The sequence below is a fragment of the Eublepharis macularius genome, chromosome 6, assembly GCF_028583425.1.
Source record: "Eublepharis macularius isolate TG4126 chromosome 6, MPM_Emac_v1.0, whole genome shotgun sequence".
In the NCBI taxonomy this organism is placed as follows: domain Eukaryota; kingdom Metazoa; phylum Chordata; class Lepidosauria; order Squamata; family Eublepharidae; genus Eublepharis; species Eublepharis macularius.
Window position 1 is genome coordinate 74,261,898 of NC_072795.1, and position 72,089 is coordinate 74,333,986.

General features: G+C 40.9%; 1 protein-coding gene across 1 annotated transcript; it reads left to right on the top strand.

Moving 5' to 3' along the window:
• The first annotated feature begins 2,972 nt into the window (after positions 1 to 2,972).
• SMC3 (structural maintenance of chromosomes 3) lies at positions 2,973 to 42,151 on the top strand. Its single transcript, XM_054982696.1, has 29 exons — positions 2,973 to 3,048; positions 8,123 to 8,198; positions 9,440 to 9,478; positions 13,675 to 13,742; positions 14,082 to 14,153; positions 14,268 to 14,347; positions 15,321 to 15,399; positions 15,962 to 16,079; positions 16,854 to 17,029; positions 17,164 to 17,244; positions 18,957 to 19,121; positions 19,657 to 19,778; positions 20,008 to 20,221; positions 21,454 to 21,557; positions 22,158 to 22,257; positions 23,571 to 23,731; positions 23,997 to 24,138; positions 24,512 to 24,662; positions 25,895 to 26,047; positions 27,846 to 27,997; positions 28,392 to 28,550; positions 30,737 to 30,844; positions 35,133 to 35,241; positions 35,954 to 36,201; positions 36,284 to 36,496; positions 37,092 to 37,283; positions 37,399 to 37,576; positions 40,502 to 40,608; positions 41,696 to 42,151. The coding sequence occupies exons 1-29, from the start codon at positions 3,034 to 3,036 to the stop codon at positions 41,765 to 41,767; spliced, it is 3,654 nt and encodes a 1,217-aa protein (XP_054838671.1). The 5' UTR covers positions 2,973 to 3,033; the 3' UTR covers positions 41,768 to 42,151.
• The last annotated feature ends 29,938 nt before the right edge of the window (positions 42,152 to 72,089 follow it).

Here is a 72,089-nt window from a genome sequence, read left to right on the forward strand (position 1 = left end):
TCCTTCGGCAAGGGCCGCTTCTCTCCAGCCACTCTATTGTTGTTACGCACTTCCTGTCTCCCGTCTTCCCACAGCAGGTCTCGCGATGGTGTCTTTTTCCCACAGCTCCAAAACCACAGGTATTCAAAACAATAGTCCGATTTTTATAATAACTTCTTTAAACTTAGTCTCTTTTAAAATACAACTCCTGCCGAGTCTTCACCTCCTTTTCACTAGTCTGTTGCAGTTTAAAAATCTACTTTCTTTCCTCTCTGTTTTTGTCAATCTGTCCCGTTTCAAGAGATAGCGATCTTTACCTTCCCTTCACCTTTCTCGGGTTGTAATCGCTGTTTCGATCTTAAATTCTCCTCTCAGCTTCCTTCCCCGATCGAAGCTTGGGTATGTAGGTCTTATGCCAGCCGAATTGGCCCCGAAACTGCCGCAGAGATTATAGCCGACCCGTCGCAAGGTGGGACCTCAAGGATCGGGGGGGAGACTCGTTGAGTAGAGCCCCCCCTCGTCCGAGATCTAGCTCACCCTAGGGTCTTGAGCGTTCTTTGCCTGCTCCCCGCCTGAGAGCAGTCGGCCGCGGGCTATTTTCACCCCTCCGGCCGGTTAAAACGGCAGTCCGGTCAGCTCCGCAAATGGAGCTGCGTTAGACCTCCATGAATCCCAAACCGGAAGTCTCCCCAAGCGCTATAAAGATTTAATAGTCTACCATGGGGGGGGGGAACAGTCACGTTCGTTCCAGCTACCTCTGTGTTACATACCCCACTTAAAAATAATCTCTGATAGATGCCCCCCTCCTCTTTATAGGTAATACTAGATTTTAAAAATTACGTATACAGCAACAAGACGAAACGAGGGCAGAAACTAGAGTTAATTCGTCCCTATTTGCCTTCCCTACAAAAAGACCAACGAACGCGCAAAGCCACAAAGTAGCTTGGCACCACAATATGCTAACATATTCATGGCGGACTTGGAACAACGCTTCCTCAGCTCCCATCCACTAGAACCACTACTATACTTAAGATTCCTGGATGACATCTTCATCATTTGGACCCATGGGAAGGAAGCTCTTGAGAGATTTCATCAAGACTTCAATAACTTTCACCCTACTATCAACCTAAGCCTGGACCACTCTACACAACAGGTACACTTCCTGGACACCACTGTACAACTACATAATGGACGAATAAATACCACTTTATACCGGAAACCAACAGACCGATACTCATATCTACATGCCTCCAGCTACCACCCTAAACATACCACTCGGTCTATTGTCTACAGCCAAGCCTTACGTTACAACCGTATCTGCTCCAATGCTCTCGACCGAGACTCACACTTAAGAGATTTACAACAAGCATTTTTGGGACTACAGTACCCACCAAATGAAGTGAAGAAACAAATCAACAGGGCCAGACTAGTACCCAGAAACAGCCTACTCCAGGACAAACCTAAAGGAACTAACAACAGAACACCACTGGTTGTCACCTATAGCTCCCAGCTCAAACCCATCCAACGTATCATCAGTGAGCTACAACCCATCCTGGAAAATGATACCTCTCTCTCAGAAGCCCTGGGTGGAAGACCTTTCCTTGCCTACAGACAGCCCCCCAACCTTAAACGACTTCTCACTCACAACCATGAATCAGCCAGCAGAGTCACCAGCACAGGTACCAGGCCCTGCAACAGACCCAGATGCCAGCTCTGCCCCTATATCTACCCAGGGAATACAATTACAGGACCCAATGGCATCAACTACACTGTCTCTGGCTCTTACAGCTGCTCATCCTCCAATCTGATATATGCCCTCATGTGCCAACAATGTCCTTCTGCTCTGTACATTGGACAAACCAGCCAACCTCTACGCAAAAGAATAAATGGACACAAATCTGACATTAGAAATGGAAACGTCCAGAAACCAGTGGGAGAACACTTCAACCTACCAGGACATTCCATCAAAGACTTAAAGGTCACTGTAGTTCAACAGAAACCTTTCAAAAACAAAATCCAACGGGAGGCTGCTGAACTGGAATTCATATGCAAATTTGACTCTGTCAAGCTGGGACTGAATAGGGACTATGAATGGTTATCACATTACCACAGGTAACAGATTTCCTTTACAGAGGTGGGGTCTGGGGGAGCTCAGTGGTACCTGGCGTGGGCTTTCGGGAACCACAGATCTCTTTGTCAGATGCATCTGGCAGGGAGAGCTGTGGTTATCGAAGGCCCATACTGCATTGGAATTGGATGGTCTAGCTGTTTGGCTTCTACAAACTAACAGGGCAAACTCCTTTGAAGCCAACTGATACACACACCAAAAGGAGATGTTTACATATACTAGCAAAGGAATGTTTTGATTGCTCCCTCCCCCTCCCCCCCTAATTGCCTCTTCCCTCTGCTCTTCTGTGTTTGTCCAGTCTCTGTATCAGGCATCTGACGAAGAGAACTTGATTCTCGAAAGCTTATGCTAAAATAAAATTGGTTAGTCTTAAAGGTGCTACTGGACTCTTTTTGATTTTGCTACCACAGACTAACACGGCTAACTTCTCTGCAAAGTAGGTGTAGTTATCTGTACAACAGGCTCCTCCCTCACCTTCAAGGAATGACGAGCGCCCTCTGTGGGCTTTTCTGCAGCGAATCTCCCAGCAGTTCTGCACGCTACATTGACAGCGGGGAAGAGTTTGCTGCTCTTTGCCCCCTCCCATTGGCTGCACTTGCGTTTGGCGCCCATCCCGGCTCAAGTCGGGCGGTACCAACTTCCTACACGGCGGACAAGAAATGTGTGCTGCCGCCCGCTCTTCCACGAATCTTGAATGTTGGCAGAAAAAATTCACCCGGAGTGATATTTTTAGGAGGTGGTAGGGAGGACCAGCGCTACAATCGCTTGTTTTTTTTTTCTTTTCTGCCTCCCCTCTATTCGACTGTCAAGTGGTACATTCCACGACGAATGAGTGAGGGACGCTTTGCCGCCATTTTGTGTGTGAATGTGAGTGGGGCGGGCGCTGCGCGGTGAAGAGGGAGGCTGTCGCCCGTTACTCTGCCAATATGTATATCAAGCAGGTAAATACGGCTGGCCTGCACGTCTTCTGTTATTAATTGTTCAAGGAATGGGGGGGGGGGCGTTCACGAACGGAAAGGGCTGGTCGTGGGGCGGGGGGAGCCTCGCGTTAGGCTTCGCTTGTTCAGGCCAGTCTCTGCCAGAATTTGGGGCGGGCTCCAGGGGTATCGCGGACTTTTGCTTTTGGGACGTATTCTCCCAAAGAGAAAGTTGGGGGGACTCCAGAGATTTGAGGGTGGGTAGTTGTGGGCGTCCAAGCGCTGCGTTGCATCAGCAGACGGAATCCTGCCCTTTCTTATGGTCTCCCCCTGGTATAGTGGTACGGATGAAAATAATCCTCAGCTGTATGTTGACAGGAGTTGGTGATCAGCCTTTGTACTAAAATGAATAATTAAATAAGTAACTGCTGGACGTTTGGGTCATACCTGGAATTATCGTTGAAAAGTATTGGTGGTGACGTCGAGCGCTTGCCGGTGTGAATTTTGCTCTTTCAGACGCAGATTCTCTCAGAGATGGAGACAATCTGTATCTGTGTTGTGCCTGGCCAGAGTGCAGGTTGGCATTTATGATTGAGCCCTAGTACATAAACAAAAATTCCCTGCACATAGAAAGCTAGGATGACAGGGAAGAGTCTTCTCCCTAACATTCTAGTTTTTATTATGAGTAGAAATGTGTTTTATGGCAGACCACTCCTTCATGTGAACATTATCCTTTAATCAAGTGATTTAGCTCAGACATTGGGCTTTCTACCTCAACAGCTGTCTGTGAGAACTACTCAATGTCACTTAATTGATAACTTCTTTGTTATTTTCTCAAAAACAACTTCTAGCATTCATAAGTCATGTTGCTGGTTTTATGGGGTTGGATCCAGACTAAGTTTTCCATCACTAGAATGGAATCCTCCTGCCTTCTTCCTCTCATTGCATCCCAGTGATCCCCACAAACTGCTGCTCCTGTGGGATTAGGTATCCTGAGGAACAGTACAAGAGCAGCCTATAGCAGTAAAAAGCAACCAGAGGAAATTGCCAAATTAGCTTGGATCTATCCCATAGTTTTATGGTGTCATTTTTATTTGTGAGCTGTCTTGAGCAGGTTTTTGGAGAGGCGGCATATAAATTTGCTTCATGATTTTATTGTTGTAATTGCTAATTTGCAGTCCCATCCTATATTGAGTTACTCCAGGCTAAGCCAATTGAAATCAAATTTCCTACTTTTCTTGTGTGTTGAAGCTATCTGGGGGGGTGAACTTTTGTATTATTAATATATTTTATTTAAAACATTTGCATGCCGCCTTTCCACCCAGTTACGGCCCTCAAGACAGTGAACAATTAAAAAGACATTGAACGTCAACTTTAAAAACAGTCCAAATTTATAAAACCAGCAATTAAGAAAAATCAGAAGGCGTGTATGTAAGACAAAAGAGAAAGATCTTCTTCACCTGCTGGCGGAAGGAGGGTTAGTGGAATCTCCATGTGTTGGGGGCACCTGAAGAAAGGCCCCCTTTACCACTCTTAGCTAAATTGTGAGCATAACAAGGTGCGGAATATTTTAGATAAAACTCATTTGTGTTGAAGGATGATATTCCTCATTCTGTTTTATTCTGCAACTGTAATGTATAATGTCACTGTTGCTCCTCACTGGAAAATCCTTAGTTGTCCCATAAGTAGTTTTTGCTTTCATGAAAGATTTATGCTGTGTCTGACATGTTTTATAGGCTGCAGCCTAGAAATCTCCTATCCCTGTTTGTTCTCTAGCCCTAGTGTGTCCTATTCACACTTTGTGAAGGCAGTAAGCAGAATACTCATGTGGTAAACTTTTCTTTGCTATTCTTTAAGTAAATAACGGGATTGAGTGGTCAGATAGCAGCACTTCCAACAGCCTGTTTGACCACATGCACCTGGAATTTATGGCATATTCATAGTCTGAAAATTAAAACAAAAACTTTATTGTTTGGTCACCTGAAGATGATTCTTTCTTGTGACAGATGATCATACAAGTGACTAAACAATGCTTTCTTAGAGACCTTTTAAAAACTGAAAGTTTTTACATAAAGGCTGGGGAATGTGCACAGTTGCTGGGTTTTGTGCACATTGTCCATTCAGTTCCAGTGGACACCAGCATATATAAGACCTTTGACCACTTTTGTAACTTAATATGCATATATTTGATCAGACATGTCCTTACCTGCTGTAATATTTCTGTTCCATCCAGTGCTTGTCTGAACTCTGTGTGCTATATGCTACATTTACATAGAAGCCAATAATAATATTTGATTTATATTCCGCCCTTCAGGACAACTTAATGCCCACTCAGAGCAGTTTACAAAGTATGCTATTATTATCCCCACAACAAACACCCTGTGAGGTGGGTGGGGCTGAGAGAGCTCCAGAAAGTCGTGACTAGCCCAAAGTCACCCAGCTGGCTTCAAGTGGAGGAGTGGGGAATCAAACCCGGCTCTTCAGATTGTCCCACACTCTTAACAACTTCACCAAACTGGCCTAGTTGTGTACAACCAGTATTTATGACCCAAACCATGTATGCCTGGTTTTGTATGGCTTAGGCCTACATATGTTGGACTTCTGTGTATATAGGCACCTGTGTAAATTTGACACCCTGTAGGTGGATGACAAGTGGAGTGAGCCAACCCAAGTTCTCCACATATTCAAATGAACGTCTGCAAAGGGCTAGCAAAGTGATAATCTGTATCTTGGGAGGCCATGTAGCTCTTCAGAGGACCATTCCCCAATGTAGTACCCACCCCATGTTCCAGGAAATTGGACCAGGATGTTACCTGGTACGGCTAGTGGTTGTCATATGGTCTGCAACTTGATACAGCTATCTCCAGAGGGATTGAAAGCTACAAGCTTTACTGAGCTGCTGGCCTCATGCCAAGAAGGGAAGTAAAGGGTCAGTCTTCTCCAACAGTCTCTTATTATAGTTATATATTTAAGACTAATATTTGTATTATTGTATGTGCGTATTTGGTGGGATGGTACACAGGATGTACAGTAGCCAAGTGGCTTTTCATGAGCCATGGAGTAACTACTGCTGGGCTATCATTAATTTAGAATGTTATTCTTCCTTAATTCCTCAACAGTTTCCTACTGGAGAATAGGTTGAAAGAAAAACATACTGTAGTGTGTGACACAGATACATGCATGGATCTATGTTGCTTGCGGAGCCTAAGACATCCATTTAGCTGCAGCAGAACAAGCTTTATACTGTTGCTAAAAAGAATCCTTGTAAATCCGTCGGACAAAAAGTTCTGATTTTCAGAATTTATTGCAGTATATAATTGGAAGGAAGGATTTAGTTCAATTTTGTACCCAAATAAATGATGTATAAGGAATATGAAAACAAAACAGTAAATGCTAAAATCATTTTTTTCATATGGGAGAGGGGTTAATAGCAGAGGGGGAAGAGGTGTCACTCTAGCCATCAATTCTAACCCTATTTGAATTCATATCCTGCGCACTAACTTGTATACAGCATTAAAGGGTGCCTTGAGTACCATGGTAGAAGAAAGACAAGCTATGTATGTAATAAATGAAATAGTCCTGTTAGTTCCTTATGACCATGGAGCCCCTTGAAAAATTTTCTTCAGTCAACAGGCACTTAGGAACACTGTAGGGAGCAATGTGGGGATCTTCAGTGGGAGAGGAGAATTGTTAGAAATCAGTGCTCTCTTTTCCACAAACAGTAAAGCCATCATGTCAGAAGAACTGTGTAACTAGATATATGCTAGTATTCTCTTGTAATAATTAAGGCAGAGTTTCACTGAAAGCTCTTTTTGATAAATAGCAAAGAGTGTTGTAAAATTATTTTTAAATTGTTATTTTTTTCCAGCAACCTATGTTAAACCACTTGAACTGTTAGCTAATTTTCCTGATAAATACAAGCGTGGTACATTATCTATAATTTTACATGCCTGTCAGTGATAAACTTCTTACTGGCTGGACTTGCAGGTTAAAACTTCCAGGTGGGTTATGAAATCCATTTTTAAAATTACCACAGCTGTAGAATTGTCTACATTATACCATATTTTTTATTTATTTATTTCAAATTTCTATTCCACCCTCCCCGTGAGCGGGCTCAGGGTGGATAACAACATATTAAAATACAATAAAAATTCATCTACCTTAAAACATTAAAACAGCGTATGCACTCTTTATATAGTTCTTAGAGGCATTGTTTCATCTTAACATGCTATACCAGCAACATTTCACTTATTTTAGAATTCTGCTAAATTGAATATGCTTTGACCTAAATATATAAAAAGCTGTATTAAGATTTTACAGCTGAGGAGCAAGAAAATGACATCATAGAGTTGGAAGGGGCCATACAGACCATCTAGTCCAACCCCCTGCCCAGTGCAGGATCAGCCTAAAGCATCTTTGACAAGTATTCATCCAGCCTCGTCTTGAAAACTACCAGTGAAGGGGAGCTCACCACCTCCCTAGGCAGCTGATTCCACTTTTGAACTACTCTGACCGTGAAAAAGTTTTTCCTAATATCCAGCCGGTACCTTTGTGCATGTAGTCTTAGCCCATTGCTTCGCGTCCTACCCTCTGCTGCCAACTGGAACAGCTCTTTGCCCTCCTCCAAATGACAGCCTTTCAAATATTTAAAGAGAGCAATCATGTCCCCCCTCAACTTCCTCTTCTCCAAACTAAACATTCCCAAGGCCCTCAGCCTTTCCTCGTAGGGCTCAGTCTCCAGACCCCTGATCATTCTTGTCGCTCTCCTCTGCACCCTCTCGATTTTGTCCACATCCTTTTTGAAGTGAGGCCTCTAGAACTGCACACAAGAGTGATGTAAAGAGTAAGATTTGAGTAGCACTATCAGGTTCAAATTTCTCCTCAGCTGTGAATCTGTTTTACTGATTTGCTGAGAGATACAGAATTGCTCAGGCTTCCTTTGTAAACATGTAATGTGAATAACCACATATTTCACATTTAAAAATATAATAATGAATCTCTGCCTTTAAAAAAAATCCATTCTGATGTATTGTAGTTTCAAAATCTGCAAATGATAAAAATGAATTTACATGTTTGTTTTTTAAAAAACTTATCACAGGTGATCATCCAGGGGTTTCGAAGCTACCGAGATCAGACTATAGTAGATCCCTTCAGTTCAAAACATAATGTCATTGGTAAGGTTTTTTAGTATAATTGCTGTAATGATATGTATCAGTAAGTAAGAACCTCCTTAGAGACATCTGTTCATGGATTTTTGGACCATTTTAATAACAAAAATTGATAGCCTTTGAGTATTTGTGGTTTCCCTTAAGGCTGTACAATGTTTTAAGGGAGGTAAAAGCATTTCACACCATAACCCAGTGGGAGGTAAAATGTCTCTTACCCTTTCATTGGTCTGCTAGTCATAGCTCAGAACCATACTGATCAGATCAGAACTTGTACCTGCAGTATGAAACATTACATAATTCTGGATTGCTCATTTAATTATATCCTGGGATCCTGTATATTATAGAACCAGAGTATAATAGAGCGCGTAACTGATCTGTACCAGGAAGACTAATGTTTAAATACTGGCTTGCTTGTGGAGATCATTATGTCTGGTCCCAAATGAATGGTTGTGGAAGCAACATGGGACACTGTCTTGATCACCTTTGAAGAAGATGGGGGGAAATCTAACAGAATATTTCTCAAATCTGAGAAGTTTCATTCCATGAACTCCTGAATGAGCAGTTCTCTTGTGTGAAACTGGAGAAGGGGACGGGTCCTCAATGTCTTTCCAGTTGTATGCTCTTTGTTTCACTCACAGATTGCTCTAGCTGTAACTTCAGTGGGAGTTAGAACTAGGTTACAGATTTCCATGTGATATATTCTATGCCCACAGATGGTGAAGCTTCCTATGCAGCGTCTACAATAAGAAACCCCATCCTTTCCATTTAATCATAGGTTTATGCTGATGTGAGACCTTTTAAAGGTCTTTCCCAAAAGTGCTACCTGAGAGCCTTTAATTGGAGATGCCAGGGATTAAACCTGGGGCCATCTGAGTGTTCTCTGCTACAGAGCCACAGCTCTTCCCGATATGGATTGTTCTGCTTCTAGATCTGAGGGATTAACACGCACTCCCGAGATGAGGGATTGCTTTAGAAATACATAAGTTTGTATAGGAGATAAAATTGTTGGTCTGTGAGAATTGGAGAATATCATCAACCTACAGATAGGCTTATTAAAAATTGTGTACTTTGCATAAACTGATAGAATGTTAAATATAGTCATGATGTTTAATGCTACATTGCTGTTTCACTTTTTAAATGTCTGTCTCTGTATTTTACAAATAATTCCGCTTTCCACCCCCACCCACCCCTCACTGGTCTGTGGAAATGTGTTTTGACATGTCTGTTAACTCCGTTTTTATTTTTAGTGGGTAGAAATGGTTCTGGGAAAAGCAACTTTTTCTATGGTAAGTTCAAGCATACAAGTAATAGTCAAATACAATATTTTACTGTTTGAAATCTTTGTTCATGCTATTGATTCAAGTTTACATTAGGTTAGTTCTAATTTACTTCAGGAAACACCCAAATAAAGAATCATTTTAAATAACCGAAGTATTTTGTGACAGTTTATGCCATAATAAATTGGTCTTCAAGCTTATGGCATGAAATGTTGCATTTAGTTAGCAGAGAGATTTGGTCAGTCTGGATGGTCTATATGCAAGATAATAAATGGATACAAATCAGGCATTAAAATCAGTAGGAGAACCCTTCATTCTTCAAGAACATTTAATAACAGTATTAAAGGGTGCAGTATTTCAGCTGAAAAGTTTCTAAGGCAGACTTCAGTTAGAAGGTATTAAGTTGGAATTCATAAGCAAATTGGATACTCTGAAATTTGAAGTGAATAGGTTGATTAGGACATGACAAAAAGGTACATGTATATAATTCAAATTCATCCTGTTTTTGCCTATTCATGAGCAGCAGTGTATGGTTCCTGCTCATTCTCATTTGCATATTTTTTTCTTTTCATTGTTGTACAATGATAATCATTGTCCTAAGAAAATGGACCTTTTGGCCTCTATTTGTACTTGCTCCCTTCCCCCCTTTAATCTTTAAGGTGCCACAAGATTATTTCTGTTTTGGTTCTACCTGAGTAACAGTGGAATCCTGTGTACTGTTCTATTCTTAAGCTAGAATGTAGTTTTTTAAATTAGGGGTGTGCTAAGGAAAAAAAATGGTAAATTCAGTTCGGTAATAGTGAACTGGGATTAAATTCAGTATTCTCTGAATACTGAATTCATTCTCTAGTTCGGTTTGGTATTACAGAGCAAATTTGGTAAAATTCAGCCATTGTTCCTTATGGGAAACTCTTTTTTTTTTTTTAGTGGTATGGAGGGGTCATTTTTTGACTGAATTTCACCAAATTTGCAGAGGACCTACTCCTTACTGTCAACTAATGACACCCTCCCCCCCCCCCATGTTTCATAAAGATTGGACCCCGGGGGACCATTTTATGCCCCCCCCCAAGTAGGTGTTCCCAGCCACCTCCTATCTCCATTATTCTCTATGGGGAAAACTATTAGGGCTATCCAGGCCGCTGGGGGTGGCATTTTGCAAGCAAAATCCACCAACTTTGCAGGGGACCTACTCCTGACTGTCCTCTAAAGACCCCCCAAGTTTCAGGGATATTGGACCCCAGGTCCAATTCTGTGGGGCCCTAAACAAGGTGCCCTCAGCCACTCCATTTGTTCCTATTGTGGGGAAAAACTCCAAACTAACTCCCACTGCAGAATCACATGGGCCAAGGCTCCCACAGCCAGAGGCACACTCCCAAATACAAGCTCCAGACCAAACAGTCCTACAGAACCATACTAATGCCCTCCCCAAATCCCAACACCCCCTGAGCAGTCTGACCATACACTCTCCATTGTTCCCAATGACGAGAACTTTTAAAGGTTCTTTCCCAGGGGCACACACGCACAGGGCAAGGATGCCATAGCCAAGGCACGCTTCCAAATGCAAGCTCTTCCCTGGGGAAGCCCAACAGAACCAAACTGACACCCACCCACCCCACACCCCCTGAGCAGGCTTAGCAGCCACTCTCCATTGTTCCCCTCTAATCTTATCCCTTGCCTTTCCTCAGAGCCCTCTTTGGTCTCTTGTCACTCATTTTTCTTTCCCCTGTAACGTACACTAACTAAAAACTAACCTTATTAAACAGTTACATTTCCAACCCACCCAAAGCATCAGCCAAAAATGAGAGTTTCTTTTAAAACCAACCTGCCTACTCTGGAAGCTTGTTTTGAGGGTCTAAACCTGGAGAGGGACACACAAATGTGGCTGGCCTGGCTGTAAGGGAACCAGAGGTTGGCAGGGAAAGTCTAGTTAAATGTCAGTAATGGGCAGCCTATTTATCTATAGAATTTGAGTAGAATGCAAACACACCTGAACTCTTCTTAATTCATACACGAGCCTATGGGGGGAACTCTGGTGATCCCTAAAAGCAAATTACATTTTGTTTTACAAGACTTACAACTAGTCTATCTTAAAACACTCTTTTTAAAATTCACACAGCCCTCACTAAATATCCGAAGTACACACAAACACTACTAGGTAAAAGTAAGCCATGCAGCACCCCTACGATCACCCACTCCCAGAAGAAGAACAACAAACCAGCAAATACACCAAGCCAAACCTCTGTGCCAACAGAGAACAGAAACACCAACCACAATTCGATAAAGAAAGAGCAGCACCTTCAATGGGAAAACAGCCCCCCCCCAAAGAATGAACAAATATGTACAGCAACAAAGCACCCAAAACAGAGGAAAACACAGCCCCCTCCCCCCCAAGAACAAATGAATCAAAAAGCAGGAAGGAACTATAAAACGGCAAACAAAGCACCCCAACAAAACAATAAAATGGGGGGGGACCCCAGGAAAAACAGCAAAATGAACACTATTATAAGCCAAACCAAAGCACTCCCCCACAAAAGCCAAACTAAAATGCATCCTCCCGCACACAGCAAAAAAATTTCCAGCTTTTAAAATGCAAACTAGAAAAAATATCCCCCCCCCCCACATCCCTCCTAGACACCAGGCCATCCCCATCTCCAAGGGCAGAAAAAAACCAGTAAGTCTATGACTCAAACCAAGCAGCAGCAGAAGTCCTCCAGGTGCAGCAGCAGGAATCCAATCACTGGGTAGTAGGATCCAGTTGTAGTCCACATGCAGAGAGAGGGTTCACAATCAACAGCAGGCAGGGTCGTAGATCTCTCCAGGCAGCCAGAGCACACAAAATGGAGGCTGCTCTGAGGCAAGCCAGCTTTAACTCCTTGAAGGGCAGTTTTAAAAAGCCACTCTCGTTCTAGAGAAACCCATTGGCCAAAAAAGGAAAGCTCCTGCAAGGATTGGCCAGTTCCACTCATTCCTGTCTCCTTTCCTCTTTCTCCCTCCTTTCTGCTTTACTCCCCCCTCCCTTCTGGTAAAAATAGGCAGGAACCAGTTTCTTTGCAGCCCAGCAAAGGAACAGCCCAGCCACTATTACTAAAATTTACCAAATTAACCCTAATTAATTTGTAGAGTTCAGGGATATTCCCTTTTGAGTTTGGTAATACTGAATTTTACCGGATCAGGTAAAATTTGGTATTTTCAAAGGAATACTGAATCTGAATTGCTCATCCCTATTTTAAAGTATGGGGTTTCATGGTCTCCTTTTTTGTTTATGTTGTTTTGTTTCAGTAGAGTAAAGAACATGTACTGTTTAGCTATTGTATGTTCTTCCCAAACTAAAATGTCAAATTAATAGCATATATTTTGCATATGTCAAATTAATAGCATATATCAGCGATGGCAAACCTATGTCACGCGTGCCACAGCTGGCACGCAGAGCCCTCTCTGTGGGCACGTGAGCCAAGTTGCTGATCGCTAGGTCCAGGGCTCATTTGGAGGGGGAACGCCTGGAATGGCGTTCCAGTAGCTCTGAGCAGAGATCACATGGGTTTTGGCCCTGCCCACGTGATTCCTTTTCCTCAAGGCTGCCTCCCTGCTGCCCGTCTCTTTAGCAGCAGGAAGCGGAGGCAGCAGCTGGGCTGCTGGGGCTGGCTTTCTAAAGAAGAGAAAGCTGCTTAGATTTAACTTGCTTTACTTTCAGTCGTGGCTCATGAGTGAGTGAGCGAGTGTGTGTGTGTGTGTGAGAGAGAGAGAGAGAGAGAGAGAGAGAGAGAGAGAGAGAGATGTTAGTTTGGACAACTGTATGAGTTGTCCTCAGTATTCAGTATTCAGGTTTAATTGCAGTGTTGGCATTTTGAAATAAATAAGTTGGTTTTGTGTTGCAGTTTGGGCACTCGGGCTCAAAAAGGTTCGCCATCACTGGCATATATCAATAATTTAGCATTTTCATACTTTTCCTGAGATTGAAATTTACCCCTTTTTCAGTTTGATGGTTCATGATTTGTGTGTTTCTGCAGTTGCTTGCCTAACTATTTTAACAGAAAGCTAAAATAACTTCAGATGTCATAAAGAAATCCTTGCTGTAACATTTACCAAAATTCCACAACTCTAGTGATAGGCTGGATGGTAGTATTTTCAGATTTATGTTTTTAAAGTTTATCACTGAATTCAGTCCAGTAGTTTAATAGACAAATGTTATGCTTTTTGTATTACAGCAATTCAGTTTGTTCTCAGTGATGAATTCAGTCACCTTCGTCCTGAGCAGAGGCTTGCTTTGTTACATGTAAGTGAAAATAATAGACATGCTGTGGTTATACACTGTTATTTAGGGGCATTTATTGAAACTGCATAGTAATCATTGCACTCTTGGGTAAATGCTTTCTTTATGATATATTATTTCATAGTAGACTCTTTTAATTTCTTTTTCAAAGATAAGCTTTTCTTATGTAGCAGGAAGAAATAGAAGGCTTGGGTGTAGCAGTATACTACATACTACAACTAAGACATAAAGCCTTTGAATCTGATAAAATAGTTTACCAGAGCATGGGAACGGCATTATAAGCCAGAATAAATTGGTTCTAACTTCATAAAGTTGTAAATGATTTGGTCTTTTTTTTTAAAGGAAGGTACGGGTCCTCGTGTTATTTCTGCTTTTGTGGAAATTATCTTTGACAATTCAGACAACAGGTTACCAGTAAGTTCAATATATTAACTTTTTATTGATATATCTTTTTTTGCTCGCTTACTTAAGAATCAAATTTTGTAAATAGTTCAGAATGTTAACTCTGTGTCATTTTGTTGCCTTAAGATTGATAAGGAAGAGGTATCACTTCGCAGAGTCATTGGAGCTAAAAAGGACCAGTATTTCCTAGACAAGAAAATGGTTACGTAGGTGCAATTTCTTCTTTAATTCCATTCTGATTTGACTGTATACCATAACACATTTTTGAGGCATACTAGCAATAATTGAGGATGGATTCCACAACTTCTTGATGAAATTCAGAAAAAACTTGGTATTCAGTTTTTACATAAAACAGTATCTAATATTTTTCCAGTCCTCGTGTTTGAAAACATTACTGTTGCATATTTAAAAGGCACATATACCAATTACTTTGTGTTTTTATTCTCTGTGATTTGCAGTCCAGTTCTTAGAAAATGTGAACTGAATGGTACCACGGTTGGGGTCATTGTAGGTGTCTAGAAGTTGCAGCTCATAAGAAAAGACTATCAATTTTCATAGCCTGTCTGTAGCAGTTGCTTGAAAATGATTCTGAAGCGTAGACTTCAGATAAATATTCATGTTAAAGAAATGACATGCTTGAGTGTCTGCTGAAACAAATGCTGAAAAAAAGAATTTCATTCCTCTGTGACAATCACATTCAGGGGTAACCGATTGATTGATAGGGAGACTTGGGACATCGGATACCATGCACTCAGAGATCTAGATAGATCTATCTATCTATTTATTTTGTATTTGAATGGCAGTCCAGACCAGGCCACAATGCCCTGAATTGTTGACATGCTTATTGACAGCAGATGTATTAGCCATAGCAAAGGTCTGCATGACCGGACACATTCTGTTTTTGCTATATTGATACACAAAATTTGGAAAGAAATGGCTACTGGATAGAGGTATCCCAGCAGCAAATACTCTGGTGGTATAGGCCACATTCTTTAGTAATGTAAAAAGATAACCATTCAATAAGACTCAAAATCTTCTAAGTTCACGAAAGATGACATCTTCACATCTAGATTGACATGGAAGCAGATCATTTGTTTTTTTAAAAAAAACATTTTTGAATTATTCCATTTATTTTTAATTAACACAATTAGAGTTTACTCTTTGAAATTTTACTTCCAGAAAAAATGACGTGATGAACCTTCTTGAAAGTGCTGGATTTTCCCGCAGCAATCCCTACTATATTGTTAAGCAAGGAAAGGTATGATTAAATTAATAATATTGCAGCAAGTGTTTTTCATTTCTATTGTAGATCATTTTGATCATCATATTTGCTTAGTTCCAGGTATAAACGTCTAAAATAAATACATATAAAAGCTACTATGGATTTTGATGAATAAGTAAGTTGGCATTATCCTACCATCCATGTGTGGATGTATGTCGTTTTCCCACATTCCTCTCCATTGTGGCAGCTTTTCTGATTTGTGGACATGATTATTCCTGGGGTTGCAGGATCAGTGCGAAGAAACATCTGTGAGGATTGATGGGCTAAAATAATAATAACAATAACAACAATTGCGCTTATATACCGCTCTTCTAGACAGATTAGTGCCTCACCCAGAGCAGTGAACAAGTTAGTGTTGTTATTATCCCCACAATACAGCTGGGGAGCTGGGGCAGAGAGGAGTGGCTTACCCAAGGCCACCTGCTGAGCTCATGATAGTAAGTAGAGTGCTGATTCGCAGCCTAACCACTGTTCTACAGCAGAAGGTTAAAAAAGATAAAAAGAATACCCCTAAATATTCTTTTCTCAATATTTTTAGATCAATCAAATGGCCACAGCTCCGGACTCTCAGAGATTAAAACTCTTAAGGGAGGTTGCTGGCACTAGAGTATATGATGAACGTAAAGAAGAGAGTATCTCCTTAATGAAAGAAACAGGTAAAATGCTCTTTTTTAGTATATATTTAATATTCATTTATGTCACTGTATTGTCATACCTTCCAAATATTTCTGACTTGTATATTTTCTTAATTTGCATTTTAATAATAGATGTAAACCAACAAGCTAGTATTTTGACAACGTGTGGAAGCTATTACTTTTCAGTAGGAGTCTGGTATGTGTGCATTAGTTAAACTGTATATGTCAGGCTACACACACACACACACACACACACACAGAGAGAGAGAGAGAGAGAGAGAGGTGTATCAATCCTTGGTTAATCAGCTACGCAGGATATACTAAGTCCCAATCTATCACAATCTTGTCAGATCTCAAAAGCTCTTAAGTAGCATCGGTCTTGGTTAATAGTTGGATAGGAGACCACCAAGGAAGTCTAGGATTGTGAGGCAGACAATGACAAACGAATTCTGGTCTCTTGCTTTGAAAACTCTGTGGAGTCAGCTGCAGCTGGATGGCACTTTATGCACACAATAGCTCTGAACAATACTAATCTTCTGGATTTTTATTTATATTTAAAATAGAAGAGAGAGTTGATCTTAAGATTTAGTTTAATTAAGCCACATGGAAGTTTAAATCTGATTTTTTTTAACAATAAGTTTTGAGAACACATACTGTAATGTATACTAATGTCTCCTAATATAAGGACGCTTAAAAACATTTCTGACTGTGGTAAAGGGGTTTAATTATGATTATCTTCGTCTTGCATGCACTCATGATTATTCAACTTTTTTAAAAAAACCTAATTTTCAAAAGAGGGGAAAAGAGAGAAAATCAATGAGCTGTTGAAGTATATTGAAGAACGTTTACATACTCTGGAAGAGGAAAAAGAAGAACTAGCTCAGTATCAAAAGTGGGATAAAATGAGGAGAGCGCTGGAATACACCATTTATAATCAGGAATTGAATGAAACCCGGGCTAAACTTGATGAGGCAAGTCATTTTGTAAATTACTTTTCCTATGTATAATTTCTTTTACTATCCACTTTTGAGCAGCGTACATAACTTTATGACATTTTTTCATTGTAGATATTATCAGAGTTGCTGATTAAATTTCTTCTTTTCAGCTTTCTGCTAAACGAGAAACAAGTGGAGAAAAATCAAGGCAGTTAAGAGATGCTCAACAGGATGCTCGTGATAAAATGGAAGTAAGATCCAGAAGAATTTGATCATAAGAACAAACGTTTTCATTGCACTTTAGCCTCTCTCCGTAGATGCATACGACAAAAGGTTGTCATGATTTAGTAGTTCAAGGCAGTAGATGGAATATGCACAACACAAATTAGGGTTACTGGTCTCCATCCATGTAGTGCAATATAAACAGCAGTGAGATGAGATTTGTTTCCAGGTGTATGTCACCTGTATGTCACTCCGTAGCTGGATCAGAAGGATAGGAATGTCTATGATATAAATTACAAACCAGGGCCAGAAAATAAATCTAAATCTGTGGTTTTGAAGCATATTTGCAGATTACTGGCCCAGACTGATTTGGTATTGTGTATGAACTAATAAATAAATAGTATATAATTACTCTCCAGAAAATTTCATAAATGTGTTCTTTTAACTTAAATCATATACCTTCTTTCTACTTTTGCTCCTCAGTATCTGTTGCATAGGCAGTTCTTTGCTGTGAAGTGAATTCCACTTAAGCTATACACTTTTTGGTTCCATGGAAGTCATTGGTCTTAGTTAAGGAGAAGTGCCTAGTCTCAGAGAAATGCGTCCTCCACAATAGATCAAGAGGAGCACAAGCAGAAGGTATAGGTTTCAAGACTTAGTGTTCACTTCCAGAGCAACTTCAGGTGCTGTCATTTATGAATCAATATGTCTAATTCTCAACCTAGCCAAATCTGAGGATACCTAAATCCGAAGATTGGAGCCATGGATAGATAAGATAGATCTTTCTACAAACCTAAGAAGTGCCCCAGGTTTGCAGAAAAATCTGAAATAAAAACAGTACATTGGGTTAACAAACACTCCAAATAAGAAACTGATGCACTCACTGGCCATTTGCTAAGCAACCACAAGGCAGAGGGATGGGAGGGTCTTTTCTAATGCTCTTTTGGCCTTTGAGGGAGGACATTGGGATAGTTATGCATTCTCAACCTAATTTGCCTCATTTACGCCTGAAGTAAAGGGAGGTGCAGCCCAGCTGAGTCCCATATGAGTTGAGGGAGGCAGTGGCCAGTTCAGCCTATGCAAAGCGAAGGAGGAGACAGTGCCTGGCTTGATTGGGCTTGGTGCAAAGCAGCATCCTACGCATGGAAGTACTGGGCTAAGCATGAGGTGATGCCCAGCCAATGGGTTAGACAGATTGCCTCTTTTTCTCTCCCTTCCTCCTTTGGAAAGGCAGAGCCAGGATGGGCTGGGGGAGGGAAATAATGTTGGGAAAGTGACACTGGGGAAAACAAGGTGTCACTTGCAAGTTCTGCACTATAGAACTGGGTCTGGTCCAGCAACCAATACCATACAACTGGTCCATAGTTTTTCCAGATATACTGTAGGTTGTCAGTAGTAGAGAAGAAGGGAGAGCTGAAGATGAGTGGTAAGGAAAAGGCTATGGGGGTTTCCAAGGAAGGGAGAGAGGAAACAGTGAAGGGGGATTAGATCCCCCCACCTGGAGTCCTTGTGGTTTCTTGCTTGCCTAATTTTAATTACTTAAGTATCTTGACGTTTCTACAATAGTATTTTCTGTAGCTGATCTGTTATTCTTTAATCTTTCAAATTTCAGCTCGTTTTATGTTACTGTGCTTTTTCTGTTGTTTTTTACCTATTTTGTTAGATAACCAAAATAGATGTTTTGATTTTGAAATTACATAACAGAGATCTCTCCGGTCTTGTGTTAATGTTTGTTTGGTAGGAAATTGAGCGCCAAGTTCGAGAACTAAAAACCAAGATTTCAGCTATGAAGGAAGAGAAGGAGCAGCTCAGTGCTGAAAGGCAGGAGCAAATTAAACAGAGGACCAAATTAGAACTTAAGGCAAAAGATTTGCAAGATGAACTGGCTGGCAATAGTGAACAACGGGTAAGGGATCAATGTCTTGGTCTTTTTAATGAAAAGAATCTTGGTTTGGTTTTTTTTTCTTTATTGTGTCCTTTCAAATTGTTAAAACTTCAGTGCAGATTGTTGCTCTGTTTTATTAAATGCACTCATAAAATCCAGTGAAAGTAATACTCTTTGTTACCTGTTTGCATTTCCATGGTGAAAAATCTAGTCTCGTGTGCCAATTGTATTTGGTATACTGAAGGAATTTAAAGAATGTGTCATGCAGATCTCAAAGTGAAATTAACCCCATTCCAAGACTTCATGTTCTCTTAATGATGTCCCTACTTGATCACACTCCCAACAGAAGAGTGGAACCAGAAATTACTATGTTTCAAGTTTTTGGTTCACAGTCACAGAGTAACTCTTGCTTTGAAGTTAGCCAAATTTTTAATAGCCAGAGCTGTTTCTGAGCAACCATTTTTAGTACTTCTATGAATATTAATTTTTTGACAAAAAGCTCTTGCTTGTAAATCACTTGTTTTAAGGTTCAGATTAATGTACCCTTTGTTTTCAGAAAAGACTGTTGAAAGAGAGGCAGAAACTTCTTGAGAAAATTGAAGAAAAACAGAAGGAATTAGCTGAAACAGAGCCCAAATTCAATAGTGTCAAAGAAAAAGAAGAACGAGGCATCGCCAGGTTTGTGTGATGGTTAGCGGCACTAATATGCCGTATCAATGAGTAACATTGTATGTATAGTGCAAAATGACTGTGCATATCCAAGCTCTGTCTTGAAGAGACTGGGAGGATTTGTCACAGGAGAGAGCAGTGTTATGAGTTACAGTGATCAGTTAACACTGAACATTTTTATTAAGGATATACTGATTATGTTTATTCATTGTAAAATTATGTTTTTCTCTTCAAACAGACTGGCACAAGCTACTCAGGAAAGAACAGATCTTTATGCAAAGCAAGGTCGAGGAAGTCAGTTTACCTCTAAAGAAGAGAGAGATAAATGGATTAAAAAAGAACTGAAGTCCCTAGATCAAGCAATAAATGACAAGAAGCGGCAAATAGCTGCTATACATAAAGATTTAGAAGATACAGAGGCTAACAAAGAGAAGAATCTGGAGCAATATAGTGTAAGGAATCAAAATTGTAGCTACAGAAATTTTTGAATGCAGGCTCAGTTACATGTACTTAATTCAGATTGTTGCAGTTAGGAGCTGCATTTTTTTTTTTTACATAGGGAATAGCTGTATGCATGACATTTGCCAGCCTCCAAGTCAGGCCTGGAGATCTGGAATTGCAACTCATCTTCAGGCAATTGAGATCAGTTTCCCCAAAGGAAATGGCAGTTTCAAAGGGTGACATTTCACCCCTGCTGAACTCCCTAGACTCCACTGCCAAATCTTAAGAAATTTCCCTACCCTGAGTTGGCAACCATACTGTTAGCTTGAAAATCCTACATCATTGTTTATATGTGGTTTGGTTAAGAGACCTGTGGGTGGTGTTGCAGTATAAGGACCTGCAGGTCCAGTCCTTTAATGAATTAGTTTTCTGACTGTTTTTACTGGAGGTAGATTGTCTTGTTAATCAAAATTGTAACACCTTTGAAACTTTAGATAGATTTTCTGTTTAAGCAATAGAAGATTAAAGTTGCATCAGCCTACCCTGGTTCCCTTGGTACGCTCATTTTGCTTCTAGGTGCTCTTATGTATCACATTTAACCATGGCCCCTGGTTTGACAGATCAGTATTGTGTGAATTGGCAGGATAATAATAATAACAACATTTGATTTATATACCGTCCTTCAGGACAACTTAATGCCCACTCAGAGCGGTTTACAAAGTATGTCATTATTATCCCCACAACAGCAAACACCCTGTGAGGTGGGTGGGGCTGAGAGAGCTCCAGAGAACTGTGACTAGCCCAAGGTCACCCTCCTGGCTTCAAGCAGAGGAGTGGGGAATCAAACCCAGCTCTCCAGATTAGAGTCCCGTGCTCTTAACCACTACACCAAACTGGCTTTCAGTTTGAGCAAGGTGGAAGGGTGCAGTATAATGTGATCCAAATTCCCCCCCCCAAAACGGGTATATGACTTACTTTGACATTTTTCTTTTATAATTTATGTGTCAGATACAGTTCTTTTGTATCCTGTCTTCATATGTTTCTGCTAATTCTTTGTATTCCTGTGAAAGCCGTATCTGTATTGGCTATGTGGTTGTTCTTTCTTTGTGCTAATCTAAAAGTCTCAAATACTTTAAAACCAGTCTGCTTTTTAGCACTTTAATGATATTGAAGATAATAAAGCATTCAACTCAATCAGAGCTATGAGATGAATAGTTTTAAAAACCTTTTTAATGTGCTTTAGAAATTGGATCAGGACCTTAATGAAGTGAAAGCTCGTGTTGAAGAATTGGACAGAAAATATTATGAAGTAAAGAATAAAAAAGATGAACTACAGAGTGAGAGAAAGTTAGTAATTTATTGTGTCTTTACCTCTCTTGTATCAGTTCTTTTGAAGAATGTGCAAGCTTAGCATAACTTCTAAAATGTATGTAAATATTTTTCATATTTTTAAATGTTTTACAAAGATATCATATTAGTCTCAAAATTATTAATTACTCAAGAAATATATAAAACAGTTTCACTGTTGAAGACTGTTATAATTATACTGTGCAGATAATTTAAGAAAATCCTGAATTTTTTTCTATGAGCAACAGGGTAATAATGTTTGAACTGAATTTAGACAATGCCTGTTAATAAAAGGGACTGATATTTGAAAAGAAGATGGTGTCTTAAACATAGACACTGCAATTTACTCCTTTAGGTCTGGAGATTATCTGTCTCCCTAAAAAAAAAAAACCTGCTTACTTTAGCTTGAATTACAGTCTGTAGAAAAGTTGACAAGTGCTAACAATGCTTGGAATGTGGTTTAGATTTGTTTAGAGATTTCAAAAACCAGTGCAAGCATTCCGAGCTGGCAGTTTAAATATAGAGATTATGAACTATGTCTTTTATGTGGAGTTTAATAGGTGTCTTTAATAACATGAAGGCCAACTGTTAATTTTTCAGTTACTTATGGAGAGAAGAAAATGCAGAACAGCAAGCTCTTGCTGCAAAACGAGAAGACTTGGAAAAGAAACAGCAGCTGCTCAGAGCAGCAACAGGAAAGGTGAGGAGTCATAATTGTGTTAGAGGCAGTTGTTATGTTAATATTGCAGATGCTGTAGTTCTGCTGAAGCTTCTTAAAATCTATGTTGTTTGACAAGGATCTTTTTGGAAATTAAAGGAGCTTGTTCAAGCTGAGAGTGTAAGCATTTAGTACCTGAAGATAGAGATTCTGTTGACAGTATTGTAATTTGTGATTTAGAAGATTCAAATCAAGCTAGGCTACTTTTTCTGTTTGGTTCTTCTGCTGCTAGGCGTATGCTTTAGAGCAAGCAGCCAACAATGTTTAGGCTAAAACAACCTAATTCTAGGGTTGGTATCCCATCAACTGTCCATTATTTGGCTGCAGTCAGTTATTATATGAAATCAAGAATGCCATTGTGTAAATGAAAGCAATATTTGTTTTAATTGTACCTCCATGGTAATCCTTGACTTCTAGGATAAAAGCCAAATTATCACATTTATAGAAACCCCACCAAATTTTGTTAATACATGACTAATTCATTATGACATTTTAAAGTTGTTTTGAATTACTGAAATTAGTTTTTCTTGTGATAAGCATAAGTATCAAACCTGTTGATGATAAACATGTCTTTTTTGTTGCTTTAAATAAAGTTAATGTTTTAGAAATACTTGAATACTATTTGATAACTGAGCAGATCTTTTTATAACTGGTCAAATGCTCTACCCAATTCAAGTACATTAGTTAATTTGTCTGCTGCTGCTGTATGCTTCATAATGTCTTTTAGACAGCACAATTAGAGATGCCTGTTAGCTCATATCCTGTTTGCCAGTCATGAATAGGCAGCTGATTTTTTTATTGATTTAACTATTCGTCATCCCATTTGTTGTTCAGCAGATGGTTTTACTGTGTTTCTTCCTAACCATGCAATACAGCGCAAATGGATTTTCACATATGTGTGTTCTCACACAATCAATTGAGTTCTGGTATTCCCCCCCCCCCCCATCCATGCTGCTTAAGTATTCTGCTCATCAAGTAGTTGTGACATATCTGTCATAAATTGTATAAATTAGTCTTGAATACTGAAGGACAGTATTTGTCTAAGTAGACCATAGCAAAGCTAATAGCTGCTAGTTTGAACTGAGAATCCTTGCCCATGAACAGTTCTGCAACAACCTGAGCTGTCTGCTCACATTTTATCAACACCTTTAAACACGTTAAGTTCAACTGTCAAGACACATTTGTGGTGAAATAATACAGTAAAGATACTCCTGATTAGTTTAAATTTGCAGACGTGGTTAGAGCTATTTTCCATGTCCTCCATTATCTTCATTTATTTTACTTTGTAACAACAGGCTATTCTAAATGGAATTGACAGCATAAACAAAGTATTGGAGCATTTTCGCCGCAAAGGCATTAACCAGCATGTTCTAAATGGCTATCATGGAATAGTGATGAATAACTTTGAGTGTGAGCCTGCTTTTTACACTTGCGTTGAAGTTACTGCAGGAAACAGGTATATTTGAATGTTTCTTCTCGTATAGATGTTTGAAGTTGAAATAAAAGCAGTCTGAGAACATTCTGTTGAGAAATTATTCCATTAAACTAGACTGTGAATTAATGAAAGTATTTAATACTATTATAAAATTGGGGTCCTAAGCTTATTGTCAAAGATATGAATATTTTATTGATTGCATTTTTTATCTTGGTAGCTTTTGATGGGTGAGAGGTCAGTATTTTTTACATCAGTGCTTTGACTTCTCTCTCTTACTTTATGTTAGGTTATTTTATCATATTGTAGATTCTGATGAAGTTAGCACGAAGATCTTAATGGAGTTCAATAAAATGAATCTACCCGGAGAAGTAACTTTTCTGCCACTGAACAAACTGGATGTTAGAGATACTGCATACCCTGAAACCAACGTGAGCCTGTTTGTTTTAAAATTAATACTTTCAGCATTGCATTAGCCACAAATAAAAGGGCTGAGAGGGCTTCATGAAACCTGCAGGCTATGGGTTAAATCCTACAGTCTGCTGGAACCAGTGGAGTGAAAATATAGTATATGACCTTCACATGGTTCTGTATATCATCATTTTGTAGCCATATTATTTTCATTTCTTCAGTGGAATCCTAATGTGAACGTCTTGCATTCAAGACCAATAATTTTTATGTTTTAATTCATTATACAATAGATTATTACATTTTTTCTTCCCATTTGTGTTCTGTACTTTACATTCTGTACCTGAGGGTAACTGCAATATTGCTTAAGTGTGTTGATCCTGATTTTGCTTTCAGGATGCTATTCCTATGATCAGTAAACTAAGATACAATCCAAGATTTGATAAAGCCTTCAAACATGTTTTTGGAAAGACTCTCATTTGTCGCAGTATGGAAGTGTCTACGCAGCTGGCCAGAGCTTTTACTATGGATTGTATTACTTTGGAAGGTATGTTTTGGGAACAACTTTATAGTTGCTTTTCTTCTCCACACTCTGTGAATCCTGTATAGCAATTTCTTGTAAATTATACGAACTTGAAAACTATCTCTACAAATTCATTCTTCAAGAGATGGCTGTTTAAGTTTAACTCTCAACATACAAACCCTATATATAGGTCAGCTTTTTTATGGAGGCCTATAATGTCAGCAAAAAGCATGAATGCCAAGTTCCATTAATGAATGCCAAGTTCCATTCAGGAGAAATCTAGGTGAAATTTGGGGAATATCATCCTTTCCTTGGAGAAATACTGCTGGGTCTCCCCTACATTTTAGAGCTACATGCAAGAAGGTTGTTCGGAGTGTAACGTACATCTTAGTTCTTGCATTTCAGCCATAGCTTTTCTTTTTATTTACCAACTATAGTACTAACTTTATTGAAATGGGCACTACATAATTAACCGTGCAATCTTAGGAAGTCATACCCTTTTAAGCCCATTGCAATCAATTGGATTAAAAGCATTTTGCTCTGTTTAGGACTGCATTGCAAATTTTTTACATGTTCTGGATGATAGTGTGCCCACATTAGTATAGATGTCCACCTGTATAGGATAAATCCAGACAAGTTATTCTGTAAGATATATAGTATATGGTAGGGATTCTTTGGGTGGGGGGTGGGCCATACAGTCCTTATCCGACCTAAATTATACTTGAATTTCAGTACTGAAGAACAAGTACTGAAATGGAAGGCAAATTAGACATTGATATATAGGATCTGGTACTCAGATTAAGAGAAAGTTAGGAAGTATATATGGGGAAAGTATTTTTAATGTAGAAGATTTATTGATCTGCTGTTGTGACAGGTAGTCAGTACCTCATCTGTAATCCAGTGTGCTTTGATAAGCTGATAATGTTCTATGCCTGCGCTGTATCTACATTTGTTCAGTCTATGTATTATAAATGCTAGCCATGTAATTACTTGGATGTTTAGAAAAGATTAGTCCTAGTGCTGGAAACCTACTGTTCTTGAGGGATTAATAGTTTTAAAAGGCAAAACATTTACATAGGGGATTTGTATATTAATGGCACACCATTAGACTCATGATTCTGTATAGAAGCTGTCTCTGTAATCTTGTACTTAACTGCTATGCTAATAATGGTGAATTACTCTTGAGGTACACATTGTGTGGGTATGTAGCAGTTAGCTAGCATTTATTCTTAACAAAAAATAATTTTTGTTCTTAGGTGATCAAGTCAGCCACCGTGGGGCTTTGACTGGGGGTTATTATGATACAAGGAAGTCTCGACTTGAACTCCAGAAAGATGTTAGAAAGGCAGAAGAAGAATTAGGAGAACTTGAAGCAAAACTCAATGAGAACTTGCGTAGGAACATTGAAAATATCCTTCATATATGTGGAATATCTACTTCTGTGAAAGGTCTTGTGTGTAAAAGTAGACATAAAATTGAAGTATGACTAAAGTATGAAAGCTGTTGGTGGTTTTGTATGTGTGCCCACTTCTGTTTGTTAGTTACTGACACTTTTAGGAAAATCACAAGAAATAATTACCATTAAGACAAAAAAGTTCAGGTAGGTGCTTAACAGAATGTATCAAAATCTGCTACTACGTGGAAAGAAAGAACTAGAAATATCTGCTGAGAGCTGTGTGTTTGGAGGCTGAAACTAATATTTAGGCAGTTCAGAAGTTGAATAGGGCAACCAGCTGGAAAGATAAACTAGCGGATTATGCTATGATGGCCAAACTAACAAATTATAGTAATAAAAGACCCAAATCAGAATTTCAGGAAAGAAGAGGGAAAGCATATAATAATAATTAAGATAACCTGTGGAAGAAGTTTAGAAGAATATAGCAGAAGATGTATAACAATGTAAATGCAGCATTAATGAGACTTTAATTAATTAAAAATTTTATTTGGAAGATTTGAAGTATTGAAATTTGAAAGTATAGATTTATGAAATAATATTTCTTTTTTAATTTTTCTTGTTTTTAGTTGTATATCTTTTTTTCTTTTTGCTGTTTATATTTTTTGTAATTTGCAATATATGCCTTTTTGTTACATTTTATATCATTTAATAATAACAATTCTACCAGGGAAAAAATGGAATAGGGGACTGTTGTTGAGCTTGTGTTTTCATTTAGAGTGGATGGCAGAATTCTGTACATTTTCTGTAAAGAGGAAGATGCTGGGGTGTATAAACTTCCATGAATACGTTCAGTGTTTTTATAACCTGGGGCAGGGCCAATCTGATTGATCCTCTCTCTGTGTTAGAGCATTGAGTAATGATATCTTGAGACCTTGATCCATTTGAGCAAGTCCTGGTTTTTATCTTCTCCACTGCACATGTGGTTGTATGCAGCACAAGTGGTTGTTGAGATAAATAAGAAAATTCTGTGCACTTCTCATATTCCCATCCAGCCACCTCTTTCTTTCCAGTACAAATGATGTATGCTCTAGAGTACAAATAATTTGTCATCAGCTGAAAGGAAGGATTTGATATGCAGGCCTCCCATTTTCCTTAACAGTTATGTTTGTTGGGAAAGAGGTGAAAATAGAAATCTTCTGCACATTAGGATTCTACTGCAAATGGATTAAATCTAAAACTTGTTACTTTTTTCAGAATAGTATTAACTGCTGCAGAAACAGTATTTGTTTAATTTGTTTTTAGGAATCATTGGATTTTACCTCTTAACTTGTGTTCCATTTAATAATTTTCTGATGCTAAATAGTGATCCGAATTTAACCATATCGGTTGCTAAATTTCTGTCTAGCATATTTTCCATTAGAAATTAATTTATTCTATTAGTCGCTACTCATTTAATCAAAGGAGAGGAAATATTTGTTTATTAATATTTCTATCACTGGAAAGAAACATTTTAAATGACATAACACTGCCCATATTTATTATTTATTTATTATTTAAATTGGTTCAATTTATGTAGCATTAATATTATTGAGAGGTATCTAATGCAGCAGTTACTGGATGGGTTTTAAAAGCACAATTTAATTCAATTTATTTTACAATTACTTATAACTAATTATGGCATGGAATACTTAGTTTTTGCATTGAAACAGGAATGTATTAAAAGCTTCTTATTAATATATAAAACGTGAAATATATTAATGTTACATAATGATAAATTTTTAAAAGAAGGATTTTTCCTTAGCACATTGAATGGATTAATAATGAAATTGATCAGCTCATGAATCAAATGCAGCAGATTGAAACTCAGCAAAGAAAATTCAAAGCTTCTAGGGACAGCATCTTGTCAGAGATGAAAATGCTGAAAGAGAAGAGACAGCAGTCAGAGAAAACATTTATGCCCAAGGTATGGGATTTCTGAGAACATTACAGAATTTATTAGGTAACTGATTTAGTTACATCCGTTATAGTATTCAGGGTATTTAGCACAGTGTAGAATCTGAGTTACAGAATTCTGTGCTACTGGTTAGGGTAACTGCTAGTGGTCTAGCTGTTGTCAGAAAAAGCAGTGGATAGGAATGCATGAGGCTATTGTCTGTTTAAACAACTTCAGTATTCTCAAGGGTCCCCAAACTTACAGTCTTAGGTTCTTAAGTCATGTATAGTTGAGATGGATTGTTGTTTATTGCTTTTTCTAGCATGTGGTGCTGCCACTTTTACTGATGGAGATGAACAGGAGGTGTAACACTTATCCATTTTCTGTAAAGGGGTGCTCACATTGAACATAATTTTATTTTTAGCAACGTAGTTTACAGAGTTTGGAAGCAAGCTTACATGCTATGGAATCAACGCGAGAATCATTAAAAGCAGAACTCGGAACAGACCTGTTGTCTCAACTCAGTTTAGAGGACCAGAAACGAGTAGATGCACTTAATGATGAGATACGACAGCTACAGCAAGTAAGAAAAATAAAATTAAAAGTATAGTATTCAGTACCATTTTAAGGATTAAACATGGTAGTTCTAAACTATCTTAGGTTGTTGATTATTGATCTCTTTGTATGTCTCCTGTTATAATGTAAAACAAGAATTAAAATTAATTCTAAATGATTTAGTTACTTTTCCATTTCAAAGGAAACAATAGACCTTTTACAGTATAGATTCCGTAATACATATCAGTGGTGTGGATGTGTGTGTTATGTGTAGGGATGTATGCTTAGGGTTTCCAATTCAGAAATATTCGGGATTCCCGAATCAGCTCCAGCATTGCTGAGCCTATTCAGGAATCCTGAAGCAAAGCTTTCCAAAGTGATTTGTATCACTTCTTAAAGCTTTGGGCAAAGCGGCAGCAGCTACAGCACTTTTCTAGCTGTTTGCATTTGCTACCCTGCCGCTTTTTTCAAACTTCCAGCCCCGCCACTTTTTTCACCCAGTTGGGGAGGGGGAGCAGGGAACCCATCAGGTGAAAAAGTGGTGGGGCAGAAGTTTAAAGTAACTTTTCATGCCGTTTTCAAGTACTGTACTTCTTGGGACCCAAAGCAGCTCCTCACCATTTTTCCCTCATAGCAAACCTTGTGAGGTAGGTTAGGCTGAGCGTTTGTGAATGGACCAAAGTCACCCAGCCCAACACGGCTTGCCACATCGAGATTCAGGTTTTTCTTAATTGTTTTCCCGCTTTGGGTAAACCCGAAGCAGGAAACCTGAATCTTTTTCAGCTGTACACCCCTAGTTATGTGCCATCAAGTCACATAATAACCTCCAAAATGTCTTAATATTAACAGTCTTCCTCCTATCTTACAAACTGGATGCCATTGCTTCCTTTATAGAGCCAGTGTTGTGCTAAAGTGACAGACTAGAATCTGAGTGATTCAGGTTCGATTCCCTGCTCTGCCAAGGAAGCTCACTGGGTGACTTTGGTCCATTCACAAACTCTCAGCCTAACCTACCTCACAAGGTTTGCTATGAGGGAAAAATGGTGAGGAGCTGCTTTGGGTCCCAAGAAGTACAGTACAAATAAATAAAAATTTAGACTAGCCATCTCATTTTGGGTCTTCGTTTTTTCCTACTCCCTTCCACTTTTCCTAGCATTGTCTTCCAGTGAGTCTTGTCTTCTCATGATGTGACTAAAGTACGATAGCCTTAGTCTTGTCATTTTAGCTTCTAGGGAGGATTCAGGCTTGATTTGATCTAGTACCCACTTATTTGTCTTGTTTGACTGTCCATGATATCTGTAAAACTCTCCTCCAGCACCACATTTCAAATGAACTGGCTTTCTTCCTGTCAACTTTCTTAACTGTTTATCTTGATCTTAGTCCCCAGCAACATATCCTTATTGTTAAGGATCTTTTCCAGTACCTTCATGGCTGCCCTTCCATCTCTCAATCTCCTTCTGATTTTTTGGTTGCAGACTCCCATTTGGTTGATGATTGAGCCAAAAAATAGAAAATCTCGAGCAGTTTCAGTTTCTTTATTGTCAGCCTTAAATTTCATAATTCCTTGGTAGTCAATACTTTTGTTGTCTTGATGTTCAGCTATGCATTGGCACTTTCTCATTTAAGCTTCATCTGTAGTCATTTCAAGTGTTCACTACACTACAAATTGTTAATGTTCCTTCTACCTTCTACCAATTTTCATTCTTCTTTCTTCTAAATCTAATCCAGTTTTCCTTATGACATGTTCGACACATAGGTTGAACAGACAGGGAGATAATATGCGTCCTTGTCTGACGTCTTTGCCAATTGGAAGCCATTTTGTTTCCCCTTATTCTGTTCTAACAGTAGCCTCTTGTCCAGAGAATATGTTGTGTACTAACACAATCTGATGTTGTGGCACATCTGTTTCTTTTAGCACCATCTGTAGCTTTTCATGATAGGTGTGGATAGGACAGATCAACAATATTATTTTCTCCTCAGTAGTCATGTTTAAAATACTGTTGAGTTCAACAACTTGTTTTCAAGACCTTTATTTCAAGTTGAATTTGGATCCTGTTAATTCCAAGGAAACAAACTTTTAAAATCTTGGTATACATTTTTCATAACGATAATAAGACAGGCCCTGCCATGTTCTGATTCTTTTAAGTTTGAAATACGTAGCTCACCAGATTTTTTAAAAATGAATTTTTAGTACAATTTGCTTTCCCTCCCTAGGAAAACAGACAGCTTTTGAATGAAAGGATCAAACTTGAAGGCATCATCACACGAGTTGAAACATATCTCAATGAGAATCTTAGGAAGCGTTTAGACCAAGTGGAACAAGTAAGACTTTTTTAACCTCTGCAGTAATAAACAACTTTTGCACATGGATCCTGAAGTTGTATTGCATATCCAAGATGGAGTTTATATGTTAGCCTGTGTGATGCAGTTTTATTTCACTTTTCATCCAAAAATAGACTTCCTGAGTAGCTCACAAAAATCAGACCACAAACAAGAATTTAAGTATTCGGCAGGAGGGTATTATTGGTTGAGTTATATTCAAGCATTGTGGAGGGGTGCCAAGTTACGTTCTTGTTAACAGCAGTTGGAAGCTGGAAATTGAAGTGGTGTCAGCTGGACCTGGACCCAGGTACAATGGAAAAAGGTGCCTAGCTGATTTCTTTCTTTCCTCTGCTGATCCTGTTGTTATCCAAATTGCTATGCACATGGAGGCCCAGTAACAAGCAGAGGCGCTCCCTTGCTGGCCCAGAACAAACATGTGTACAGTGGAGTTTTTAAAACAATATTTTGGGATCTTTAACATGTGTATACCAAGGACTAGGTACAACTCAGAACTCAGAATAACTAGGGGTTATAAGCGTGTTTAAAATGAAAACGGTTTTTATTAAGATGACATAAGCCAAATTAAACAACTGTTACAAGAAATGAGATTGCAAAGCAAAAACCAAAAAACCTTTCCCTAACAGCTGCCTGTCTATAAGAGAAAATAAAAGGCAGGGGGGAGCATATGACCTGTCCTTCAGAGGATGGAAATCCTGTAGAGTCCTGATGTGAAGAGCAGAAGAGTGGATATAGAGACAGAAACCAGCTTGTCTCTCCAAGGAACCTGTTCCACACGGGCAGTAGCTGGAGAAAATGCTGCCAAGTATTGGGGATTTGTGGACTATACTTATAGTACAGATTTTTTTTTCTTCAGTCTTTCTTTTCAGTATAATATATTTTTATTTTGAAAAACAATAATAGTAATAGATCCAAAAAGAAAAAAGGGATATAACATAGTTGTATAGATTGGAGATAGTTACATATAACAGAATATATAAAACACAAAGTATTTCTCCCCATCCTCCCCTTCATTAAATTTTAAGACACTTTCTGTTAAATACAATACTTATTTATATTAAGATACATTTATATTCAGCCTTTTAAATTACAAATTTAATAACTAATCTATGTTACTGATAATTGTTCATAGTAGAGATGGGCACAAACCGGAAAAAAAACTAACAATGCAGTTCGTGGTTTGTTGCATTTCACGAACCGCAAACTTCCTTGAACCTGCCCCGGTTGGTTTGTTTGGTTCATGAAAACGTCACATTCAGGTCAGCAAATAATCACTTACGGGTCAGCAGAAGGTCTGCAGGAAGTTTATCCCCTGTTGCCTAGGAAACTGATTGATCAGCACCAGGCTTTCTGCAGTGATGAACCCAAAAAATGAACCAAACGAACCGGCCTAAAGTTTGTGGCAGTTTGTCAGAAATGGGCTCTAATGCAGTCAAATACCTAGAGTAAGTGTTAAGGTGTTTATAGTTTCATTATGCCGGATCCTCAACAGTAAGTGGAAGTATAATTTGAATTGCTGTGGTTTATCTGCTTGGAATCGAGGAAGGGGTGTGAAAGAAAAATAGTTCATATATTTTACTTTATTTTGTAGGTATTGCAGTGTATTGTTATTTTTATTCAATGTATTTTACAGGCTATATAGTCTTAGATATATATAATAGCTTTCTGTATAAGGTTCTATGCGCTATCAATTGTTCTTTTCTATTTCTGAAATAAATCAATTTTAAAAAAAGAGAGAAAGAAATGGGCTCTGATGAACCGCCAGTTCACAAACTACAAACTGGCCGAGTTCGTCACAAACTTTGGTTCGTATTTCGGTTTGTGCCCATCTCTAGTTCATAGTTATTCTTAATAAAGCTACATGATCAAAAAAAGGCTTTCAATTTTTCCTGACATTCTAGGATTGGCCTATTGTGTATTTAAGATGTTAGTACTGATGTTCATGATATGAAATGTGCTAGTCATAAGGTGAGGCAATTATAAGTGAACAAAAAACAAGAGAGACATATGGCTGTCTTTGGGAAGATGATTTGGGTCTATGATAAGGCTAATCACCTGCTAGCTCCTGCCCTGCATTAAGGCTATCAGAAAACCTAATTCTGAAGAGTCAAGTTTAAAGTGGAGACTGAGAGGAATCTAATATTGAAAAAAGGAGTTTTCCATGTTTGCATGAAAGTTTAAAAAAAACTTTTTGGAGGAGAAACATGTACGGCTGAGTGAATAGCAAGATTAAGGAGAGGGCAGAAATCTTCCTATACATTTACTTAAGATAAGGTGGAGGAACTAGCTGCGGCCAGTCCATTGCTCATTGTCTTGGAGACCTGGGTTGTTCATTAGAGTCAGATTATTCAGGGAGGAGGCTTCAAAGTCCTTGGGGAGAATGGCCCTCCATTTTAGTCAGCCTAAGATGGGCTTTAGGTAGGAGCTGGTCTGCATTGCTCTGCTGCTTAATGACTCACCACAGTGTCCTTGGCATGGCTGCTGATTAATGAACCACTGTTCTTACCTTAACTTCAGTAGGATGCAGACTTCATTTTCTAGCCCTAAGCCCATGTTAGAACTAAAGTGGATGCCCAAAAATGCCCCCCCCTTAAGACAAGGGTAGGGGCTACACTGTTGATGGCAGTTGGAAGCAGGGAGGAAGGGGCTTTCAACTGGGACTAGAGCCAGTTGTGATGGCTGAAGGCCTGTCTGCTGCCTGCACTTCCTCTTTTGTTGTCAATTCCAGACAAATGTTCTGAATGTCTGCTTGCCAGATGTACATTGATGAATGCTGACAATTTAATTGAAGTACCCTATAAATATTGACTGGTGCATTATGAGTTGTTCATTGATCTGAAACTCTTGACATTCCCTGTTACAGTATATTGTACATGCACATCCACATACCTCTCTTAGTTTACTTGTTGCTTGTGCACTTCTCATTATGAAACTAGAGGTGACTATATTTAGGATATCACTTCCATTAAAAATACAAACTTAGAAAAGAAAAATCACAAAATAATTACAATAAGACCACTCTTGAACAATTTGTACTACTTGTCAGGTTCTGCCAGGGGTGCTGCTATGTAAGGCGCTGGCAAGGCTGACCTTGATCCTGGGAGGCCATCAGGGACTGCAGGTTCCCGCTCTGTGGCAGGAGGGGGGATATACATCACCCTCACTCCTTCTCAGGCCTGATAACCTGACAGAGCCCCAGCTGCCTTCCCTTGCCTTCCACAGCCTGCAGACACACTCCTCTCCTTCATCTTCCTTACTCTTCCTCCTCCCAGCTTCTCTCTCTCACTTGCCTAAATCCCACCACACTCCTACGCAACCCACCCCGCCCTGTGGGTGGACTTCCCTTATATCCCTTCACCCATTCCTGGCTCCACCTGCCAGCCATCCCCCACCCCGCACTCTAGGCACGGCCTTGGCTGTCTTAGGCAGCCACATCTGAGGTTGCTCTGCTGGCTGCTTTGGGCAGCCACACCTTCTTTGCTGACTGCTGGGCTTTCTTTGCTGATTGCCGCAGGCAGCCCCACCTGTTGTTGCTTTGCTCCCAGCCTCACCTGGTCCTTGCTAATCCCTTCTAGCCTGCCTGCAGGTTGGGACGTGGCCCTTTGCTGCCTTTCCTCTACTGCCGGTAAGGTTGCTGTCTGGCTTGCTGCTGGCTTACTGTCTCTGTTTCCTGTGCCTTCTCGCTCTGGTCTGGTCCCCTCCTGGTGGTCCTCACTCTCCCTGCCTGGTCCCCTGGCCTCCCACCAGAGGGTGCGGCTGGCTGGCTTCCACTTGCCCCGTCTGACCCTCTGTGGCTTGGGTGCTTCTTTCCCCCCCTCTGTTGTCTGCACATTCGAGCCCTGGATGTCTGTCGGGGCGGCTGGGTAGCTCTCCCCCAGCTGCGTCCTGTCCTCTCCTCCTGGTAAGTCCGGAGGTTGAGCCTCAGACCCCAGACACTACTAACACTTCAAAAAGATGCAAAATAAAATACTCTTTTGTTCATATTGCACTATTCAAACATAAATTCAACAAATAGTTTTTATTTGATAAACTTTGTTATAAATTGTCTCCCCTTACTTATGAATAAAATCTGTAATTTTAGTCATTTATTTACATAATATTTATATCCAGCTTTTTCCAGATCGATGGGATTTTAATGCAAGTATCCCATGGTAGCAAGCTGAAAGTTAAAAAAGTAAGCTCTTTTTATGGAGCTGAGAGTCAAAAGTAGGTTCTTCTTATGGAGAACAATTATTCTCTGGTAACTAAACTTTGTGCATTGCAATTTTAGGAGCTGAATGAGCTTAGAGAGACTGAAGGTGGCACTGTTCTTACAGCTACAACATCCGAGCTTGAGGCTATCAACAAACGAGTGAAGGATACCTTAGCAAGATCAGATGGTTAGTAACATTTCTTCTTTAATCTACTTTATTCCATTAAATCACACATTTCAGCAAACTTAAGAACAATTAGCATAGCATACTTCTGAGGGCAGTTTAAAAAGTCAGCATTGTCCTTAAAAAACAAATAGAACTACTGCCATATACCTGGTCATTTTTGCCATACTTTTTAGGAAGGCTTCTAAAAAGGTGCAACACTTTAAAACTCCTGTTCTACTGCATATTGCAGTTGATTCCCGTGTCTCAATCCAAAATTCTGTTGCTAGGATTATCCACGTTGCTGTACTTGACATTCTTTACTTGCATCCAAATCAATATGGACTTCTGTATAACCTTTAAAATTTCCTTACTATTAGCCCCTCTAACATATTACATGAATACACATACATCCTGCATGTACATACATACATCTGTTTGTAAGAAAACATCCACCACACACTCATTGTACATTTGAAACCAGGGACCAGTATCTTGGATAAATGTGGGACTTGTGTCACGCATTCAGCTATACATGTGTTTCTTATAATATAAGAAATAACACAGTTTAAAAGAATCAAAGGTATACTGATTATACGTGTATTCACGATAACTTGAGAACAGGACTATAGGCAGGGCAGCAATATTTTTATCACACATTAATGTTTAAAATAATGGGTTTTTTAACAGTTTAAGTAGGACTATACTTTTTAACATTTTTCTGTTCATATACTAGATCTGGACAATTCAATTGATAAAACAGAAGCAGGGATTAAAGAACTCCAGAAAAGCATGGAACGTTGGAAGAATATGGAGAAGGAGCACATGGATGCCATTAATCATGACACAAAAGAGCTTGAAAAGATGACTAATCGTCAAGGCATGCTTCTGAAGAAGAAAGAAGAGTGTATGAAGAAAATCAGGGAATTGGGTTCACTTCCACAGGAAGCGTTTGAAAAATATCAGACATTGAGCCTAAAACAGGTAACAGCAGTGTTCAGCTTTCTCCTTCAAAGATAGTGGGTATTGGTGTGATACTGACTGACTGTTTTAAACTTTTATACAGCTGTTTCGCAAACTGGAGCAATGCAACACAGAACTGAAAAAGTACAGTCATGTCAATAAAAAAGCTCTTGATCAATTTGTGAATTTTTCGGAGCAGAAAGAGAAATTGATAAAACGTCAAGAAGAACTGGACAGGGGCTACAAATCCATTATGGAGTTAATGAATGTTCTTGAACTCAGAAAATATGAAGCTATCCAGCTGACTTTTAAACAGGTATTAAATGGTACTGCAAGATGATCCCTTTTGGGGTTTATATTTGTCTCTTGGTTTCAAACCTTTAGCGTTTTTGGCCACCATGTTAAGTTCTGTAACAGAAGCTGTAAGCTGCAGAAATGTACTTCATTACATTGAGTTGCCATTGTTGAATTTCCATTACATGGTTAACTTTTTGAAGTACTTGGCCTGTAATTATGATTTTAACTGAAAATGGTTAGAGTTTTTGTTTTGATTTTAATTGCATATTTAAAATTGTTATTATTATTATTATTGCAAACTTGGTTTTGTTTTTATAAGATTGATACACTTTCAGTTAAATGCTTTTTGTTTTTATAGGAAAGCTAGGCTGTTTAAAATCATACCAAAAGCTCATTAGCTACACAACTGTAACAGTGGCAAAGATATCTGAATGTGATCAAATTGGACAGTTAGCTAGTTTGTATTTTTATACTATGCAATTTCTTTGAGTTGAAACTAAAAGACAAAGGTAATAACCCTTGAACTACTTCCTGTTGAGCCAGAAGTTGGCATTTTGTTATTCTGCTTCAAGAAGATGTGTATTTTTCATAATACAAATGTTGAATTTCTCCAGGTATCAAAGAACTTCAGTGAGGTATTTCAGAAGCTGGTGCCTGGTGGAAAAGCCACTCTTGTGATGAAGAAGGGTGATGTGGAAGGCAGTCAGTCTCAAGATGAAGGTGAAGGCAGTGCTGAGAGTGAAAAAGGATCAGGATCTCAAAGCAGTGTCCCGTCTGTAGACCAGTTCACTGGAGTTGGGATTAGGGTAAAGCAGTATTCCATGACATAGCTTTCTAATGGCTGCTAACTAGTTTGCAAATAGCAAGTAGCGTAATGCTTAAGTAGTAACAGTAATTAACTTTATTGTGATTTTCCTTTAGGTTTCTTTTACAGGTAAACAAGGTGAAATGAGAGAGATGCAGCAGCTTTCTGGTGGGCAGAAGTCACTAGTGGCCCTAGCCTTGATCTTTGCCATTCAGAAATGTGACCCTGCTCCCTTTTACCTCTTTGATGAAATTGATCAAGCCTTGGATGCCCAACACAGAAAAGCTGTTTCAGGTAACTGTTTATGTATGTTTTAGATTAACACAGAAGTATTTCACTAGTCAGTCTAATTTCAGACAGAAAGGAATCTCACAGGGTGGTTTGAAGATGCATGGATCTCCATCAGTGGAGGAAGGTATCCTTGTAAGAGTTGTGCTTTCTCCTTGCTTTGTGGGCAGGACATGTGCAGATATTTTTGCAAAGGTTTCCACTGTCCTGAGGAGGAGTTCGAAGACCCCACCCCAGTCCAGAGCCTGCCCACTCTGTGGATGATATTTTAAAAGAATCAGAAAACTAAAGCTCCACTCCATACTCCACTATGCCTAAAAAAGAAAAACAGCACAAGCCTAAACTTGAGATACCACCAGTTTACCACCAACCCCACAACCAAAGGTTCCAACACCAAAGGAGGTTTAAAAAGGAATTGGAAAGAAAACAAAGGCTAGTCTTTTCCCCCCTACACACGCCACAACTCAACAAGCCAAAAAAAAAAAAGCCCCAACTGGAAAACTCAAAATTATTTAAAAAAATATTTTAAAACAGGCCGTAATCCAATTCAAGGCCAACAGACCAGAGCAGCCAGAAGCAAACTCCAAGAAATCAAACTGTAATGGAGTCAAGCTGCAGCCAAGGACTGCTTTTATCCTCTTTGCCCATGGCCAGAAAGAATTTAGAACAAAGCTTGTCCTATAAGAGAATCACCTTGATCAGGCAGACAGAGCTCCCCCTAACGTACAATCTTGTCTGCCTGTGAGAGCTGTCTCCCTCCTCCTCCTTCCTGTTGCCTGGGAAACCTGCAAATGGGAAAAAACCAAGATTGGAACTTTAAACTGCTGGCTTCGGATATCAGTATTATGACAGTTCTTGAATATAAATCCAGATCCCAAATATACCCAAAATTATCACTAGAATATTTTTTCAGTATAAATCAGACCAGCTATCTCTGAGTGCACATCTGTAATGTATACTCTCCCGTACTATGAAAGCCCTGAACATGTCTCTAGGGGACATTCCAGTTGCCAGTCTTGTTTCTCTTGTATGAGAGAGATACAAAGATGCACTTAAAAATCCCCCCCCCCCAAGGACATCAGACCCTAGGAAGACTCTCTTTCTCAGGAAGAGAGGGTAAGTGAAGATCTCACATTGCTGTAGAGCTGGAATGAGCTCTCACTGTTTGGCTGAACTGCCAAAGTGGACTAGAAGGATGATTCTTTGTGTGCCCTTTGGCCAGAAAATGCAAAGACTGCGTAAAACTGCATCAGTGACAGGCTGGCCTAGAGGACCTACAAGGAATTATTCCCAATCCCACGATTGGAGAGGGGGGGATCCACCCATTGGGAGAAGGAGTTAAAGTAGATGTCTGTCCTTTGTGTGTTCATTCCAAACCAAGAGCAAGGGACTGAGGAGGCAGTATTTGTTTCTGTCTCCTGTGCTTTCGGGAGCAGGACATCCACCCTTTCAGCCTGCATTTTGGGATGCTAAGGTAACATCAGAGTAAATCTCGTTAGACTACTTAAAATGGTTTATTTTAATTTAATTTGAGTCTTTTATGCAATGATCAGACCTAGCATTTCTGTGCTCTGCAACATATTTAGTTTAGTACAATAAAGATCTGTCTGTTTAAGAAGAAGGCTGTGTCAAGATTCTTCCCCTTGTGCCTAGCTGTTTGTTTATTCTTGACAAATCTCTATATGTTCAGAAGCTTGCTAGTGCCAAACTGCTGGTTTGGCACTAACCTGAGAAGGAGAAGCCTGAAAATCAAAGTGACAGGTCTGAAGAATATAGAGGGGAGTGGCAGTGTGGTATCTTGCCCTCTAATAATGCAAGCTTGTGTGCACACATCTTCCCTGGGGCCATAACAGTTTCAGGGGTGATTCTCCTCCAGTATAGGCATGACACTTTCAGAGACCAAAGTGACAGAATGAATTCTCCCTCAGGAAAGCCTGTGAAACTTCAGCCCTTGCTATCAGAACAAATGCAGCCTCTTCTGGTTTCTCTAGAGCCTCCATCCTGTAGGCAGAGGCTTACAAGAACTAGCTCCTGACCTTCTGTCAGGCTCAAATAAAACCTACTTAAAATCAGGAAAGCCTCTGAATTCTCTTCACATGCCAGTCTGAACACTTTGCCAACTATCTGCTCCCTCCTTAGCCTCCAACATCATCATTTGCTTCAACTTATGGCTGAAACACTGGAAGATAGATCTCTTCGAAGAACAATCTATGCCCAGTTGGGTGGGGTTGAGAGTCTGGAAGAGCTGTGATTGATCCAAGGTCCCCCAGCTGGCTACAAGTGGAGGAGTGGGGAATCAGACTCGGTTCTCCAGATTAGAGTTCTGCTACTCTTAAACACTACACCAAACTGATTTCAACAAAATGGGGAGAGAATTCCAAAGATATTTGCCACTACCATGAAGGCCCTTGCTGGGTCAGTAGGTGAGGACACCTGAGGCAGAGCCTTGGATGATGACCATAGCGGTTGAGTAGGTTTGTAAGGAAGAAGAGAGTACTTCAAGTATGCTGGCCCCAAGCCATACATCAGCACCTTGAATTGTGCCTAGAAACAGATTGGGTGCTAGTGTGGCAAGATTGGAGTGATATGGTCCCACTCCACACTCAAGGGCAGCCCCACATAGAGTTAATTGCAGCAACCTAATCCTGATGTAACCAGGGCATGAACTACAGTAGCCTGACTTCTTTTGCACATACTGCATTATATTGGAAGAAAATGTGCCTGTTGAAATATAATTTGAAATGTATATGATCATAACATGAATTAAGTAACCACTAAACCCAATTAATCAATTGTATATGGTATATGATGGTAAAATATGAACCAAAAGTAAATAAAGAATATATACCTCAAGCCATTCAAATTTTATTTACTAAAGAATGTGCTACAAATTGTAATAAAAATAATCTGACAACTTTGTTTTATTTTCAGATATGATAATGGAATTGGCAGAACATGCTCAATTCATTACCACAACTTTCAGACCTGAACTGCTTGAGTCAGCTGATAAGTTCTATGGTGTAAAATTCAGAAATAAGGTATGCATTTTTTTTAAATGTGGACATTATTGTAGGTTATGATTGAAACATGACTTGGAAGCACCATTCAAAACAGCAGGGCTTAGTTATAATCAAAATATGCCATGTATACAAATGTGGAATTTCCATATATTATTATACTAAATGCTATGATGGCTTTAGACAAATGGCTTAAATATTTGTGCTTGGCTTTTACCTCAGCTTCACTTGACTGATACGGAAACTGTAGTTTCAAATAGATTTCTATATTTACAGGTATATATAAAAATGTGTCTTTGAATGCTTGTTTCATTTTTAATATCACTTCTGTAGATAGCCTTGCAGTAGGGCTGTATGTGGTTTATATTTTTAAAAATATGTGCCAAGAAGGGTTGGGTTTTGTTACTTGTGTAAATTCTGGAAGTTGAAACAGAACTGTATGATTTTGCCTTTCTTATTTTACAGTAAAGTACTTCCCTTCCTTCCACTACCAAATAAATTTACCCTGCTTTTACAGGGGGGACACATAACAATCCTCTTGTGTTTTGATTGAATACACAGTGAAGGAGAGCAAGCGTGATTGCACTGTTCCAACTCCGAGCTTTTTATGATTTCTGGATCATCTACATAGTGCTGCTTTGTGGGAGCAGTGTGACATTCATATGATCCATCATTGATCAGGGAACAAGGAAGGATCGTATATACAGAAACTTCCTTCCTCACAAGCTGGCAATCATGGAGAGGTGGGGCCAGCTCCTTTGTGTATAGGGCTTAAACCATTGGCCAATGGAAATCTTACTTAGAGGCCATTCCAGTTATAAGGTTTCACCAAGATTTGTTCATACGCATCTTTACAAGCATAAGAGCTTTGAAAAAATGTTGAGACTCCCAAGAAGCTGGGTTTTGTATCCTGTGTCTCATTCTTTGAATTTCCCCCCTATCTGCAGAATAGCTGCGCATGAAGGAGACTGTAGACTGCATTGTCTGAATCATTCATATCTGTTACATTATTTAAAAACATTATCCATTTGTATCAAATTCATGCATACTGTTTAGCTATTTCAGATGTAATTTCTATTGATTACTTGTGTGTTTCTTTTTGTAACAGGTCAGTCATATTGATGTTATCACAGCAGAGATGGCCAAAGACTTTGTGGAAGATGATACTACTCATGGCTAAGTGGAGGACTGACTGTCTGTTGGGCAGATGTGTAAAATATTGTGCCTATATCAGGCAACTGTGTAAATTTGAAATACATAGTCGCTGTTAAAGTAGATTTTGAACATCACCTGAAGATTAGAATCCTTCTTTGTCTTTGTAGTGTATTTTATGTGTGTGTTGCTGTATTGTTTTATAAAACACCTGTTAGTGTTACCTTTATACTGTCTGTAGTTTGGAAAATGTGTTCTCTTGGATTTTTTTGTAAAGCATTTTTTTTGGTGTTTAAAGGATTTTTTGCAATATTCCACCTCTTCCTTCCCAGTTATGATTTTATCATTTATACTGCTTCACATGATTTTTTTAAAAACAGGTTGAATAAAACATTGGCTTTTAATGCTGTAATTTACATATATTTATTGTCTGGGGGAAATGTGATATTTACTTGATATATGATGCATTTTAGTTACATATGTAGGAGATGAGAGACAGTATGCAGATAGGTACTCTGCAGTAGTTTACTGATTTGTAGATAAATTTGAAGCCTCTGGTTCATTCTGCTTCACTGGATTTCTACAGGTCTTGTAAACCTGTGAAGTTTTGATGCAGATTCCAAGGAAGTTTTCAGTCAAATCAATTGCTTCCTCCTTTGCCTCTTGTCATAATCCTATGGAATATTCCTCTCTGCCTTTGTTCTATTTGCCATATGATCTTATTCCTCCTCCGTCCAAAAGCACAGCTTAGATTCTTGTTAAATAAATTTCTCGTGCCCACCATCTTCATTCCTGGAAGGCACAAGGATGAAGAAAGGTAAAAGAAAAGATGGTTGTTGGGGGTTTTCCAACAACCAACCATTTCCAACAACAAACCCCCAACAACCATCGTTCTCCGGCCGTGAAAGCCTTCGACAATACATCGTAAAAGAAAAGCTTGATCTAAACAGTTCCCAAATGTAACTAAGATACAGTAATGCAACACTCTTTTATGAATGTTTTACAAAATCTCTGGACAAGTACTGACACATAAGATCAGGCATAAAACACAGTAAGATGATGACTGGATTCTAAATTCACTTGAGACTTGTGAAATGAACTTTATCCTGTGCCTGATGTTGCACAAAAATCAATTCTACTTTGTTCTAATCAGAGTAATTTTTACATCATGGGGAAAATGCTTGCAAGTCTGAAATTTTTATGTAACTCTTGAACACACGTTTAATCTGTGATTCTGTTAATCGTTCTTTTTTAATGTTTAGAACAGTCTGCAGCAGACCTAACATTATTACACTGCTATTTGGTAAACAAAGGAGCAATATTCTGAGTTGTGGAAGACATTTTTTGGATTACAATGTTAGCATCTATGAAGAGCTTTGCTATATTGAGCCAGTAGTCTATTCTAGTTCTTGCAGTGGCCAGCCAGATGTCCAGAAGACCTACAAGCAGGACAGAATGGTTGAAGCAGACTCATATTGTGGTATCCAGCAGCTGATATTCAATGATATACCACCTCTGAATACAGAAGTCTCTTTCAGCCATTGTGGCTAATAGTGAGTTTGTCTAATCTCTTTAAGGCCATCTAAATTACTGGCTATCACAACCAGCACTAAAAGTTAATGGTGATTTAAAAGAAGAATTTATTTTGCTTCGTCTGAAACTGTTTTTATTTCTGTGACCCCAAATTCTGTTTTAATGAGAGAGATCTATCCACTTTGTGCACACCATGCCTAAATTTATAAATACATAGGCAAGCACAAGGAAATAGGAAAATAACACTATGCAACCAGCACCTCTGCCAATGTCCCAAAATACTTGTGTTGATTTTACAGGCAGCCTTCAGAGATATTTCTGCTGTAGTATGACAAGTGTCCAAATACCGCCTTTGGATAACACCTAGTTTACTGTTTACTAAGTTTACAAAATATCTGGTTCAGACACTTCAAGGAAGAGATATGATAATGGAGTTGGATCCAGCAATCTATTAGTAGAAGGTCCCAATGGTTGCAGATCCTTCCTGTGCTCCCCTCTCTTCTGCAGTCCTTCTAGAGAAGTTGGTTCCTTGGGATCACAGTATCCACTTGATCTTTGAAGATGTGGACAGGATCCTCAGAGGTTTGAGGCCCACCACCTGTTTGTATGATCTTTGCCTTTCCTGTCTAATTAACATTGTGGGGGAGGGGAAGAGGGGCTGGTTAATGCCTCCTTGAGAGAGGGAGTGGTTGTCCCAGCCTTGAAACAGGCTGTAGTTTGTCCACTTCTGAAGAAGTCTACTCCAGACCCAGGAGATCTTAACTTATTAATCAGTTTCAAATGTTCCATTCTTGAGCAAGGTGATTTAAGTGCCTGGACAAATTGAAGCATTCCTGGATGAGGCAAATCATTTAGATCCTTTCCAATCTAGTTTTAGGCCTGGTTATGGGATTGAAACAGCCTTGGTCACCCTGGTGGACAGAGGGAGTGTGTCTTTTTTTGATTCTTCTGGACCTTTCAGCAGCTTTTGATACCATCAAGATATTCTGGGCCATCTTTCCTAGCTAGGATTGGGAGGCACCATTTTGTTGTGGTTCTGATCCTACCTGGAGAGTAGGTTTTAGAGGGTTGTACTGAAGGACTTATGCTCAGCCCTTTGGCCTGTGGGGTTCTGCAGAGTTCCATCTTGTACCCTTTGCTTTTTAATATCTACATGAAACTGCTGAGTAAGGTCGTCTGGAGACTAGGGCTGGGTTGTCACCAATTTGCAGATGACACTAAGCTCTGTTTCGCACTCCCAGTTGATCCCAGGAGTCTGTAAAAAAAAAACAACCTGAACCTGTGCCTGGAGGCAGTGTTGGAGTAGATGCATGCTAATAAACTGAAGCTTAGTCTCAACAAGATGGAGGTACTACTGGTGAGTGGAAGGTCTGACCCAGGATGTTGTCTTGCATTTTGGATAGGGTTGCACTCCCCTTGAAGGAAAAGGTCTGTAGTTTTAGGGTGCCCTTGAATCCAGGCCTACTATTTGATAAGCAGGTGGCAGCTGTAGTTGGTGGTGCCTTTTACCTGCTTTGACTGGATAGCCAATTATGGGTATTCCTGGATAGGAAAGATCTGGCCACTGTGGTGCATGCCCTGGTTATATCTAGATTAGATTACTGCAATGTGCTCTCCATAGGCTACTACGACGCACCCCCTCCCTTCACTATGAGGTAGATTTTTCCTGCCAAAATTCAAGTTTGTCTGCTATGGCTGAGTAGCCCCAAGTAACGTGTTAATCTTTGTGGTTTAAAAGTCTGTTTGTCCTACCCTTACAGTCAGATATAATTTTGGCTTTTTAGCCCAGCCCAGGAACTAGATGGGCAGAAGCAGGAGCCTTGTTTCTTGCTGTTGGAAATTGCACTAGAGACTCCATAACATACAAAAGAAATTATTGAACAGGCAAGGATTAAATAAGGGCAGTCAAGGAATGAAAGTGCTGAGGTGGAATGTTTGATAGTACAGATTACAAACACACACAATTGGCAAACAATTTTCCTTGAAGATGAGTTTCTTATATTTGTGGCTCTTAACATTGAGAGATGTTTTACTTAATTCTTTAGTTACAGCAACAATGTTTCTTCACAGAATTTCCTTTGACAATTCAGGTTTCCTGAAGTTAATTTAAAACTTTTTCCTTCGCAACAGACCTGGGGCCCTCCTCAGAGCCAACCCCCATTTAGAAACTGAGCAGGAATTAATCTCTTCCTAAGAAGATACAATCCTTCTGCTTTTGGATCGACGGAGTTTCAATCCATCACCCTATCACTCTTGCCAACACCCAGTTCTCTTGTGGCTGTGTAAACGGGCTTCAGTTTGTGCTGACTCCTATACTTGGAATTCTTCACTAGAATTCTTCAGGAAAGTAATGTTACAGTTAAGGCAAAAGACTCCTTTTCCCTCACTCCAGCGATTAACCTGTCTGACCTTCCCTGTCAGACTACACACTGTCCCTGAAAGCAAAATCCTATCTGCAGCCGTCAGCCTGAAGGCTGGTTCTCATTGGCCAATCAGAGAGGAGGGAGCAGCTTGTCAATCAGACTCTCATTCCAGGCGATTGTTAATTATTTCCCTTTTATTTATTTATATTTATATACCGCCCATCCCCAGGGGCTCTGGGCAGTGAACAGTTAAAATCGATAAAAACAAGAACTAAAATCAATATACAAACAATAAAACAAATTAACAAAGTGCAGTGGTGGGGAGAACCCTCCCCAATCCCAAAGGTGGGAGGCTGACATGGCACCGCCCCCTTCAATCACCGAATGCCTGGCGGAACAGCTCTGTCTTACAGGCCCGGCGGAACGATATGATGTCCCGCTGGGCCCGGGTTTCCATTGACAGAGCGTTCCACCAGGCTGGGGCCAGGACTGAAAAGGCCCTGGCCCTGGTTGAAGCGAGGCGGGCTTCCTTAGGGCCGGGGACCACAAGTAAATATTTATTCGCTGATCAAAGCGATCTCCGGGGAACGTACAGGGAGAGGCGGTCCCGAAGATATGCTGGTCCCAACCCGCTCAGGGCTTTAAAGGTAAGAACCAACACTTTGAACCTGATTCGGAATTCAACTGGAAGCCAGTGCAGCTGGCGCAGGACAGGTGTGATGTGTGACTGGTAAGGTATACCAGTCAGGACCCGTGCTGCCGCATTCTGGACCAGTTGTAGTTTCCGGATCAGGCCCAGGGGTAGCCCAGCGTAGAGTGAGTTACAGTAATCTAGCCTGGAGGTGACCGGGGCATGGATCACTGTAGCCAGGTCCTGGGGCGTCAGGTAGGGGGCAAGTTGCCTGATCTGATGAAGATGGAAAAATGCAGACTTGGCAACCGCTGTGACCTGGGCCTCCATCGATAGGGAGGCATCCAGGAGCACGCCTAAACTCTTCACCACTGGCAAAGTTGCCAGTGGTGTCCCATCCAGGGCAGGGAGATGGATCCCAACATCTGGCAGCCCCCGTCCCAGCTGCAGGACCTCCGTCTTCACTGGGTTCAATTTCAGCCTGCTCTGTTTCAACCATGCCATCACAGCCTCCAAAGCTCTGGGCAGATTGTCTGGGGGCGTGTCTGGCCGGCCATCCATCAACAGAAAAAGTTGGGTGTCATCCGCGTATTGATGACAACCCAGCCCAAACCTCTGCACCAACTGGGTGAGGGGGCGCATATAGATGTTAAATAACATCGGGGAGAGTATCGCCCCTTGGGGAACCCCGCACACCAAAGGGTGACGGGGCGATAGATCTCCCCCGAGCGCCACCCTCTGTCCCCGACCCTGGAGAAAGGAGACCAGCCACTGTAAGGCTGTCCCCCTAATCCCCACGTCGGCAAGGCGGCTGGCCAGCAAATCATAGTCAACCGTGTCGAACGCTGCTGTGAGATCAAGTAACACAAGCAGCGCTGACCCGCCTCGATCCAGATGCCTGCGAAGGTCATCTGTGAGGGCAACCAAGGCTGTCTCCGTCCCATGGCCAGGACGGAAGCCAGACTGGAATCGGTCCAGGACTAGAGCATCATTCAGGAATTCCTGCAGTTGTACTGTCACCGCCTGCTCAATCACCTTGCCCAGGAACAGGAGGTTCGACACAGGGCGGTAACTGGACAGGTCGGTGGGGTCCAAAGATGGTTTTTTCAGGAGGGGCCGCACTACCGCCTCCTTTAACGCTCCTGGAAAAACCCCAGAGCTGAGGGAGATGTTAACAATGGCCTCCAAATGGTCCCGTAGCCCCTCCGAGCTGGGCTTCACCAGCCAGGATGGGCAGGGGTCCAGAGGACAGGTGGTTGGCCTCATCCCCTGCAGGATCCTGTCAATATCGTCCTGAGAGAGCAGCCTGAAATGGTCTAATACCCAGAAGACGGCCAAGAGGTCTCCAGTTCCCTTACTGTATCAACAGTGGGTGGCAGGCCACGGCGAAGGGACAAGATTTTGCCCGCAAAATAGCTCGCAAAAGCCTCACAGCCAATAGTTGAATTAAGAATTTGGTGGTCTCCCTGAGAGAGGGAGACCAAGGACCGAACTGTTCGAAATAATTGAGCCGGGCGTGAGCCAGCGGACGCAATGGAAGCAGCAAAGAAATTCCTCTTTGCTGCTTTCACTGCCACCTCATAGGCTTTCATAAACGTCCTATAAGATGTTCTTGCCTCTTCGTCGCGCCCCCGCCTCCACACTCGCTCTAGTCGTATCAGAGACTGCTTCATCTGGCGAAGCTCCTCGGTAAACAAAGGAGCTACCCGTTTTCGGGCTCGGAGAGGACGGCAGGGGGCAATAGTGTTGATGGCTTCGGAAAGATGGCTATGCCAATCATCCACCAGCTCATCTAACGTACTGCCAGGGGGCATCGGATCCCGCAGAGCCGCCTGGAAACCAATTGGATCCATAAGCCTCTGCGGGCGAGCGTAAATCCGCTCACCGCCCATCCGGGAAAGGAGCGGCATGCTCAGTTGAGCCTTCAGAACAAAGTGATCTGACCATGGCACTGCATCATAGGCATCCAAGACCACCATCATCCCTGCCCCAAAAATCAAATCCAGCGTGTGACCTGCTTGATGCGTAGGAGCCGAAACAAACTGGGAGAGTCCTAGGGCCGCCATGGAGGACACCAGGTCAATGGCCTGCGTGGAGGCACTGTCGTCAGCATGGACGTTGAAATCCCCGAGAACCAAAAGTTTCTGGAATTCCAAGGCCCAGCTGGCCACCGCCTCCAAGAGTGCAGTAGGCGGTCGGTACACCTTCCACCCCTCTGATTGCTGCTCTTAGGAAACCTTTTAAAGAGTATTCCATCATAGCTGCCTTTGAAAAGTGTTCACGCCAACAAACAAAATACAGAGGGCAATAACAATGAAAATTAAAGTGCATATGCTACATTAACATAAAAAGGATTAGTATAGTGAAAGCGTTAGTCCAAAAAGTACATAGTAAAATAGGTCAGCGGCTGTCACACAATTTCTCTAGTAACTAATAGTCTTAAGTACCAGTACAGGTGCTGAGTAGAATAGGGGAAGAAGACAGAGCAACGACGTCTCGTCATACCAGGTAAGTATATAATACTTCAAGCAAACAATAGTAGTCTGTTTTTCTTTTTCCTTTCTACAGGTGCTGTAAATATAGGGGTGGAACAAGGAGCCAGCAAGTGACTTGTTTTGTAGAACCTTCCTCAGGAGTCGCAGAAACAATACACCTGAGAAAAAAAGCACAACATTGAGACTCTCTGGTGGTAATTAGAAGCACCTCAAAGAATCGGCCGCTGGCTTGTAATTACGATCAGAGTATCTCAGTGTGGTGCTTTTTTTCTCAGGTGCAGGGCTCATTTTGAGGGGGAATGCAGTTCTGGCAGTTCCCCAAAGAGGTCACATGTCAGGTGACCCCTGCCCACCTGACTCACAGCCATTTTGGGCCCGTTTCAGCCTGGATTGGGGCCGAAACGGCCTAGATCAGGCCTCTGACGGGTGGTGGATCACTCTCCCACTCAGCAGCGGCCCGATCCTGACCATTTTGGGCCCCTTTTCAGCCCCTTTTTGCCATTTTGGGCCCAAGTTTGGCCCTGAATGGCCAGGATTGGATAACAGACAGGATAGGTAATGTCAGGGGGCATGGCATATGCAAATCAGTTGTGCTAATGACACACTTCTGGTGATGGCAAGGGGCGTGACACATATTAATGGGTTATGCTAATGAGTTCCTCTAGCTCTTTTTCTATGAAACGACCCCTGCTCAGGTGTATTGTTTCTGTGACTCCTGAGGAAGGTTCTATGAAACAAGTCACTTGCTGGCTCCTTGTCGAGTCACGGGGTCCTTGCACCCCTATATTTACAGCACCTGTAGAAAGGAAAAAGAAAAATAGACGACCATTGTTTGTTTGAAGTAATATATAGGTGGGTGGTAACCAGGAGAGGATCTTCTCAGTAGTGGCACCAAGAGACTGGAACTCTCTCCCCAGGGAGATTTCCGTGTCCCTTTTTGTTGCTGTCTTTGGCCAGCAGGTGGATTTTTAAAAAAAAAAAATCTTGTCATTTCTTCAATGATTCCTTCTCCTTCCCTAATGTTACAACTGTTGCTTTTATTATCATTATACTCTTTATAAGCTCTGGTTTTAAATTGTTTTAATGACATATTTGTATACTGCTTTTAATGGTTTTTAACATGTTTTTAATTTGTTTTGTTTGCTGCCTTAGTGACCATATGAGGGTAGAAATATTGTAAATAAATAAATTGAATAAATAAACATGTAGATCAGGGAGCTGTGGTGTGGAGATGGAAGGTGATTGAGTCATCATTCCTGCCTCTTCTAGAGTTATATTGATAGGAGTAGATTACAGCCCCTCCTGCCATGTTAGTCCAAGCAGGTCTGTGACTTTTCTAGTGTGAGATGGGCCTGCTAGTGGGAGAGGGATGCAGGAAAGATCCTTGTTCTGGCAGATTGTTGGACTTGATTAACTGCTTGTGGGCAAATACACCACATCACAGCTGTACAGGTAGCTGTGTAGCCTATTCTCCAAATAGTGCAAAGCTCTATTGTTCATGGACTGCGCAGGGCAGCTGCGAAGATGAATCTAGCTTTTCAAGGAGCTAGGAACATTCCCCCTCCCCTCAGGTACATGGGAGATTTCTCGTCCAAAGGACACGTGATGTGACTGAGGGGAAGGGATCACTGTTCCCTCAGATCTCTCTTTGTCGCTGTGAAGAAAGGATCTTCTCTTCAGCTTTCTGTCCTTTTCTTACCTCAGCTCTTTTTCTTCACTCTTCTACTGTTCTCCTCTTCTGGACTTGGTCTCTTGACTAAGAGACCTTTTCAGAGAACTTTTTCTCTGAAAAACAGAACAAACAAGCATTATAATCATGGCTTTAATGTGAAAAATGCACGGAGTGTGGAATGAAAATGACACAGTCTAATGACCATAACGGCTGCTTCATGTGTCTAGAGGAAATGCCTACCACCAGTTTACCCCTAAAACTCATCATGAGAGGGCTTCCTCCCTAAAAGCAGTTCTATGAGACAAAACTCTGGGACCCCAGTAGCCCACCCCAAAACATGCTCTTCAGAGTTTGACAAAAAAGCAAATTAAAAAAAAATCTGATACGTCTGCACCACCGGGTCCCAGCTTGCATCCAGAGCACTCCTTCTCCAAGAGATCGGGCTCAGTTCTGAGAAGTGTTCCAAGAAGAAAGGCAGAATCTATCATTTCCCCCTGGTGCCACCCATGCAGGATAATGAGGTGCTTCACCACAATTTGGACACACTGAAATTAACAGCCTGGTTTGTTTCCTCTCTTTAAGTAAATTTTTCCTCTCCAGCCCAGAAGGTCCTCTTGGAGGCAAGGAAAACATCCACCAGAAAATCTTGTCGAAGTGGAAGAGATTTTCCTTATGGGCTGCAGGCAATCACTTAGATCCGATCTCAGCCCCATTACCATCAGTGCTGCACTACCTGCTCCAACTTAAAGATCAAGACCTAGCTAATTCGTCCATTAAGGTACATTTGGTGGCCATTTCGGCCTATCGTGAGTTGATCAACGGGAAATCTCTATTTGCTCAGCCACAGTGCAAATCTTTCCTTAGAGGCTTAGCAATACCCTCCAGCATTCCGTCCCATTCCTTGATGGAGTCTTTCCCTGATCCTGGCTTCTCTGATGCACAAACTTTGAGAGTAGGGGTAGTCTTGTTTGTGCATCCTCAAGCTAACTATAATAGCAGATGTTATCCTTTCAAGACAGAAAGGTGACTCCCATACCATTCCTATTGATCATGAGGTTTGTGAACTAGATGGTCTAGGACATAAAATTTATTCTTTAGGGCCTCTAGGTTTAAAAGTAGCTAACTTCACTGCCATAATGGGTAGATATCAAATGTTCATCTACGGTCTTCAGTGCAGTCCCACACGGGAATGTGCTTGCACTGGCCAGCCATTTGGAACAGGACTCTTCAAGCTCTTAGGCTATTCAGTGGGGAAACCTCCCCCGCAGGCCACTCCGAGATGGTTCTTCCTGCCGAAACAGTCACGTGGTTGCCCCTGTTTTTCCCTCAGTTTGTTTTTTGCTGCCACAAAGAACAGACGCTCTTCAGGCTTGTACCTGTTGATGAAGTTTTTTTCCTTATTACTGTTCTTTAAAAAAGAGTTAGTTATAATGTATATAGTAGTGTTTGCTAGATTAGAGTTAAGGTATATAGTTAGTTTATGAGGTTATTAGAGACCACGATTTCATCGGCAGCAGTGCTATGGTGGATAAATCACTTTTCAAAAAGTGTGAAGGATGCAGAACGAAAATGGCGAAGACCAACAGCCATTCCCTATGTCTGACATGCTTGGAGGAAGGACATGTGGTAGAATGCTGTAAATCGTGCCAGCTATTTACCTCCAAAGCATGAGGAGATTGTGCAGCGAGACTCAAGGCGTTGCTCTGGGAAAGAGCTATGTCTAGCTCCACAAGCCCAGCAGCTATGAAATCTGCCCTGGAGGACCATGCTGTTCACCTAGTTACTGCATCCGTGGTGGAACCGACACCAACTTTGGACCCAACATGTGCCAAGTCGCCTTCGGATCCATTGATTCTGAGCACTTGAAACTGACCACACTTCTGGTCCCAAGAGACCACGACTTCAGTTCGCTTTAGGGCTAGTGTCCTACTGGTTGAAGGAGAGCCTCCAACCCCCTAAAGTCGAGGATTGAAGTCTCTGAGTCAGGTTAGAACTGAGGAAAGTGTCACCAAGCCTTGCAAGCACAAGGATAAGAGCAAGCACAAGGCTCGGCAGTGTAAGGCATTGCTAGTTCCAATCCCTTCTCCAGAACTGAATAGGCAAGCACCTCTGCAGCCATCCTCAGTGAGGAGGTTGAGCTCTGCATCACTTGCTTCAGGTAACAGAACTGAGGTAGCTCGTTATCGCCACATGAGCTCCATGGTACCCACTGTACTCTCTGCTGTGTTACCCACATGAATGGGACTACTATTCGACATACCCTTTTTCGGCTCCAGGGTCCATTAGGTTGGTTTCAAGCAAATCACACGAGTTGGATATGACATGGTACCCTCAAACCTGTCCTCTAGTGTGGAGATGTGAGTCAGACTCGAATTCGGAAGGGGAACTCCTTGGATCCACACGGAGCCCAGTTTCACATCGGATCCATTACTGGAGGAGACAGTGGGAGAGGCAGAATGGAAGTCCCTGACCATTGATTATAAGCTGTACACTGAGCAAATGATGTGAATGGCTAAATCATTAAATATCAACGTCTCGGCTCCTCGGCCCAAAACAAGGGACAACATCTTGAAATACATCTATTCTGATACACCAGAAGTGGTAGCCTTTCCAATGACAGAGGACTTCATAGAGATAATGGATGATGAAAGACATTAGCTACATTTGTGGCTGAATGGAAACCGTTTATAGATTTTTTACATGAATGTCATGGACCAACCCAGCCCAGTAGAGCAGAGAGACACAGAGGACTCTTCTGAGGAAGAGGCAGCTGGTGAACCTGACCCAGATCCACAGCCAGTGGCAGAGGCACTGCAGGAGGAGGCAGTCTCTGAAGGCTGAGACATAGATCCACAGCCAGGTCCCAACACATTGGTCCCTCAGCTTCCCAGCCTGGGCCAGCAGCAGAGAGCCAGGCATCAGCCATCTCTCCCCCTCAGCTTCCCAGCCCTGGGCTGGCAACAGAGAGCCAGGTATGGGCCAGCTCTCCCCCTTCACCAGAGCCTTGGGAGCGCTGTCAGAGGAGGGCTAGGAGGGCCCTCCAAGCCAGAACGTACAGGGCCAGGCTAGCAGCACAGCACCAGCCCAGCATCAATAGTGATGATGAGTGCTTGCACAAGCAGGACTGAGACAGCTGGCAGGTGCGTGATGCAGCACAAGTGGCTTAAAAAAGGGAGTGGCTGTGTGGAAAGGGGAATGGCTGTGTGGAAGCAACGTGTCTGCTCACTACTGACCTTGCTGTTGTGTTTGGAACTGATTGTCTTGTCTCTGATCTCAGCCTGTTATTGTGGACTTGTTTCGGGAATACCTCTTTGAACTCGAAGATGTGAGTGTTGTCTAATCGGTGCCTGAACCTTGGAACTGTGATTTGTCCTGCTCAGACAACTTGGGAGCTTTCCCTTGCCTGCTGCCTGTGTGAGTCTGCAATCGGGACAATGAAATAGATAATAATAACTTGATGGCATCTGGATTTATGGATTAAGAAACATGAACAATAGAAAAAAGAGGGCTTTTATGTTTAACAGAATAAGTGAGACTTTGAAAACAATATATATTTGTTGCGGAGAAAATCGGAACTCAATTGTAGTTTAGTTTTACTCCTTTCCTTCCTCTATCTTTTAAAACTGTTTTTTCCTTTATTATTATTAGTTATTTGTCTAGTTTGTTATTGTATGTTTATATGTATTGTTAGTGTGTCATTAGAATGTTGTGTTTTTTATCTTTTAGGTTTATTGTTTATACCTTTTATGTTCAATGTTTACTGTTTAAATAAAGAAAATTTACACTAAAAAAAAGAGATAATAGAAGATCTGTGTCAGGAGCCTGCTTCTATCCCAGCTATGATGAAAAAAATTGAAGCTCTCTAAAGGTTAAAAAAGAGAAGTGAAGGGAAAGACTCACCCACCAGCTTCATTGATGATAGTGGAAGAGTTGCAAGCACGACAGACAGGGCAGCTTCGCTACACCAGCAGGCAAAGAAGGAAGGAAGCTAGACACTGTGGGTAGAAAGGTCTATTCTGGCTCCACTCTCACAATTAAGATGGCCAATTTCTTAGCCATCATGAATGGCTATCAAATATTTTTATGGCAAGAGATGGCATCATATATAGAGGACTTACCTGAGGAGAAGAAGACACTTGCAAAGCTGATGCAAGATGAAGCCATTATCCTCTTGAAACAGCAAATCAGCACAAGCAGACACATTTTGGATACAGCCACCAGAGGTTTGAATACAGCGGTTGCTCTAAGAAGACATGCTTGGCTGCGATACATGGAATTACCTGTAGAGACCAAGAATAAAATAGAGGATATACCCTTTGAAGGGAATACGTTGTTTTCAGAGACAACAGACATATTTATCAAAGAAAAAGAAGGATTGGCAGACAGCTAAGTCTTATGTAATTCTGCCTCAGTCCTCAGGTTCAATGTCATTCTACAGGAACCCTGGGGGGAGGGAAAACTATCAGCCCAGGAGAGACCACTGTTCCTATAGGTTCCAACTCTACAAGAACCAGTATCCCTACTGGGCTCAGTACCGATCCCAGAATCAGTCTAGAAGATGGCCTTATGGGGAAGGCAAAGTTAAACCATCAGGCGCAATCCCAAAAGGAACTGTCGCAGGGAGCAATTTTGATTAGATAGTCAACCAATTGTGACCACAGGATTGTTTTTCAATAGGTTGTCACAGTTTTTTGATGTTTGGCAAGTTATCACTGAAGATGTTTGGGTTCTGTCCATCATTAAAGATGGTTATAGGTTAGAGTTCAATGTACTGCCTCCTACTCATTTATCAAGCCAGGCCCCAATGAGTACACTCTCTGAGATACAACAGGAGATTGAATCGTTATTAAATAAAGAGGTCCTACCAAAAGTACTTACTACAGATAACCCCTATGGTTTTTACCTACAGAACGATTACCTACAGATATCGAAGTTCAGGATGGTGTTCCTACCTTGGGTAATTAATATGATTTCATTGAATGCATAGTTCGCTGTGTTAGACTTGCAAGATGCGTACTTTCATATTGCTGTTTGCAATGAACACAGAAGGTATCTTCGCTTTAATTTTCAGGGTGAAAGTTTTCAGTACACAGCATTACCCTTCAGATTGGCAACAACCCCAAGGGTATTTACCAAATACTTAGCAGTGGTGGTAGCACATCTCAGAAAATTAGGATGTGCCATTTACCTATACTTAGATGATTGGCTGATCCCTGCGCAATCATCAGAGGAGCTACAGTCCCACATAGCCCTTATCCTTACCACATGTAAAAATTTGGGACTGGTAGTGAATGAAATCAGACTTGACATTTAGCAGGGTAGTAAAGTTCATAGGAGCTATGCTGGATGCCACAACCAATAAGGCATTCCTCCCTGCAGACCGCAGGCATAAGCTTAGTGCACTGCTTTCATATGCCCTAAAGTGGAACAGGTTTGCCTTATGGGCTGACACTTAAGGGGATAGCTCCTGATACTTGCTCATTAAGTGACATTTTTGACTACCTGGTATTGCTGCAGACTGCAGGATTGGCTTCAAAATCTACCAAGGTTCATATAGCAGTGATTTCTGTGTTTCACACCAGTATAAATGGTAAAACTGTATTTTCCCATTTCCTGTCTAAATTATTCTTGAAAGGGTTGTACAATTTATACCCGCCAAGAGTTCAGATAGTACCACAATGGTCCCTATCCCTGGTGCTGTCTAGTTTGATGCTCAAATCCTTTGCGTCCCTGGCAACATGTAGCTTAGCTTTACTGTCAGCAAAGGTAGCTTTCCTCCTAGCTGTTACTTCAACTAGGAGGGTCAGTGAATTACAAGTATTAAGGGTAGATCTCCCCTTTCCGCAAGTCTTCCCAAACAAGGAAGTAATGTATATTAGCCTCCGGTTTTTGTCTAAAGTGGTCTCCAAATTTCATGTCTCCCAGAGTTTGTCACTACCGGTGTTCTTTCCCAACCCTACTTCTCCAAGAGAACAAACACTTCATACACTGGATGTAAAGAGCAATTTTATTTTACATAGACAGAACAAAGACATTTCTTTGTGTGTCACACAGGCCAGAATAAAGGCAAGGCAGCATGCTCACAGACCAGTTCTAGGTGGGTGGTGTTGGCAATCAGACTAAGCTACAAGATGGCAAAGGTCTCATGTCCGTTTACTCTGAAAGCTCACTCAATGAGAGGTCAAGCAACATCAGCAGCATTCCTTCGTGGAGTACTGTTGGAGATATCTGTAAAGCAGAGACATAGTCATCGGAGGAGACATTCGTTAAACATAACGCAGTGGATGTCAACTCATGAAGGGAGACTGCAGTGGGACAAGCAGTTTTTTTGATCACTCTTCACTTGAGAGCATCACCCCATCTTCTTGGTGAGAAGCTTTCAATTCTCCCTATGTGGGACTGCACTGAAGACCATAAATGAAAACAATAATTACACTTACTTGTCACTACTATTCATCTAGGTCTTCGTGCAGGCACACATATCCTCCCTCCTTCCCTGCTGTGAACTCTCCAGAAAAATATAGTATTGGAGACTTAACGGCAGTGCAGGAGAACTGAGGAAAAAAACAGGGTCAACCTCTTATCATGTGACTCAGCAGGAAGAACTGGCTCGGAGCAACCCACAGGGGAGGTCACCCCCCCCCCCAATAGCCTAAGAGCTTGAAAAATCCTGTTCCAAATGGCTTGCCTGTGCAACCACAGACCCCTATGTGTGCCTGCATGAAGACCTAGATGAACAGCAGTTACAGGTAAGTGCAACTCTGTTTTTTTATGGGAACACAAAAATACCCCTGAAGATGAGAAGGCCTTATCAAAAGTGCTACATGAAAGAGGAGTCAGATTAGGAAAGCAGCAGTTTAATGCTGCCAGACGTGTCACTGACTGCTACAGCAGAACAATTGCCTCAGCAATCATTTCAAGATGCCACTTTTGGTTACATAACACTACCTAATGAAACCAGAGCAAGATTAGAAGACATGCCTTTTGAAGGAAAAGACCTATTTAAATCTCAGACTGACAGCATACTCAATAGGCTATATAAAAGTAAAGTCACTGCAAAATCTCTGGGGATTCTTCAAACTGCCCCTATCTATAAACCCAGATACTTCCCCAGACATGGGTATCAGCCACCTTATCAGAGGCCTTATAGGTACCAACCTGCCCACTCAGGCTCCCTACCATCCTCCTTTTGAGTCACATTCCGAAGGGAGAAAACAACACAACGGATGAAGCATCTCTCTCAGTCCTCTAAGGGACTGTGCATCTGAGAGTTAGTGCCATCTCAGGGGCCATGCCTGCAATGAGAGGACTCTGCTATGACAGTGTGCCTGCAAGTAGCTCCTGGTCTTCTGCAAACTGATTTTATCATACTTTATTATTTTCACTTAGAGTACTAGATGTGTTACCTTTCTTTGTCTTTTTAGTAATAGTTCATAACCTCCTCTTTTGTTTGTTCCTTTGCTGCCAGGGATCCATCCCCATCATTGGAGAATGCCCTTGCTAATCTATTGGCAAGGTAATTATTTTTATGCTCCCCCCTGCGCCGGCTGCCATTTTTGATGTGCTGATTGCTCTGTTGGCAGCACAAGGTTCATTTACGGTGCATACAGTTCATCCTTTCTTTGGTTCCATCAAACCTCATTCACTGTTTTTCATTCTTCTCATGTGGATCTGCTATGTTTTCAGTCCTGCTATTTCAGCAGTTTTGGTCAACTCTTTCCTGCTCTATAGCAGTAGTCTGAGTTTTGTTTGTTTGTTTCTGAGTGGTAACTGCCACTCCTTGACTACCAAATCTTGCACCTCTAAATGGATTAAGAGTCTCCACTGAAGCTATAGTAGAATTTGGACCCTGATTCCTTTGCTGTGGATTACGTTTGGGACTCAAACACTCTAAACTTTCCTTTGGATCTCCAAAGACATTCCAAGTAGGGAATGTTAACTTGTTTACTTTTTGCACCTCTCTGGTGCTTAATATTTAGTGTGCAGCACTTCCACCTGTGGAATGAAGACATTGTGTGTTTTAACCTATGCCCTCCCCCCCCATTTCACAGAATTTCACAACGTTAATATGTCCAATACTCTGGCCAGGATTCCCTACCAGGGGCTGGCTTTCAGCCCCCAAGTCTCACAACACTATTGGTTGTATTAGTCATTCAGGCTCCAAAAGAGACTTGGCAATATCTTCACACAGCCCTTCCTTTGAGGGTTAGTTGACGCTATCACATTCTCTTTTGAGTGCATGACTGTTCAATGCTCCTTACCTAGCATGGCTGTCCCCACCAGAGTGCTGTTTTTTCTTGCAGCATTCCTGCTTGTACTTTAGCTGGGACATTTTTAGAGAGCTCCCTGTTTCTTTAGAAGCACCTCTGGGTGAATGTCAATGAAATGCTAAGCTTCTGTGGGGAAGGTGATCCTCCATAGTCTCTTACTTTAAGAGCGTCACACACACCTCCTTCAGTAAGGGAGCTTGCTACTTTCCCAATGCGGGACTGCACAGAAGCCACAAAGATGAAAACTGGGTTGCACTTACCTGTAACTGTTGTTCATTGAGTGGTCTTCTGTGCATCCTTCCCTCCTGCCCACTGTGAACTCTCTGAAACTTTAATTTCCAGGGGGGGGGGTCCTCCAGAAGTGGCATAGAAAGATCAGAGAGAATAGTGCCCCTCCTCCTGGTCATGTGATTTTTTGATGGGGAACCTCCAAAGAAAGGAGGGGTGCTCCTAGCCTTTTGGAAATCTTTTCTGCAGCCTCTCTGTGTGCAGCCCCAATGTGTGCCTGCATAGAAGACCACTCAATGAACATCAGTTACAGATAAGTGCTACCCTGTTTTATTTCCTGCTTTCAGTGAAATCTTTTCTTTTGCAAGAACTTCTTGTGTAGGGTAGGTATCATGCCTTCTGTGCAGTACTGTAATAGTAAAGAAAAAAAGTGAAAATGCAAAGAGGCATTTGTTCAGCCTATTCACCAGCAAGTCACGTCACTGAGTTATTGAAGATAGGAGGATGAAGGTGGCTGATCATTGACTATATTTCAGGAACTGTGTGCTCCTGAAGTACAAAAGGAGGAAGACAACATACCAATGGCTGCTGTGAAAGAGAACAATCAATTTCTTCTAAACTGTTTGATTTAACCTTCTTTTTCTTGGAGTTAATTGCCTATGAAATGGTAAGTAAAACTCCATGGATATTTTAGCTTTGCTAAAGGCAAAGCTAACACCTAGAAATTGTGTTTTGAAATGGGGGGGCACTTTCTTTATGAAAAGCAGCCTTTATGAAAAACAGTTTGGCTTGTGGTTGTCAGGGCTTGGAAGCCAAGTAGGATTGGTCAGGGCTAGTACTTAGATGGGAGACTACCAAGGAAGACTGAGGTTGCTATATGGAGGGAGGCAACGGCAAAATACCTCTGCTTGTCTTATGCCTGCAATGCCCCGCAAATGTGATACCATGCATTGGCTGTGACTCAGTGGCACATTCTTCTTTATGAAGAATGTGACTAACCTTTTAATTTTGGAAGGTAAGATGAAGTTGGTTAAATGGCAGCACATTTCTTGATACTGAAATAATGTGAGAATAGTGGCCTTTTAGAGATTCAGAACAAACAGCTGCTTAGACAACTCTTAAAAGTACAACTGAGTGAGATCTCTGTTCTGCTCGGCTGTCTGCAGCTGTTTTCCACAGAGTGTGAGACTGCTCTAGATACACAATGCTTATCAATGCCCCACTCTGTCCTTTCCTTCCATAACCCTGTACTTGTCCAAAAATTCCTAAATCTGCAAAAATCCAAGTGAGGAAAACTTAATTCTGTTATTTTTATTTGGAAACCATTTGGGGCCAAAGTTTCCTTTTCCCTGTTCATGCAGTTAGTATTGGCTAGTGTCAGTTTAGAGTAGACTAGTGTTGCATGAAGGTTCCTCTTTCAAGCTGCTGTTCCCTGTGGTTTACAACATTGTCACTCCCTGAAAGGGGAAACAGGCGCAGCAAGAAGTTAACTGCAAACATCAGATAAGGTGTCACTGCTACAACTCCGGTATCTAAAAGGCACAGGGAAATGCCTGAAGACAACTTCATACTGCATATGGTAGCTTTCAAGTATGTTTCATTTCCAATAAATATTAACGAACATATTGTTATATATAATGTTATATATATATACTGAGGGAGAGAGAGAGATTATAAATAATTTAAATATTTTTTTAAAAAATGAAACTATACTGTGCTTTCTCATTTATAATCATTACCACTCCACAAGTAAGCAGGCTCATATCAAAGAATTCCTTGGTAATTTCTTGCATAGCAATTTTAATCACCAGATTTAATTGCAAAAAGTATGTCAAAACCAGAAGAAGATCTAGTTGGTTTTTAAGGTGCTACTAGATCCAAATCTTGCTCCTCTAATGAGACATGGGTTCTTGCTCTTCTAATGAGACATGGGTTCTCACATCATGATTTCATACAGAATTGATTAGCAGAAGCATAACTTCTTTTTTTTTTTTTTTGCTCATGAGGGATTTACATTCTGACAGTTCCCTTAATAATCTCCCATTATGCAAAGCACGTAAACAACTACGGAAACAAACCTTCAGATGCAGATAAATCAACTTGGAATTCCATGGATAATTTCCAGGGATGGAGCAAGGGGAGGGGGTTGCTGATTTCCCCCCTTTCTCTCGCTGCAGACCTCTGAACCCCCTTCCATCAGAATGCTGTTTGTGAGAGTCCCCTTTTTCCATGTGCAGCATTTGGAAGGGCATTGGGGGCTGCAGCAGGAGGAGGGAGGCAGTGGAGTCATGCGCTGTGGATAGAAATCCCTTCTGTCCTTGGAAATCTTGGGTAGTTCCTAGCCATCAGCTGTTCTGCATTAACAGGAAAAAAATTAGTCTAGAATAATATTTTTTTTGTTTTCTCTCATATTAATACTGGACTGGTGGCCAAGCTATGTAGTATTTTAAAATACGCAAGTCTAAATAGACCATCCTAAGCGTATATTTCCTTCTACTGGCAAGGCACACTAGCAGCTGGTAGCATTGTAGAGTAAACTTCTTGGATGCCAGACGGGAACACAAGCCAAGGATTTTATGTTTTGTTTTGTAACTAAACAACATGTTACTATTTCAAAGTGCTTTAATAATATATGCATGGGTTTACTCTTTCTTTGCCGAAAATTAGAGATTCCTAAGGAGCTCTTTATTTAGTGCATTTAAAAATGTTTATTGAACTATTTTTGAAACTATTAATTTTTTCTATAATTTTACAGAGATGCTGAGGGGTCTCTCTATGATGCCTCAATAGAAGATTATTTCAAGAAGAGAAAATCAGAGTTAGAACAAAGTGGAATGCAGAAAAACAAGGGCTTGCCCGCCCATAAAATCTTGTTTTGAGGTTTAACTTTTAATTTTTTCAATTTACTTTATTTATAGCCCATCTTTCTCTTTTTGAGCTTGGATATTCTCCAGATGTTCTTACATATTTTATGAATATTTGATATGACAGGTCAGCTGTTGCAGTCTGATTGATATGATGTGTAAGATTTGACAGTATTGAGAGCTGTCACATATCACAATAGTTTGCATAACTTCTACAGAACCCTTACAGCTCATATAGAATTCCTGCATATGTTCCAGAGTGTGCACACAGGTAACAGGGGACAGAGTTGGGTCTAGGCTTGGCAAATCTGGTTTGGGAAATTCCATAGAACTCACCCTTTAAAGCGGCCATTTCCTCCTAGGGAACTGTTTTCTATAATCCGAGGATCAGCTGTATTCCTGTAGATCTCCAGGCGACACCTGGAGGTTGACTCCCTAGTTGGACCTCACTGATGCTGCTGTGAGCATGTGTACAAAGTAATATTAGTAATGGTTAGCAAGCTATCTTTCAAGTATTCTTTTTACTGAGAATCTCCCAATAAGCTTCGAAAGAAGGTTGTTTGAAAACTCTTGGTATATCATATTTGAGGAAGATAAAAAGTTGCTTTATACTGAGGTCCTCTATCAAGCAATAGCTGTCTTTCCTTTGGGATTGCGCTTGGGATATTCTGCATGCAAAGCATTTGTTCTGTCATGAGTTATGGCTCTTATCCACTGATCCTGGCGTATAGTAGTATTCAGGAGTGAATTTTACTGACTCAGTCCCATTATCTGCTGGGACAACCCCAGAACGGGAAAATGGGGATCTACCCCTCAAGATCACTAGAGAATTTTTGGCTTCTTGCTCCACAGCATTTCTGCTAATCCTCTGCTCTCTGAAATGTTTTGGCACTTCAGGTCACTTCAGATTAACTAGTCTGGCCACTTTGTTATTTCTGACAAAGACAGGAACAATGAAGTTTTACTTATTCCATTGGATTTAAAAAAGAACCCCTCAGATTCCAGTAATTTGTGCTAATAGGATGCTTAGTCCTTGATGGTAAGCCTCAGGGTAACTGTCTGTGATTTTATTTTTGTTTAACTTTCTAGGGTTATGAGTTTATATACAAAGTCCCACTGAAATCTACAACTTTTACTTCTGAGTAAACATGCGTAGGCTTTAATTTACTGACTAAGATGGGTTGGCTAGGAGTGTGTTCACATGTAGGGTGCAATACTATGCACACTTAATTGCTTGATTCGCAGGCAAGTTGCATATCTTTAAATCTCAGTGTGCTCTAGCAGTAAGATGGAACTTTACAGTCAAGAATGCTGACAAAAAATGCTATTCTTTAAAACAGAAAATAATTCTGCCATAGATTCAAGGGCTAACCTTGAGCCAATCACATCTTTTCGCCTCAGCATTCTCTCTTGCAAAAATCTGAGTAGTAATATTTGGCCTTTGTACTTACATATACCAGTTATTCCATTATATGTAAAATCCTATGACATTGTTTATGGAAATGTCCTTGACACCGTATGGAAATATCCTTGATTCTGATTGTACTAATCTCACACTATGTAATCCACCTTGAGTCTCGGTGAGAAAGGCGGACTATAAATGACATAAATAAAATATGACTTATAGGATATAATTGGGTCCACATTATGAGTCACTATTTGCTGGATAGCTGTGATTGATAGACCATAAGGAAAAGCAAAGAAGGTCAAGAAAACATGCTGGCTCTAGACTACAACACATGCTCTTGCAATAGAGGTATATCCTTGAGGAAATGCAGAGTGTATTTTACTCACCACTGAGCAGTCATAAAGGGTTTCACCAGATATTTTCACTACATCAAAATTATGCAGAAGAGTTTCCAGGTCAGACAGCGGTATTTCCACACCAAATTGAATGCTGGCATCTCTGTTTCTAAAACTTAAACACTGATAATATTTAACAGTAGATAGTATTTGAAAGTTGAAGGATTAAAAAACATCACATTCACAAATAACATTCACTGATAATTAATATTTGATAGCTTTATTTATGAGTTTAAAAATGAAGAGGTCAAGAGATACACACAAGTCTTGACATACACAATCTTTAAAAATTGCTTCAAAATTTTTCATGCAGACGAGGGAAGGGAAGGGATGGGAAATTCAGCATACTGTTGCTGTTCTTGCTGTATGGGTTTCTAGCCACTAGAGGGTGTCTCTCATCCAACACTTTCTGATCTGGTTAAACCCCATGTCCTAACTTTTTTCATGTACTAGCCAGCTGTTTTGTTTTAGTGCAATAACACTGCATAACTTCAAAGTGTAATTGTCTTCAGGTGCCATTAGTTCTGAGGTTAATGAACGAAGTGTGAAGTAGTTTATGTTTCTTGAAGCAAGCAGTTGCTTTTAGCTTGCCTACTTATAAGCACAGCGGGTGAGCATCAATTTTCAGTGCTACTGGAAGCTTGACGCAGCTGTTTCAAGTTACATTTCATGCACTGGTAATTATCTGTTTTGTTTGTTCCAGAAACTTCTGCATTCCTTTCACTCCTTTGAGTCATTTTTTTCCTCTTTTGAATCAACGTAGGGTTTTTTTGTCTAATTTACTCTTGTGTCATATAGTAGTGTTAGTACATTCTAGCAGGGAAAAAAGAATTGATTACAAAACAACTTCTGATACTTGAGACACTGAGACGCCCAACAGTTCCTTGGTTTATAGACATATCAGGATCATTTTAACTCGGGAACCATCACCATGTGGACTCTAGCTGTTTCAGCTACACAGCATTCTCAAAGCTTATGTTGCATTTTTGTGAGCCTTTTTAAAATCCAAAGAATTACAGCTGAGTTTCTTTTACATTTCATGATGGAAGTGGCTGAGACACTGTGCCTGAAAGGATCAAGAATAGCCCTAAATTCCCCCCGCACCCAATATGGTTTCTAGGTCAGTCTTATGGTTTGTGTATTGAACACTGCAAAAATCCACAATATCAAAGCTTTTCGCTATCAACATTACTGTGCTTAGTTGGCTGAAAAAGGAATAAACTGCTGAGAGAAAACGCACCCTGATAATGATTTTTTTACAAAAAATGAATAGGAGAAGGTTAAAATAACCAAATTGTTAAAACTTCTTCAGATAGAATTCTGTGATAAGATTACCTGTAGACAAGACTAGTGATCAGGTCAAAGGTTTGGTTGATCTGTGGAATGCCAGGATGACCAGGTACAATCTCTCCTAGATTCCCCTCTTCTCTCTCCCAGAGCCCTCTATTCCTCATTTCACTGAGGCGCTTGGAATAATGGAGCAGGCTGGCAGATAGCTGGAGCATATGGAAGAAAACTCACAATGCTGGACTCGTTTCGATTTTGCCACTACAGACTAACAACAGCTAACTCCTCTGGATCAATGAATACAGTGAAACACATCTTCCTGCCTGCTCTTTGCCAATGATGCTGGCAAAGCCATACGGATGAAGTATTCTGAATGGTACAGAGGGCTGTATACGTAGGTCAGTTCAGAAATGACAGATTCTCATTTGTATGAGTTGCATCTTGGAACCCGCTATTTATTAATTTGGTCCCAGAATAATCTGCCACACCCATACTTGAACTCTGTCCATCTTGGTGGCCTATATCTTGCTGAGGAAGGCTGCTTGGTTGGGTCCAGGGAGTAGTGAATGCTTCACTAAAGAAGATAGTGCTGATTTGCTTGAAGGAAACGGCCATTAAATCCTTCATGAATAAGCTATTCTTGGATCCAAAATGGGTGACTTAACAATTGCCCAGTAACAGCTCTCTCTTTTGAAGTCAAAGTGCTTGAGCAGACAGTGGCCATGCAACTCTAGGTATTGCTGGATAAAACATCTGGACCTATTTCAATCCACTTTACAGCTTGCTTTTGGGGCAGAAGTGTCTTGTTTGTGCAGATGAACAACCTTCACCAGGAAAAGTCTGGAGAAGTGCAAACTTATTGGTACTCCTGGATTTAATGGTGGCATTTTATTTCAGTGACTATGGTACCAGACCAACTGCTTGAGATAGGCACTGGCAGCGTTCCACTTCAGTGGTCCTACCTGGCTGAATGGTGATGCTAGAGAAAGTGATACTGAGGAACAGATATTCATCTCTGTGGCATTTATGCTATGGAATACCAGCATGTTCCATTGTCCCCATGGCGTTCAGCATACACTTGTTTTTTATTTACTTCACTTACAGCCTACTTTTCTTACTGAGAGTTGAGGCAGCTTACAAAATATTTTTAAAAATTCAGTAAGACAGCACAAGACACCCAGTAGACAATACAGTAGGACTAGGATTACAGAGCTGGAAAATAATGCAAACAAGGGATTTGTCTAAGGTATGACATATTGTAATGCAGAAAATAGATTACAAAAGCAGAAAACAATGCAGTAAAAGCCCTGGTGATACATACAATAAACATTGCAATACACTTTAATCGCCTTATAAAAATGACTAGCTGAACTGTTCCATTATACTGACGTTCTAATCCCTCCTGAACATTTCTGTGTTGCACATTCTGTGGCATGATAGAAATATGGGAGACTTCCTTCTCCTCAGGCAGGCAATTCTGCAAGGTGGGAGCTGCCACTGAATATGCATGAATGGGCAGATACCATTTGCAGAGTGGTACCTTCAGAAGTCTTTGCTTAGATAAGCAAAGCTCTTATGGCAGAGCATAGCAAGACAGGCCTGCAGGTATCCAAGGCTCTTAAGGGCTTCATAGGTGCTAACTAGAATTTTGAAATGACTCACAGGTTATCCAGAAGTTTGAAATGAACTGTCACAGTGTGCAGATGAAACCCAACTCTATTTTTCTTTGTCAATAGAGTCTGGTGGATCTGTGGAGTTCTTTAATATGAGCTTGCTGGTGGAAATTGGCTGGACGATCATGAGGATGAATATAGTGAAGTTCACTCTAGAGAAAAGTGCTGCTGCTCAACTGTTAATTATAGAGTAAGTCTGTTCTGGATGGAGCACCTGTCCTTCTGGATGAGAAGATGCATAGCGGGGGTGGGGGGTCTATTAAATCAGTGCCTATACATGCAGGTCCGGGTCTGATAACACCTAGATTAGATGGTCATAATGTGATCTATGTGGGACTGCCCTGGCATACAGAAATTTCAGATGGTTCAGAACTCAACAACAATGGTATAGGCTGGAGAAAACACATCTAGTCTGTGTTAAAAGAACTGTATTGGTTGGAAATTTGCTTCTAATCATTATTTAAGTTTCTATCTTGGGTGCCTAGGACCAAATATTTAAAGTAGCCCGACTGTCAGTTAAGATCTGTAGCTAGATACCCTGCTCTTGTCTGCTTTCTGCATTTATTTTTGTTATATTATTCTTTAATTTATTGCTCTGAGCATTCAACATGGAGAGTGCAACATTAAACTATTTCAAATAGATGAATTGTTTTTAAAGGATTGGGTTTTTAACATGCTTGTCTGAGCAATTGCCACTCCATGGATTATAACACACACAAATCAAAGTGAACAATTTCCCCATTGTTGTTCTAACAGACATCCCAAATATCATCTGTTCCAGAAATTCTCAAATAATTACAAGCTGAGTTACAGATCATCTGCTTCAAAATCATTTTTATATCAAGTCCTCAGGTGAGAAGAATGTAAACCGCCCTCCAGTTGTGACAGTGGTCAAGTTCTCATCATGAACAATTTTTCTGAGCTGGACTTATATAACTCAATTTCCAGGAGCTAAAGTTAGGAGGAAATGAAATGGCAGGGTAGCACTCTGCTCTCAGAAACCTCCACTTCAAAGAGAAATGGTAAGCTGCCCCAGGCCCCCATGAGACCTTCATGGGCGGTTGCCTGAATTAATGACAGGAGGAATGTGGGCAGCGTGACACATTAGAAAACATCTGAGTGATCTCTGAGGTAGATATGGCCAAAAGTGGGGCCCAGCCTCTGGCAAAATTGAGCTGATAAAGGTTAACAGGGTTTGTCAGTTCTAGAACTGTTGTTGATTCACCAGTGTCAATTGTTAGCAAAATACCATCTTAATATTTCCTTCCTAGTTTTTTTATACAACAGTTTTATTTACAATCACATTATTAGCTGCATCGATTCTGATGACTAAGAATCCCTCTGGCTACAATCCTAAGAACATCTTCCTATAAATAAGTTCTGTTTCTGAGTATACCTGGTTAGGATGACTTCCACTGTATCATCCCCATTCTATGTTTATTTATTTACTTCATTATACCCCACATTTCCCCCCAGTGGGGACCTAAAATGGTTTACATCATTCTCCTCCCCTCCATTTTGCAATACCTCTGTGAGGTAGGTTAGGCTGTGTGTGTGTGACTGGCCAAGGGTCATCCAGCATGCTTCCATGGCAGAGTTGGAATTCAAATGTGGGTCTCATAGATCCTAGTCCAACAGTCTAACCACTACACCACATTGGCTGAATACAACAGAACTTTCTCACTGTCTGTTTTATAGCAGTCATCATTTCATTGTATTCAATATAGATTAAAGAGAACCTTTTTATCAAAAGAATTACATTTTCAAGTTGTACTCTACCTTTACAATTGCCTCCTGCATTGCTTTTCTGACTTCTTTTGCACTGATGAAGTATTGAGACTTTTCTATGTACTGTTCTACTTACACTACAATGAAGGCACATATCCCTTCCCTTTTTAGGGACTTTAGGGACCACACTTCGAGGTAAATCAAGCTCCATACTTCTGTATGGGGGCATAGGTTACCTTTGTATGGTACAACTGAACCAATACATGTAGTACTGTACATGTTTGTAGAATAAACTGAAACGATTGGATTGGATCCTGTCTAAATTCCAGGCATGGAAGCATGACTTCCCTGCCTCCCTCTCCCACTGCAGCCTGAACTTCCCCATGTAATGCTGTTCCTGGGGCACATGGGACCTTCAAGAGCATCATGAGGAGGCAGTTGAAGGAAAAATTGGTAAAAATTGCCTCCCCCCGTGCATGCAGATAATTTCCATGGAATACAATTCATTTTGAGATTTTAATGCTTGAAGCGGTGGTGCAGGCATTAGTCCCATTGGTACACCACTCTAGGTGTCTCCTTGGCCGAATCCACACTTCCTTTTTGTTTCTGCGCCTTTTCCGCAAGTGGCGCGCTATTCATGTAGATACTCACACGCTTTCCCATTCCGTGTGTTCCCCGCCATCACTGCGCCACTATTGCGCCTTCCCTCAAAACCACGTGATATTGGCGGAAATCCGTTTTCTCCCTTTTTTTTTCACAGTGCATAAAGGTCGGTATATCGGTAAACCAACCATAGTGAGCAGCGGTTTGCGCGGGAAAAGAAATGGTCACCGGAGTCAAGATATCGGTATACCGGATAATTGACCCTTTTAAAAAAAAACGGAAAGTGACGAGCGCCGTCAATTCTGACGGCAGAGGATGGAACCGCCCACTGTGACGCTTTACTCAGTGGAGTGCGGAGAACTGATTGCGCCATAAAGACGCAATGGAAGGGTGAATGTGAAGATGCACAGCATGGTAGCGGAATGAACCTGATTGCCACGACTGCGCAAGATAAGCGGATGGTGAGTGAGTGTGGATTCGGCCCTTATCTCAACTAACACATGAGGTAATATTGTTTTACCATTGCAGTACACATAAAAGATCCAAAGGAGAAGGCAAGAATCGTTGTGATATGTATGGAGAGACAGGAATTAAGAGTTGATGAACATAGTATTGTGGGAGAACATAGACCAAGTAGAGAGGGGTTTTTCACCACCCTCTAATCATAGACATTTTAACTCTCATACCCCCAAACCTGCTGTTATTGTTAGCTACCTCCTTTAGCCTTCATTTGAGCCCTCTAGGCATTTTTACCCAAGGGGTGCTTCAGTTTCACAAATAAAATTACCATCTACTTAGTGTACAGAACAAAGAATACTGAAGCATAGGTAGCTGTAGAGATACAAGTCCACAGATCCATTAACGATGTTAATACAAATGGTTATTTGTAAATAGGTATTATTGGACAACAACCTATTTGTAAATACGTATTTATTGGATAAAAACAAAGATACTTATAGAAAATTTTCTTCCTCACATAATTACTTAAGTTGAGAAATTTTACACATATGTTACCCAGTTTCTAAAAATCCCTTTCAGACCAAGAGTATAAGATAGTTCCAGCCAGACGGTCTGTGAGCTGTAGAGCAGCTCTGTGGCAACCCCTTTACACATCATCACCCACCAGCAGGGCTTTTTTTTCTGGGAAAAGAGGTGGTGGAACTCAGTGGGTTGCCTTCAGAGAAAATGGTTACATGGCCAGTGGCCCCACCCCCTGATCTCCAGACAGAGGAGAGTTTAGATTGCCCTCCACGCTGCTTGGCGGCGCAGAGGGCAATCTAAACTCCCCTCTGTCTGGAGATCAGGGGGTGGGGCCACTGGCCATGTGACCATTTTCAAGAGGTTCTGGAAGTCCGTTCCACCGCGTTCCAGCTGAAAAAAAGCCCTGCCCACCAGAAACCTCCCTTTACAGATCTAGGAGCTTCACAGACAGTTAAGGGCAGTCACACAACCTGCCACCTGTCTCACCTCAATTATCAAGCAGCCCACCCTGACCCAAATACACACAGGGTCTCCTCTCTCAAAGGCTTCACCAGACAGGCAGCCCATTCCCTCCATTTACTTCCCCTCACCCAGCTACAGCCCAGGGCTATTGGAGAAAGGGAATTTAGTGTTTACTTTCCCTAATGTATGCTGCTACCATTAAATTAAACTTGACCCATTTGTCATGAGTAGAGTGCTTGAGGTTTGTGTGTGTGTGTGGTTAAAAATGGCAGGACTCTAATCTGGAGAACTGGGTTTGATTCCCCACTCCTTCACTTGAAGCCAGCTGGATGACTTTGGGTCAGTCACAGCTTCTCAGCCCCACCCACCTCACAGGGTGATGGTTGTGAGGTTAATAACAACGCACTTTGTAAACTGCTCTGAGTGGGTATTAAGTTGTCCTGAAGGGCAGGATATAAATCAAATGTTTTTGTTGTTATTTTCCCTCAGCCAACAATTTCAAGCCAGACAGGGTTAAATGGAAACAAAAAATAATTTTTATTTACAAGATAGAACACTGGAGTGAATGATTTTTAAAACTCATAAATAAATTGTACTTAATTAGAGAATGATTACTATGTAACAGAACAGATTAACAGCCAGCTATCTTTCTGCTGCCTCTCTTAGCAGCATCTCAAACCCTTCTCCCCTCTCTAAGAGCCAAACTACAAGTGACGTCTTACACAGGTTGGACACTAGTCGGCTTCCCTCAAGTTTTGATGGGAAATGTAGGCATCCTGGTCTTGCAGCTGTAATGGAGAGCCAAGCTGTAAAACCAGGGCGCCTACATTTCCCATCAAAACTTGAGGGAAGCTGACAAGTGTCCAACCTGTGTAAGGCGTCACTTGTAGTTTGGCTCTAACTCCCTCCAATGGACTCTAACCCTCACTTGTCCAGCATTCTGCCTGTTCTCATTGGTTGTTTCTCAGGAGAGGAGGAGGAAATCATGGAGAAAATCTCAGTGCAGAGGCTCCACTGCTACTGTGAATGCCTTTTAATTCCCAGGAGCAATGAGAGCAAAACAAGAAATTGCCCCATATGAAAGTTTCTGGGGCCGGCCCCAGTTTTTACCCCCCCCCCACACACACACCATGCAGGATGATGATGCAGGACCTAGAGGCACCCAAGAAACCCCTAGCAAGCATACGACTATGGCTCCTTGGTCTCCCTATGGTACTTTGTTCTGGCATTGATGCCACTACTATGGCCAGAGATATGCTCAGTGTCATGTCTGTCTGTCTACATATATGCCATGATTGTGTTGCTGACAATTATTGTTTACTATTATTTACTACTGCTGACATTATGCTAAAGCCATGCTACTATATTAATGTGTATTAATTAATATGCACTCTATGTCTCTCTCTGTTCATGCATAACTGTACTGCAGGTGTTACTGAGAACTTAAGCAAGGGCTTCTCACTTAAAGAAATATGCGAGTCTCTGCTAGCTGTGACCTTGAAATATCGAAATGCCAGTTTCAGCTACTCTCCCCAGATGCGGGGAATAAGTTGTTGTCTATCTGATTCATAGTCATCATAACTAAGTTGATTCTCACAGAACTTGTGTAAGCTTGCACACCAAAACTCTAACTGTTGTTTGAAGCACGGGAAATGAAGTATAACAGAGATTGCCTGACCTGAATCGCCACTTCTGTCAAATTCTGTGATGGCAGACCTGAACTGTATGGATTCTAATAAAGCTACTTCTTATGGAAC

Bases quoted from the DNA above. Each gene is read 5' to 3' on its own strand.
- SMC3 (XM_054982696.1), top strand. The intron at 15,400-15,961 runs GTATGATTAAAT...CAATATTTTTAG, and splicing joins ATATTGTTAAGCAAGGAAAG to ATCAATCAAATGGCCACAGC. The intron at 24,139-24,511 runs GTGAGCCTGTTT...TTTTGCTTTCAG, and splicing joins CTGCATACCCTGAAACCAAC to GATGCTATTCCTATGATCAG.